At 39.7% G+C, this 72,089-nt stretch overlaps 2 protein-coding genes, 1 long non-coding RNA gene and 1 pseudogene across 4 annotated transcripts; 3 read left to right on the top strand and 1 right to left on the bottom strand.

Moving 5' to 3' along the window:
• Window positions 1-3,073: 3,073 nt before the first annotated feature.
• LOC120572622 lies at window positions 3,074-9,671 on the bottom strand (annotated as a pseudogene).
• Window positions 9,672-35,815: 26,144 nt separating this feature from the next.
• Window positions 35,816-43,828, top strand: LOC120572958. Its single transcript, XR_005641522.1, has 3 exons — window positions 35,816-35,950; window positions 43,134-43,411; window positions 43,670-43,828. It is a non-coding gene; the product is annotated as an uncharacterized LOC120572958 (long non-coding RNA).
• Window positions 43,829-58,510: 14,682 nt separating this feature from the next.
• LOC120572901 (Fc receptor-like protein 5) lies at window positions 58,511-60,694 on the top strand. 2 transcript variants are annotated; one of them, XM_039822419.1, is made up of 4 exons: window positions 59,142-59,246; window positions 59,494-59,529; window positions 59,864-60,127; window positions 60,207-60,694. In XM_039822419.1, exons 1-4 carry the CDS (start codon window positions 59,216-59,218, stop codon window positions 60,500-60,502), a joined length of 627 nt encoding a protein of 208 aa, XP_039678353.1. In that variant the 5' UTR covers window positions 59,142-59,215; the 3' UTR covers window positions 60,503-60,694. The 2 variants fall into 2 exon arrangements, 1 of the variants encoding a protein (XP_039678353.1); XR_005641508.1 differs by lacking the exons at window positions 59,142-59,246; window positions 60,207-60,694 and adding an exon at window positions 58,511-58,874 and having other exon boundaries at window positions 59,864-59,917.
• Window positions 60,695-63,537: 2,843 nt separating this feature from the next.
• On the top strand, window positions 63,538-68,052 carry LOC120572863 (hemicentin-2-like). Its single transcript, XM_039822371.1, has 5 exons — window positions 63,538-63,642; window positions 66,400-66,663; window positions 66,743-66,985; window positions 67,058-67,240; window positions 67,369-68,052. The coding sequence occupies exons 2-5, from the start codon at window positions 66,432-66,434 to the stop codon at window positions 67,476-67,478; spliced, it is 768 nt and encodes a 255-aa protein (XP_039678305.1). The 5' UTR covers window positions 63,538-63,642; window positions 66,400-66,431; the 3' UTR covers window positions 67,479-68,052.
• The last annotated feature ends 4,037 nt before the right edge of the window (window positions 68,053-72,089 follow it).

Raw genomic sequence — 72,089 nt, 5'->3', positions numbered from 1 at the left:
TCTCCCTCGTTCCACCTAGCTACGCCCCGCCCCCCCACTCGAAACCATCAGTTGCACCTCTGACCCCAAAGTCTATCAGTTTTTTTCTTTTTTCATCCATATGCAGTTAGTGACCTGCATATTCTGCAAAGTAGAGGAAGAAAATACCATTGGAGTATTGAATAATTGGAGCTCAGACACAATTTTGTAATTTTCTAAATTTCTGATCCTCTGAATAACAAACAGAAAATTGGAAAAACAGTTTAAAAATCCAATTTTTTTTTATTTGTCACGGTGGAAAAAAATGAAAAATTTGATATTTTAACCCATTTTTCTGTTTTTCCAAATGTCCATTTGTGCTTAGAACATTGAACTGATGAGTTACACTGACCCTGGGCTCCAATTATTCATAATACTGCCATGGTGTTCTCTCCCTCTTTACTCTATTAACTGCATGCAGTATTGAATAATAAGCCATGGTGTTCTCCCCCCCTCTTTACTCTATTAACTGCATGCAGTATTGAATAATAAGCCATGGTGTTCTCTCCCTCTTTACTCTATTAACTGCATGCAGTATTGAATAATAAGCCATGGTGTTCTCTCCTCTTACACTCTACTTAGCTGCATGCAGTATTGAATAATAAGCCATGGTGTTCCTGCCCCTCTCTTTACTCTACTAGTAACTGCATTTTTGAGTATTGAATAATAAACCATAGTGTTCTCTCCCTCTTTACTCTACACTATTAACTGCATGCAGTATTGAATAATAAGCCATGGTGTTCTCTCCCTCTTTACTCTAATAACTGCATGTACAGTATTGAATAATAAGCCATGGTGTTCTCTCCTCTTTTACTCTACTATTAACCCGTACAGTATTGAATAATAAGCCATGGTGTTCTCTCCTCTTTACTCTACTATTAACTTTAAAGCAGTATTGAATAATAAAGCCATGGTGTTTCTCTCCCTCTTTACTCTATTAACTGCATGCAGTATTGAATAATAAAGCCATGGGGTGTTTCTCCCTCTTTACTCTATTAACTGCATGCAGTATTGAATAATGCCGCCATGTATAAGCTTCGCCCCCACTCTTACAATTCCAGTTAGATGGGTCTGACCGCGCCACGCGGAGTTTACAAGGGCAAGAGGTGCACTGCTTCCTGTGGCCTGGAAACGGGTAATTGCATTGTTTAAAAAAATGAGTGCAGAATAATTAGCGCTCACGTTTGGCATGACCAGATATTTTATAAATATTTTTAAACACAAATCAACTAAATGGTGGTAGGTAATACATCTGATTTCATATACTGCTTTAATAAAAAATATTACCTGGCTGACGATGGGACATCTTGCCATGCCAACGCTAACATACAAAGGTTTCCTAAATGCCATGTATGTAAATTTGATGTCGCCGATTTCTTGCGTTTTGTAAATTTGGACTTTTCACGTTTATGCCACTTTGTTTAAATGGCAAAGTGAGGAGGCCTCTTTCACCTGTTTGGAGCTGGCTGGTGAATGTGACACTCATATAGGCCTTGCTGGATAAACCGCGGACCCTTTTGTGGATCTACCGATCGCTGTAGATTACTTTTTCGTGTCATTGGATTACGCGCAAAATACGGATCTTTTTCTTAACGTGTTTTAACATTTTATGGTGTGATTGCGCTTGCGTTTGGAGATGCACTCTCAACAGACTGTAGGTCGAACACTGATTGTTCACTGTTACATGTTAATTGAATTATTCCGCCACCGTCTGTCTATTGCGTTCCAAGACTGCCGCATGATTGGCGATTGATTATTACCCAGTGTACTTTGTTGAATGGTCTCAATGTTTTATTGTTTTATTTCATGTGAATACTAGTTTATACTAGAGAGTAACTAAGTATTTGAAGTAATGCAGTAAGTGTGTACTTTAGTTTCCATGCTTATTGTGTTTTCCTCAACAATGTTAGTAAAGTAAATCTACTGAAATGGCCCCCACACCATAACACAGGAGTGTGATCCGTAAGATGAGAAAGCAGAGGTTAGCCGCCATTATCTAAAAGCTGTAAAACAAACAATGGGCATCTGGTATCGTCTTTACCAAGCTAAACCAGCATAGCAGGCATCAATGAAATGTTGGGGAGGGTTATGCCTCTTTTCCTAATCATTTTGGAGGGTCATACAAAATGTATTGTCGGGCGAAGAGGCCCCTTAAATAAATAACCAAACGTCCCTTAGTGTTTTAAAAATAGTGATTTTGATGCTATCATAGTAGTGCCCCTAGCACTTCCATTCAAAGGGCCATTTGACTGAAAAATGAAAATACGGTCAGTCTTAAAAGTAAGGCCTTTCGGCCCTAAATATGCTTTTAAACTAAAGTTTAACTTGGGTACATTCACAACAAGGTTGTAGGTTGCATTTTGGGCAGAGTTACACTTTAATACTCCTTGAAGTCACGCTGTCAGTCAATAGGTCACGTCGGGTTCACCACTTTCGTCCACACTGATTCATGGTCCCCAGAGGATGATCCTAATGACTTTGGTGATCCCCTGACTTTTACTTAGTGCCACAATGAGGTTAACATTTGGGGTTTTCAGTTTAACAACTTTATTTGCTAGATTGTCATTAAATCGCGTTCACATTCATGTTGGAATCACTTTGGTGATCCTCTGACTTGTCATCCAGCACCATCATCACATCAAAATTATATTTGTCCAATCTTTATGACCAAATACCTGCAAAACTGACATTTCCATCTGTCTCAGCTGTTGTTTGTGTTTTGTGCTAATTACTAAATGTTTGCATGTTAACATAGTGAACTAAGATTGTGAACTTTGCAAACATAATTACAAAAGTCAGCATGTTACGCTTTCATTGTGAGTATTTTATCACGTGTTGCATTTAGTTGAAAGCATCACTGTGACAAGTGCAGCATCACAGACCTGTTAGTGCTGTAGACTCTTGTTAATGCCTTCCATCTTTCTTCAGTTCAGAACTAAACTGCAACACAATTCCACAAAAATAGGGTTAGTTAAAGGCTTCACCTGTCCAGCATTCACAGCTGAGTGCTGTCCTGAGCAAGTGAAGATCACCATGGTGACAAACCTTGACCAACTCAACACACGGAGGTGAAGCTCTGCGGGAATTCCTGGAGATTAGAAAGAATAAACTGACTCAAAGACATCCAGTTGACTAGTTGAGTTATGTTTGCAACATGATAATATAATATCTAAATGTGCACATAAAGCATCATTTATCACCATAATAAGCTTTTTTAAATTAAAACTCACCCGGCGTGCTTGGGAAAGAAATCCATGTTCAAAAATGTCTGAAATCCACTTCTGCAGTTCGGAGTCTTTCTGGACCTCAGCATCATTCTTGTAGTAGAAGCTGAGCACTCCTTGCACAAACCTTTGAGAAATGTAGATAGGTAAAATATAAAGCACATTCCTAGTTGAGATATGTATTGTTATACACACTGCAGTAGTGAGACTATTATTTTATTATTGAGTGGGAAATTACAATTTACATTCTGTTTTGTTAGAAATCACACAAAGGCCTGAAATCCACACTCTGACTTTGGTCCTTACGGGGCTTGATCCAGCTAGTTTCAGGTTCCTAACGCAACTCCCTACGGACTGAGCTACCGCCACCCCAAACATTTGGAGCAAGTAATGATCTGGGTTTTACAGCGGTAGGGCTTTGGTGGTCGTATTTTTGGACATTTGGAGAGATCAGTCTTGTTGCAAACTAAGATAATAGCCTCTTGGCGCGGCGGTGCCCGTAACTTAAAACACAAAATTATTAATCTTCTCACATCTAACTCGGGGAAGAAAGTAAATATGTTTATATTCATACCATTTATGTAGGTGAATCATCCACCAAAAGAAGTGCACATTTCATATTCTGTCATTCCAATACAGTCCCCTCTGCCATTACAAATGATTATACTCATTATCACCTCAGAGCTACAGGACTCAACCACACTGATTATAGTTTTTTATTGAAACTGACACCTTCAATGTTTAAGTGTAAGGATGTCTCTCATCTCATCGAGATTCTCTATCAAAGTATTTCAGGCAGGAATATTGATAAAATTTCATTACCAACTGCCACTCTACTCAAATCAAGAGGCAGTAGCTAGGGCCCCTGGGTAGCTCATATGGTAGAGTGCGTGCCCGTAGTGTTGTAACATGAGGTAACTTCATCAGGGATGTCAAAGTACTGTAGGTGTTCGGCCTGTTGTTAAGGTTATTTGGAAAAAGACATTAATAGGCGTGGTGGAGCTCAAATGTTGCAGATTAGTAGTTAATACCTTTAGATTATGGACAGGAAACCCTACACAAATGTTGGCTGACTCAAAATGATTCATGAGAAATTGAACTGAGTTACATAAGAGAACAAACGCTAGATACTAAAGAGGGCAGGATTTTGGGGCTACTTTTTTCCACCTGTACTACCTTTGGATGATATCCCAAAGCTTGAGTCCATCATCCCTGTAGTAGAAGTTTGGCACAGCCTCCAAACCACGTTCAGCAATGTCCTCTGGTATGCAGAGGGAGCTGTAGGTCATTGAGGACAGTGATCTCTTCAGGATTGTTATCATACCCCCTCCACCAGAAGCTGCAAACTAGATAACAGTCAGATATGTAAGGGATGTAGTTAGACACAAATACTGTAAATTACATTGAAACAAAAACGTTGTTTAGTGAGCTTTACGTACCTGTGTAAAAACTCCAGTCTTAGATATTAGAAGACTTCGAGCTAAGTAGTTGATCTGTAGAGTGTAGCGAGTGTGAGGTATGAGGAGCTGAGGGAAGGAGGGAACTCTGTTAGTAACACTATTACATGTTAACAAAGTCAGAAAGCTTGATGCTTCTATACCGCGTAGCAGAGAAAATGCTTGCAAAATAAAACACACAAACATGATTCATCTACTTTGGAAGATAAAATCAAGTTGATAAAACTACAACTACAGTAAGTTGAGTATTCAGCCTTCAGTTACCTTGTACAGTGGATGCACCATTGGCACATTACGCAGCATTGAGATTGCAAACACTTCAGCCAGCAGATGGCGCAGCAGGTGAACATTGAGTTGATGCTCACTGAAATCTGCACTCCTCACAAAAATCTTGGCCGGACAAGTACCGTATTCAGAATCGGTAGGAAAGAAGATGGGGTTGTCATTCTGCCGGAGTCTGCTTCAGCTGCAGGAGAAGGAAAGGGGGATGTGGTTTATTCAATCCAATGGATCCATTTCCAGTACTGGTTATCAATGTTAAAGAATGTTCTGTAATTGTTGTATGTTGTCGTCTATTTACTAAAGGTTTCTTCTGCTATTCAGTTAGTTGATCAGATTTTCATTGAATCCCAGGTCAGAGCACAGGATCAGTTGATCATCAATCATCAATGATTTCATGTCTAACTTCTTATGTCTTTGACAAAAGGAAAGAGAGAGGTATGCTGTCTGGCAATTACAATGAAAATACCTTAAATATATATTTTTCTTCATATGCAGTATGTTTGCTCTCCATTAGTAATTTTAATAATTTTACTAAAGGTATTTCTGTCTACCCTGTATACATATACCATATATGACATATACAGTATAGTAGTGCATGTCTGTCAGTCCGGGAAGAGGGATTACTCCCTAACCTAAAGCTTCACTATAAGCTACATTTGAGAGCTAATCTCACCTGTATAGCAATTGGCATCAGTTTATCATCAGGTGTTTCATGGAGCAGGACGAGGGGAGCCATCAAGTACTGCTTCTTCCCATTGATGGTGTTTGCATTCACTCCATCCAAAAGCTTGTAGTCACACAGGAATATGTTGCCTTTCTGTTTGAAAGTTTAGTGAGGATGAGAAACTATTTGACTCACATGCATACAGTGTGGATATTACATACACTAAGTAAACATTCACCATGCAATTCCTAATTGAACATGTCATGGGGCAGAACACTATTGTTTCAAATACTAAGGTCAATCAAGATCAGGATATTCACCTCCATTTCATTTCTCAAGCTATGACCATGGAGGGAGACCATGTCATCAGTGACAGAAAAGTTATCAGGCAGAGCTGAACAACGTCCGGATCAACATGGGGTTGAGACCATTTAGATACTGGTAGCCAAAAAAAGCGTCCTCCTTCCAATGTTCCTGGACATAGTCTGGAAAATTAATAGAGTTAAACTTGACTGAGTTTCAAATTGTTGGCTAGAAAATCTTACTCTGCCACTGTTATCAGCTTATGTGTACACTGCATGTGAACCTGAAACAAGGAAAACAATGTGTTACACATGGACAAATCATAAAATTAGGAAACCCTAACTTATGTTTAGATATGTTTACTTCTGTCACCTTTTGTGCCAAGTACAGAAGCCAATAAACTATTTAGTAGTTGTTTTTTGGTAGGAATGAAGTCGGATATCTGAGTAAATACAGTGTAGTGTACTACCAGGGCGTATACAAAATTCTGGGCCCTAGAAAGGTATTTTCTATGGGCCCCTCCCCATCGACAGCTATTCATTCTAGTATCTTTTGGACCCTCCTCACATGAGGGGCTGTGTACTCAGTCCCCTTCCCCCAGTCCGACCCTTGTGTACTACTATAAATACAGTATCAAGTATTTCAAAAACGTCCATGATAGTACCTGATATGTCAGTCCCTTTTGGAGCAGAACACCCGATTGATATCATCAATATTTGTCCAGTTCTTCTTGCAATCAGCCAGACCCTTAAGTTGCAGTTCAGTCAGCCTAGAAAATAAAAGTAGAGTAACTTCATTACACTGCCTTAAATCGCATTGATAGTCAGGTACATAGTAACACAGATAGATTTCTGACAGAAATTGAGGACCTTACCCGGTGGCTGCAGTGTAGAGAAACTCTGTGTTCTTAGTAAAGGAGAAGCGGATCTCACAAGGCAAAGAATGAAGGTTCGTTGACTTCATGCAGTGGGGTATTCCTTCTACATACACATGCCAGCTGGAATAAATATAGAAGAGCAGAGAGGTAAGGAACTTTGGATTACATACCAGTGTAACTCCCATTTATCTAAGAATAATGTACTTTCCTTGGCATGTATTTATCTATCTAATATTGCAATTTTGCAGCATACTGTATGTTATAGTAAAATTAATTTAAATAAACCCTGGCAGGTGTAACAATGTCATATTGTGGTTCATTTCTCATTGTGTGCCATGAATGTATATTAACCAAAGGTGGAGGAGGTTTGGAGGCATGTTAGTTTTGGAGTGCATGAAATAAAAATGTGTTGTTCTGAGCTCTCACCGATAGTCCTTCTCTCTTTGACCCAGTTCCATCTGCCGACTGTACCTGCCAAGATGATTGTTGTCTTCGAAGACTCTCAGAGCTTGGAGAAAGAACCACAATCACAACACAGGTTGAATTTGTTTATACTGTATATACAGTATAGTATGTTGGCATGAATTAAGTTCAGCCTTTTTAGAGACCAGCTGGCAGAACGTGTCTTTATTTTATGTCTTCTGTGGTCAGTGAACAGCGTACAGGATGCCAAGCTAATTTAGACAAACCTGTTCCCTCTCGGAAGCGGTGCACCTTGCTGTCAGTGATCCAGCGGTAGATAGGAAAGGTGTAGGTATCTCCCTCAGGAGATTTCACTTCCACCTTGGCGGGGAACCAAGAGTCTTCACGGAACAGTGGGAGAGGCTGTTTGTCCAGCTCTATCAGGACCAGCTTTCCAATGGAAACAGGGCAGGATATTAACTGGAGTAAAAAAAGAAATAAAAGTGTTTATACATTACTTGACATTACAATACAAAGCAACTTACAACAAGTGCATTCAACCATTTGGATACAACCCAAAAATTGCAAGAATCATGCAACTTCATCAAATATATTGAACTGCTTCAAGTGCTACTTCAGCCATGCTTTAGTTCGTTAGAAACATTGCCCACTCTGCCACTCCCTCCTGCTCTGTATAGACCAGACATTTTGAAAAGCACAGCTGAAATTGATAACCTTAAGGATGGCTCAGTTCCATCAAGTGTCCCAGTAAGCACACACACACACACACAACACACACACACACACACACACACACACACACACACACAGAGCAAGTGTCCCAGCAAGCTATTTCAGTGAGTCAGCATGCACAATACCAGGACCTTTCCTAAGTGGAATGCAGCCATCAGTAATGGTTTAATACCAGGACCTCTCCTAAGTGGAATGCAGCCATCAGTAATGGATTAATACCAGGACCTCTCCTAAGTGGAATACAGCCATCAGTAATGGTTTAAAACCAGGACCTCTCCTAAGTGGAATGCAGCCATCAGTAATGGTTTAATACCAGATTGAGAGAACCTGAAATGACCTGTTCAAATTGTAAATGTTTCTAATTATTTGTGTTGTATAACTTTTAAATATTTGTAATTGATTGTGTTTTTGCTGCCTCTTGGCCAGGACTCCCTTGAAAAAGAGGTTTTTAACCTCAATGGGACTTTCCTGGTTAAATAAAGGTTAAATAAAAAATAAAAATACCAGGGTCTCTCCTAAGTGGAATGCAGCCATCAGTAATGGTTTAAAACCAGGACCTCTCCTAAGTGGAATGCAGCCATCATTAATGGTTAGACTATACCTGTGCTTTTCCTACTATGACATGTCAACATGTCTGCCGTGAAAAAGGTCTATTACCTGCTCATTCCATTAACCTGGCCTGTCCTACCTAGGGTTGGGTACCGAGACCCGGTTCGACTGTGGAACCGGTTCCTACGCACATGGCAGGAATCGGACCGGATTAGAATGTACATTTTGGTTCCTCATTTTGGTTCTGCTTAATGTGTCGACTGAAATATTTTCCCTCTATAACTCCGAAACGGATGTAAAAATATCCCACTTTCTCTGTAGTCTACCGTTAGCTAGCTACCGTAAATGTAGGCTACTTTTAAAATACCATATTTTCCCTCTGGGCTCACCAAAACGGACGTAAAAGTATATTAAATATTCACTGCATGTGATCGCTAAGTGACTTAAGTTTACTTAATATATATTTAAGTGCTTTAAAATGTTAATATATTGTTACATTTAAATAATTTTCAATTGAATTGTGAAAACCTGCCAGCTACATTTAAAACAGCCAGAACATAAAACAAGAGATGAAGATAGAGGTATTTGATAACCAAGAACTGAGCCATAACATCTCAATAATTATACAATCCCTAAATGTAAAGGGTGGAGAAAATCAAACTTGTGCAATATAATCACAGTATTTGATGTGAATAAGATCTCATATAGGCAACTTTGAGGAAGCATGTACTACATTTAAACAGAAAGAGGGATATTTAGGACTCACTGTTCCTTTGGTGAATTGTAAAGCTCCTTTGAGCCACGTGCGTTCACTCTCCCCATCTGTTCCTACCAGCTTAATGAAGACCTTGTTAAAAGTGGTGGCATAGGCAAGATCGCCAGTGGATAGAGTCACTTTATAATTCACCATTTTCACTCTGGAAAGCAGCAGAATCCTGGTGGGGAGAGATCAATGATAACCATTCCCGGCTGCTCAGCATGGATTAGGTAAACTACCACTAGATCAAACTGGAGTCCCAAAAATCTTTTAAATACTGCTATCACAATGAAAATGGCATTATAAGACCTTCTATTAAATTGGTCTTTTAAATTCCACGAAAGCCTCTCTTACCTTGTGTTAATGAGACCAAAATGTTCCTTTGATGAACTGTTCTTTTGATAAGAGTAGTCACCACTGACTGCTCTTTTTATACATACACTTTGGTGGGCGTGTCCTGTCAGTAGGAGTAGTACATAGTCAACTGTGGTGATGAAATACTTACTGTATATGTCGTGAGCATCGCAGTCAAATAAAAATATTACAAAATAACAAAACAAAGGGTTCACTTACAACGTTTATCCAGATTCATCAGATTTTGTTTTATTATATATATATAAAAAAAATCTGTAACATGATAGTGAGAAATTTCTATGTCATTGCAAATACATATAGTGGATTATACAGTAGAGAGAATTCAGTGACAAGTAAACAAAGTAAATGCAAATATTAGTTATGGAATCACCAAATGCACAAATCACTGAGTTATTTTTATTGTTTCTAACACAAACATACACTCAGTGTTATGAAATGATCCTGTGGGTCATATTAGTGGAGGAACAAACCACCCATACTTCTTGGACGCTCGCGTCTTGCGTGTCACTCAAAGCACATTTTATACTTTTACTCCACTACATTGGGCGGCATGTCTGTTAAGCGTAAGCTTTTTTAGATGACGCCAAATCTCTCCCGACGTAGAGCATCTTGGTGTAAAGACTCATTTTTAACCATTAATGCGGCAAAAAGCAGAGAGATGGCAATAGACTTAGTTCAGGAGAAACGAACACACAGATCATGAGTGCATAACAAGCTAAAAAATAGAGCTCATCAAAAGAATAGTTGGGAGGAGGACCATGGCTGTTCATGACATGTTTACTTGTTCAACCCTGTCGGCCCTGAGACTTGTCCATCTTGGCAGCTAATTGCTATCAAACAATATGATATGACATATGATCTGTTTCCTCATACTTCTGGCTTGGTGCCTGCTTCCCTGTACAGACACTTATTCCATTGTAATTTTGGGGGAGTGAGCAAACAACTATAAAAACAACTAAACAGTTGAATTAAAAATCCTGAATCATTCTCATGGGGAACAGCAAGGTCTTTAGAAAATGTAATGGCAACATTCAGTCTGGACCAATGTGGTTCACCAGCACTGACTATGTTTACATGCACATGATATACACTTGTACATTTCACAGAGGCCTCACGATTAGGACTGGCTACTGAATTCAATACTTTTTAGGTTACACAGATACACGCACAGATAGACAGAGATACACAGATACACACAGATACACAGATGCACAGATACACACAGATACACACAGATACACAGATACACACAGATAGACACATATAGACACAGAGACACACAGATAGACACATATAGACACATATCGACACAGATACACACAGATAGACACATATAGACACATATCGACACAGATACACACAGATACACACATATAGACACATATCGACACAGATACACACAGATACACACAGATAGACACATACATACACATATAGACACAGATAGACACATACATACACATATAGACACAGATACACACAGATAGACAGATACACACAGATAGACACATATAGATACATATAGACACAGATAGACACATATAGACACATATAGACACAGATAGACACAGATAATGAATGAATGAATGAATATTGAACAGCCTGAATATTGGAAGTTTCAGGATCTGGGGGGATTTCTGAGTCTCAAAGTCAACAAATCTTCCAAACACTGCTCAGATGGCAAGTGATTGCATTTTGAAAAACAGGTTTCTGTCTTTTTGTTTTGGCATACATCTAGGATGGCCAACATGTATTGTGAACCTACATTTTTTTGTTTTTTACAATCACTTTGCTACTAATTTCAGTTGATTTCATTTTTTAAAACTCTAGATACAAAACTCACAACGGTCATCACTTGTAACACAGACTGTCTAATGTTCAAAACATGGCATTGTGCATTCATATCTTTAAAGAAATCTTGCACTTGCAAAATCATTGGATCAAAAAACTAATTGATGGTGAAATACCATTGAAACGTTACTTTAGATCACCCACCCACAAGCTACACATATTTTCACTGGGTCATCGTTCATCATTAAATATTGTAGTACAAAAATAGGTGATACTGTGATGGCTACGGACATTTCAGTTACCTGTTTGTTCATTTCTGTTGCCTGTATTATTGATTTCTGTATGTTTCCTGTGTTTGTATGTTTATTCTGTAGTTTTCTGTTCCTGTATCCTGTGTTGTTTATTGCGGCCTGTATATATTTTGTTGTGTTCCCTATTGTGACTTCTCTGTTTATGTTCTGTTTCCTGTTTTATTTTGATAGTCTAGTTGTCTGTCTTGTCTTGTCCAGTACTGTCAATACTGTAAATAGCCTCAAAGGTGGTACATGGGACCATAGAAACAGTGTCTGATAAACAGTAATACATTACAGTAGTAGTACATGGGACCATAGAAACAGTGTCTGATAAACAGTAATACATTACAGTAGTAGTACATGGGACCATAGAAACAGTGTCTGATAAACAGTAGTACATTACAGTAGTAGTACATGGGACCATAGAAACAGTCTCTGATAAACAGTAGTACATTACAGTAGTAGTACATGGGACCATAGAAACAGTGTCTGATAAACAGTAATACATTACATTAGTAGTACATGGGACCATAGAAACAGTGTCTGATAAACAGTAGTACATTACAGTAAAGAATGATGATGAAATATTACATCCATAGATACTGTATTCTGATTGGTTCATGCTCCACACTAACTGATGACAATGAGTCTCATTATCTTGAAACTTTCATGATCTAAACATGGAATATTGTTTATCTGTTTCCATACAACTAGTCATTAAGAGTAATGCAACAGTTACTTATCATTTTGAGTAGTTGTATGGATTGATAGTTAGATGATTGTAATGAAATGAATAGACAATCATCTGAAATGTAATGTGTGACTTGCCTTTTGAAATAGTAGTACTTTGATGTTAAGTTGTGTCATATTGAACAGCTGATCTTTGTTAAATGAAAAAATGATCTTTGGTTTATGTGTATTGTATCCAAGCAATTGAAACAAGTGTTAGAGTTTTGAAAAATGACGTCAAGGTTCTGAAATTAGTGCCAAAATGATTGTAAAAAACTGTAATATATTAATATGTTAAATGTGTAGAGGAGGAGCAGAGACTGGGGGAAGGATGTGATCCTGAGAGACTAAGATCTGAATCTGATGGAGGGTCTCTGGTCTCAGCTGAAGACACCTTTGTCCAACATGTCCAGGATTTCACAAACACACACACACTGGTTTCATGCTTCTCTCAGTCAGCGTTGTCGGGACGATGTGGACGGCGATATATCCCAACCTTGGCCTGGGCGGCTGTGAGCGGCGAGTCTGCAAGGCTGTGTAAAGACACAGACGCTATACTACAGACTGTAAGAGAAGAATTCAGTTCTCAGAGCTTCTCTACCTTTGACTGCAATCAGTATAAACGACCAGACGTTTAGCGGCGACCATGCGCGCTGATCAGTGTTGCCAGATCTTGCGAGACAAATAAGCAACCAGGCCTGTGAAAACAAGCCCAAAACAAGGGACTTTTTCTACGGAGCCCCCCTAGGTTCCGGGAAGAGAAAAATAAATAAACTGTGTGCACGGTTTTACAATCCGTGGGTACAGATTGTCAATGTACATCCATGTGGACAGATTGGTAAACTGTGCGCAAGTTTTCTCTTAAATATGTTCTTAAGAAGGTTCCTAAGAAAAGTCTATGTCGGATTCATGACGTGTTCTTAAACAGCAGATTTGTTCGCATCTGTGTTCTTAGGATGGATGAATTCCACGTCTTCGTAACTGAAAGCGCGTGCCAGTTGTTCCTAATTAGCATAAAATAACGCCCCAAAAATTCCCATAAAAGGACATGACACTTCCTGTGCACCTCCTGGGAGACTGCGCGTATTAGATTAGATTGTCGGAGCCGTGGTGGAGGAAATACTGAATCTCAGTACTTAAATAAAAGTATAAATAACCAGAGACATATTACTTTAGTAAAAGTATAAGGTGTCCACTACCACAAACAAGGCCTGGCTTTTAAAAAAAGTGCCTAGCCTAACCAGCATAAAACGGAAATGTGTTGTTAGAATCAGAATGCGGTTGGTTTTATTCATGGATGTATTTTAAGACGGTTTTATTTTCTTTAACCATGCAAGTAAGCAAATAAAGTGTGTGAAGCAGCGCAAATGGGGAGATGTGAAGAGGTCCAGCCAAATAAATAAGATATGAACGCGTCTTACGCAGCCTGGCGGAGGAGTAAACGACGCTGTAGTGATGCAACTATGATTTAAAAACGGGAATAATAAAAACAAACGTTTTCATTTTCACTTTTACCGGAGGTTGTTTTACCGAGGGTCAGCGGTGCTGTGCCCGGGCTCTGGAGCACCGGAGCCGGTTTGGATCAGCGGTGCCCCATATATACAGTATCTACGGCAACCAAACTTTATTGGTGAGACAAACGTGTGACGGTCAGGAAGACGTTTTGGCAGGGGGAAAACTGATCAGAAAATGTAACTGAACATTGTAGAAATGTAGTGGAATAGAAAGTATAGATAATTGCTGCAAAATGTAACAAAGTAAAATTCAAAAGCAGGCTATGCACTATTGAGTCTACTTAAGTAAAGTACAGATACGTGAAAAATGTACTTAAGTACAGTTAGGACGAATTTGTACTTTGTTACATTCTACCACTGTATTTTGGCACTATAAAAGCGATCAATCACCAAATAACGCAGGATTTAATCAGTTTAACTGCTAATGTATATTGCAGTGTTAGTGTTTTTTTTGCATAATATGATTTTCTTTTCAACAAATGATCAGAAATACAATACAGTACAATACTATCATTGTAAACGACTGTAGAATTAAATAAAATGCAGTAACCAATCATTTGGAGCAAATTGTCATCACTCAAATGTGCGTAAGAGTGCTTTTCAGTGTTCGTAGATTTTCTTCTTAGCTAAGAACAAATCCCAGTTAAGAAAACATTAGTGAGAATCTTCGTAAAAAGTGTGTAAGAAGGGTTTAAGAACACATTTCTTCGTAAGAACGGTTGGTGAATGAGGCCCAATGACTACAATAGGGAGTTAAACCACCTTTTAACGTTATTTAACATTAGAAAACTGATGGGATATCAAATATAGACTGATGTACCAAGTACATTATATACACAGTAAACCTGTGATAATTAAAATCTGCACACACAAATAAATATCATCCTGAATTCACAAATTCGTTGTTTATTATTGCAGGGACTGCAGAAGATCCCATTTTTAAATAACTATAACCCAGAAACAGGAGAAAGTATTGATTCAATCTGCGACAGGTTGAATCCATTCTTTTACTCCTTTCTCTTTCTCCCAGTCTTTGTTATATTTCTTCCCGTATTTCGCCCACTTTGTCCCGGGCATTTGTTCCTCCAAAAACTCTCGTACAGTCCAGTCACCATCAGTCCAGTCACGTATTTTCATTTAAATGTCACTCACTGACGTTTTCCTAAACAGAACAAACAGATTGACCTGCTATGCCTCTGTTTGGCTAGTACTCGTTGCCATCTGGCTCAGAGCCAATTAGAAGCAGGATGTGGGTGGGAAAAACCCTGCTGTCTCCTGTGTGTATGGGGCAAGGGGAGGGACAGAGGGAACAGGCAAGACTGCTTGACAACTTATTATGGAGCTGGGAACAAGCCCAAATAAGCAACTACACTTTAGAAACAAACCCAAAAAAAACACGACCCGCAACTACCAATATTTGTAAGCGACTTGTAACCTTATAATAAGCAGACTTGGCAACACTGGCGCTGATGATAAGAAACTTGAAACCTGTTTTGAAGGTTGCTAAGTTCTCCAAACTATCCTTTGGAAAACAATCTGGTGATGCTTTGCCCCCCTATGGTAGACCTGATTTGGAATGTGATAAAGGTTCAGGTGCAGTAAGTTTAGTTTGTGTAGAAGTGAAGCTGTTGAACCTGTTGTACATGTACTAACATTTATCTATCTAATCTATCTATCTACTGTATGTACTGTTGATCTAGAAACATCCACCACGCCTGTGTTCCAGAGAACTGCAGCAGGAGAAACACAACACACAGACCAAGTGACTAACCTGGACCGTTTCCAAGTCCTCTGGGTGTCTTTGTGTTTCTCAGCTGGAGTCTCTCAGGTTCCTCTTTAAGGTCTTTGTTAAAAACAGGGAGCTAACCATTACAGTGTGTTTCTCTGCTAACATTCAAACGTTAAAGAAAAGGTGATTTAATATCATTTTTACAGTATACAGTGTAGTAGAGAGTGGTACAGTGTACCAGGGCTGAAATCAGCTGCCGGGGGCCGGGTTTGATTGTGCAGTCCTCTGATGGGCCTTCTTAACGGCACAGCTGATATGGACGGACCACGAGAGGGAGTCTGACATGTGGATGCCTAAGAACTTAAAACTGGAGAGTTGCTAATGTAGACAGGGTACAAATAGCATACACTGCTAATTGTACCAGGGGTGCAAATAGCATACTCTTCTAATTGTACCAGGGGTGCAAATAGCATACACTTGTAATTGTACCAGGAGTGCAAATAGCATACACTGCTAATTGTACCAGGGGTGCAAATAGCATACACTGCTAATTGTACCAGGGGTGCAAATAGCATACTCTTCTAATTGCACCAGGGTACAAATAGCACTGCTAATTGTACCAGGGGTGCAAATAGCATACACTGCTAATTGTACCAGGGGTGCAAATAGCATACTCTTCTAATTGCACCAGGGTACAAATAGCACTGCTAATTGTACCAGGGGTGCAAATAGCATACACTGCTAATTGTACCAGGGGTGCAAATAGCCTCACCCATTCTTTTTCCCTACAAACTTATTTTATGTCGGAGAGACAACAATGTATCTCTCTAGTATATACATGTCGTACTTTAACAAACTCCTCCTAGAGATTTAGGGCTGGTCCGAATACCATTTTTTGAGCTTCGAAGCTTCGGTAGTAATGAGCATCGAATATTCGAAGCTTCGGAACATATTATTATCTCTAATAAAGGCAGGAATCTCTATGTGTCTGTTTGTTTGCATTTTCATTATTTTGAGAACCTTTCATCCAAACGACTTCACAAGGGAGTGCAGCAGTGTCGTATTTGGTGCAATATAAATAGACAGGCCAGACGCGTTCAGAATTAATAAACTTTTAACCTCTCAAGGATCACCGTCTCGTCAACGGGACACTTTGTGACTGGGGGCGTCGCTGTAACCTCGATAAAACTTCCACTCATGAGCGTTTTTATAACTTTAAAGCATTAAATCTTTAAAATATAAAGCCATGTACACAACTGTTACAAAGTAAAAGAAAATAAAACAATTTAGCCGTAATCTGCGCAGCCGAGAGTGCATGCATACCTGTTGTCCTTGTCCTTTCAGCAACAAAGTGGTACAAAGTGGACCAAAACTTGATTTTCATAAATCCCCAAGAGTCCAAGGAAATGTAATATCCAAGGTTTATATTCCAAAACGATCTCTTCGCCTCACAATGTTGAAGTTTCTGGCCGAATCACAACGGAAAAACGTGAAACACTTTTCCCATTTCCGCACTTAACTCTGTTATTGCCGCTAGCTTCTCTGCCCAGCTTGCGCATGGTGCGTTCTTTTTGTCCACCGAAGTCGTTTTACGAGTTGTTTTCCGGAGTTATGACCCGGAAGTTGCAAAAAGAACGCCCCCGAGGTCGTATTTACAACTCGTCAAGTCGTCAGAACTCAGAGGACCCCGAGCTCACTTTCAAAGATGGCTACGTCGTGCATCACACGTAGTAAACATTGTGGTTTTCTACAGTTTTAAGTACTTTTGTCTTTGTTGTAACCAAATGAAGAAGTCGTACACATAGCACTGTATACTGCTACCTATAGGCATGTCGCTACAGTCTTATTATGAGTTAAATACCACCTGATTAGTTATTTTGTAGCTTGTGCAGCTGAGGTTGCTATATGACAACAATGGCTTTAAGCCGAGCCTTGAGCAGAAAGCAGAGCAGTAGCCTAACGTTAACGTTAATCAAAACGTAATTTTCATGCATCAAACTGTGAAATATAGTTGTGTAATATGTCAATAACTGGGTGAATAGAATCCTAAATGTTACTAAAAATGTTACAAAAATCCATCTTTTCTCCAACTCGTAGTATTGTGTGACAAAAAGAACGCAACAACCCACGGTAACTCGTTTTCCGACATGGATGTGACGTCACACTCGAGCTACTAGTTGCGATTGCAAGACAAAAAGAACGCACCATAAATGCTCGAAGTGGGCGTCATTGTGTACCGACAGTATCTTCTTCTTCTTTCTAGTTTATTGGCGTTTGGCAAACCAACTTAAATGTGCATTACCGCCACCAACTGGACTGGAGTGTGAATGAGAGATAAATGCAGAAAATAAATTAACCAAAATAAAAAAATTAAAAAAACGAATATTCGAATGTCAAATTTTAAAATCGAATACCAACCCACCGAACGAATATTCAAATATTCGAATATTCGGGTCCAGCCCTATAGAGATTTCATCCGATCAACTTAAAAAAGAGGTTAAAGATGAAAAGTTATTAAAAGAAAAACTTTTCGTCATAGGGCGTTGCCGTGGTGGGTCGGCCATTTCGCGCGTTTCGTACTGAACCGTTCAGAACTGGAAGTGGGTTTAACTTGAGTGTACATTATCCAATAGGCTATATGCACAGTTACGTCCTGGTTACGGACAAGCCAGCCCAATCACTTCCGGTCGTCCGATGAGCTTTCTGTCAGAGCAAAATGCAAAAATACATTTTAGGAATGAAATGGTATTTGCAGTATCAGGATATTAGATAACAATGCAGCCTAGTTCACCCCTACCCAGCAAGTGGGGTTAAACACACCAGTGACTAAATTCCAGTAGGTTAATACATGTATTTTAGTTATATAACATACACTATAACATTCCTGAACATCAAAAACACACTCTAAGCCTGTTGAACTGCTGGCATGCCAGTGCTCATGTGTGGCAGGGCTTGCACTATACAGTTACATTGTAGCATTGCTTTATCAAACTTCACATTACAGCTGCACAGGGTCTGAGCAACAGTGGCACAAACCCAGGACCCAGGTAATGCTTGTTTCCAACACTTCAAAACACCTGAAGGCCGGCGGCAAAGGTAGAATCCTTCTGGAGGCCGGGCAGGTGATGGGTAAGCTGGGCTGAAGACAGGCGATGGGTTGTCTGGGCCAGGGTCTGACACCAAGGCAACTGGAACCGTAATAGGAAATGAGGCAACAGGAATAGCATCAGGAGTCGGCTGGGCCGCTGACAAAACACTACGGACAGGAGTCTGGGATGACAAGTCACTGGGATGCCGAAACCCGGCAAATTCCCTTGATCGCCCATAGGCGAAGACTCTGGGAGGTCGGTCGACAAAGACTCTGGGTGGCTAGATGTCAGCTGTGAGTCTGGAACACTGGTCAACTCGGGAACACTGTACAACTCAGGAAAACTGGTCAGCTCGGGACCGCTGAACAGCATGGGCTCTGGGCTAAAGAGAGGTTGAAGCTGGGAATGGCGTCAGGACCCATATCGACCATGTCCTCTCTTGCGGCCTCCACGGTTCCCAGAAAATATAGCCAGGCGGGTCCCCTCAAAGGACTTGTTGTAGGGGCTGCCCGCAGAACAGGTAGCAGTAGAGCCAGACAGCAGATCAGGGGAGCTGCTAGAAAGCGTACTGGACACTTGTTTTCCAGCATGAAGGCTGGCTGCTTTGGCCTCCTCAGTCATTCGAGCACACATGGCGAAATACTCGACCAAGGTCATGTAAGTCCCTGACTCTCCTCCAGGTAGAGGAAAAATCAGGACTGGGAGAAGCAGGCAATTCAATTCAATTTTATTTATAGTATCAAATCATAACATGAGTTATCTCGAGACACTTTACAGATAGAGTAGGTCAAGACCACACTCTATAATTTACAAAGCCCCAACAATTGCAGTCGTTCCCTCAAGAGCAAGCAGTGCGACCAGTGCGACAGTGGCAAGGAAAAACTCCCTCTTGGGAAGAAACCTCGGACAGACCCAGGCTCTTGGTAGGCGGTGTCTGACGGTGCCGGTTGGGGATATGATGAACAGTGGCGATAATAGTCACATTAATAATGGGAATAGGCCAGGCGACGGACAAAAAATCTGTCTGTCTATCTGACAAAGAATAAAAATACATGACCCTCCCCTGTTTTCTTCCGGTGGTCCATTCCATAAATACCGAACGGTCCCTTATTGTATGAAGAGCTAAAATTGTGAGTGAGAGCAAGTCCAGGGTTTAAAGAAGGTTGTTCACTAACTCTTTATCTGTTTGTCTGTTGCTATAGAAACGGAGAGGAGGAGAAGGACCCAGACCAAACACTGTGACAAATCTTTCACAACATCTGCATATTTAAAGCTTCATCAGAGAGTTCACACTGGAGAGAAGCCGTACAGCTGTGATCAATGTGGGGTAGCTTTCACACAACAGAGTTACCTAAAAAGACATGAACGTATTCACACAGGAGAGAATCTACACAGCTGTCATCAATGTGGGGCAGCTTTCACACGACCGAGTCAACTAAAAATACATCAACGCATTCACACTGGAGAGAAGCCGTACTGGTGTGTACAATGTGGGAAAACTTTTTCTGAGAGTGGTAACCTTAAAAAACACCAACGCATTCACACTGCCTCGTGAACATGTTTTCAGAGCCAAGCTGTTTCCTTCTGCATGTATGTTATGATGGCTACGACTACATATTACGTTCCTTTCCTTTGAAGGGTTTTTGTTATTCTGATGTGTGGAATTTTCTTTTTCTTTTGAGCTGCTGTAGCACCACAGTGTGGGATTAATAAAGCATATTCTATTCTAATACGAATACATGTATCGTTACACACTTATTTGTGTTAAATATATAAGAAAAGGAAACTAGAGATCGCAATGTCTGAAATGTTGGTGTGAATGGTGGATACTGAAAGGCTGATGCTACAATGCATTCCTGGCTGTCATGTGTCAATGATAGATAGATAGATAGATAGATAGATAGATAGATAGATAGATAGATAGATAGATAGATAGATAGATAGATAGATAGATAGATAGATAGATAGATAGATAGAAAGACTCACTTTAATTGTCACGTCAGTCCAGGTGAACATAGCAAAGTTCTGCAGTGGTCTCCCATAACGTCCCTTAATACACACCATGGTTCAGATAAAGGTTATAGCGCCCCCTAATGAGTTTTAGCCTTTGACCACATTTGTGACATCCTTTAATATACTCACAAACTCAAAAAACAAAACAATGAAATCCTGTGAGCAGTACGAGACTAGAGGGAGTTGGTTAATTTGTGTTTAGCGCCCTGAAATGTGTGGAAGGCCTTAATTTGGAAACAGTTGCTCTGACATTTACAAAAATTGGTACACACGTTGCTCTCATTATTACAGACATATTTCCAATTTACTTTTATTAGCTCCACCCAACTGGAAGTTGGCCATTTTTAACTCTATGCTCTCAAGTTATTGTTGTTTTTTAGTTTACCATGATATTATCTTCCTTTGTGAACTTTCATTTAATAATCTTTGTCTGATATTTCATATTCGCTGTTTGTATTTTCTGTGACAGAATGTGGTTTTAAATCTGTTGAGGTGTGTTCAGACTGAAAGTAAAGACTCTGATGATGGTGATGTTTTCCAGCGAACACTAAAGAATGATGGAGCAACAGGGAACAGACCAAGTCAAAGAGCAAACAGCTGATTTATTCATCTGACTTTTAAATTAATGTCAATGATTTCATTTTAAACTTCTTGAAATTTGAAACAAATGAATGCTTACTCCTGCAAAGAAGCTTGTTCTCGGTCCTGGACGTAGCAGCAGACTTGCAGGGATTTCTGGACCTCTTCATTTCTCTGAACAGAATAAATGAAATAAAACGAGGCCTCATGCTGATTATTTGGGACTTGATTTGGTGGATTTCTCCATCCTGCCGTTTCTGTGTTTCAACTCCTTGATAAGAGAACGTTTCCATCCACTAAAAGTGCTGACAGACTCAGATTATTATTCTAAGTGTCTGAAACAACCCCAAAAAAAACCCCCAAACCCCCCCCACAAAACCCCACCCCCCCCCCATAAATAATCATCGGAATATAGAGCCAGCATATCTCCACCAGACTCCATGTAAATAATCAGGACTTTTAGCGTGTATAGAGCCAGCATATCTCCACATGTAAATGGGTGAATTAATTCACATTCTTATTTTACAGAAAACCACACACACACACACGCGCCCAAACACATACTATTGCAAGCCACAACCACATTATTCACTGCTGGATTTGGATAGCAATAAATGTGTTGAACTAAAAGCGAAGGTTGCAGCGACTCTCTTACCGGAGGACATAGCCAGCTCGGGTAGCGCCAGAGAATAACGTACAAGGACTTCACAATAACATTTCTGTTTTAATTCAAGGGAGTCTGGTGGAAAAATACATTAAAATGCTCAAAATTAATATATATATTTTTAATTTCTCCTTATACTTCTACATTATTTTAGTTATTAAAATGCTGTACATTATGTAATACTCAAGTAAAGTCCCAGTACCTGGAGTTAAGTCCAGTACTTGAGTAAATGGTCTCAGTTCCAGTCCACCACTAACTGATTAATGAACTGAATGTGGATCTGTTGTTTCCCTCCTGACCTCCAGGCGGCGGCCATCTTTCATTTTAAACTTTTAATCTGAAAAACCCGGACTGGGAGGAAGCGGAAGTCTCAACCTCAAATTTCCTAAGTGTGTTCACAGTGGAGTATGCAATTCTGGTGGCAGTGTGATGGACTGAACAGATTCAGAACCAAAAAGTGTTGATATGTAGTGACTCTGTGTCAGCTATTAGTAGTATTGGGAAAGGGTTATGAAAGAGTCGACAAGATGTTGTATATGATATTCTTCTGGCAATTAGAGATGTGACAAGGAGAGGGGTAGAAATATCATTTGTATGGGTCCCAGCTCATGTAGGTATTGCCTCAAATGAAAAGTGATAAGTTGGCCAAGGAAGCTGCTCAAAAGGAGGCTATAGATGTCACCATTAATCTATCCAAGGCGGAGGGTAAAAGTAGGGGAGAGCCGGGACGATTGAAACGTGGGACACATGAAACATTCCAGTTTTCTCCGAGTGCAATGATGACATAGAGCATGTTAACCTCCTACTATCAGCCAAATATCTCCCTGTTATTTCCTTTAATCACGGAGTTACAGGCGATAAACAAGTTTTGATGGTCGAAAGTAAACTTAATTAGCGGTTACATTTTTTTCGATTATTAATGAGTGTTTTTCATTCAAAGGTTTGACTACGTGCTTATTCAGTGGACCATTTAGTGTTCTCCACAATCCCAGACTTCCATATTGCATGCTTGTTTACATGGAAAGCAAAACAGGTTATAATGGCATATGTCTATGTCTTCATATGTCTATGTCAGGACGGTTGCAACAGCTGTTTCAACTTTCCCCGACCTGGCTGTAACTCCATGTATTTTAAGTAAATGCACAAATATCTGTGTTTATACAATAAGTTATGGAGGGGAGACATGGAAAAGCAGTTTTAGAAAGATGAAAATATATTTGGGCCCAACCAGGTAGGGGGTCGAGTTTTCCCATGTTATCCTATGGAGAATGATGGGCTGTGGGTCGTTAAGGGCACTATGCAGTGACCCAACCCACGTAAAAACCTAGTGAAATGACATTTTCCACAATAGAAACATGATATAAATGGGAAAACGTACTGTTCTAGCTATAAAAATGGCAGAATCATCCACAGTGCATGATATTTCAAAAACCGCTTCATACACGCTTGAAGGTGACGGCAATGAGTTGTTAACATATATTCACCAAGACGTATAGCCCAGCAACAATTTATCTTAAATAACACCTTTTACTTTACTTTATACTTTATTAGTCCCATCACTGGGAAATTTGTCTTGGACACGCATAGTCTAGCATAGTGCATAGTCTAGTCCTGCAAAGCAACATGATTGAAGTACATAAAACACATGATCAAAATACATAAAACACAATAATAGATCATTCACACAATACAGCATCCATTAAAACAAATAAGATAAATAAAAATAAATAAAAATAAAAAAAACACAAGAAGGCAGTTCACAGTATTTAATTTCTATTTAGCGCCTTGATTGCAGTAGGAACAAAGGAGTTTTTTAGTCGATTAGACCTGCACATCAAGACCCTATACCTCCTTCCTGAAGGTAATAATTTAAAATTATCATTCAAGATATGCGTATCGTCTCTCACAATTTTCTAGGCATGGTTTAGAATTGAAGCATCAAATAGCTCTTGGGGGGGTGCCATTCATGATATGTTGTAAAATATTGAAGTAGTGGGAAGTTTATATGGCTTAAATTGTATATTTCATTCATCCCCCTATGCTGTTTCAATCGTCCCAACCAGGAGGGACGAATGAAACATTGCATATGCCCCACTTTTGCTGTAATAATTCCTGAACGGTTTTGTTGAAAGCTGAAAATGCAACTGTATTTGACAGAGGACAGGTGTAGGTTGCTAGTGACAAAATATTTGCTTTCAGTGCGATACGATTGCTTTGTAAATTACGTTTAATTAAAAAGTGTTTCAACTGTCCCGGCTCTCCCCTATCGTGTGGCTGGGAATAATTTTAAAATGGCAACATCTCTGGGAGCAAGAACACAAAGGGAGGCACTTATTCTCAATGTCTAGTAAGGTCACTGACTCAGTTAATGTCAACACAGTCTCACTCCCTACTCGTCAAATGTATGACGCATGGTCAAGGACCCTGGCGTCAAGTTTCAACGAAATAGGGGTACCCTTAACGTCATTTTTCGACGAGGGGGTCCGTCAGATAGACATTCATGTTAGGCCCTCACCGTCGGATATCGACGAAAGAAAAAAACACGCCCCCCACCCCTTAACTCGAAATCTGGGACAGTTATTGGTATTTTTAGCCCAATAACCGCTGTTTTAATCAACATTATTCACGAGATATTATCATGGTTTATATGTATTTCTTATAATGTTATTATTTCGGTCTATTTCGGCCAGGGAAGCTGGGTTGCTTTTTTGTTGATTTATATTTTTTAAACTATAACGCCAAATCTATCAACATTTATTTAGATGTTATCGTGGTATTCATTTCTTTACTTTAATAATATTATTTCGGTCTTATTACCGGTGAAATATTACAGTATATGCTGTAATACAGAAGATTAGGATATGATCCGAGCTGGACGCATTCAAAGCCGATAGGCCTATCCCCTAATGCAATGCGGCCATTCATTTCAAAGAATCGGGCAGCGATCAGCGGGTCTTTAACGCCAGGATCGCTTCAATATACATATATACAGTCAGTGATTGTATTACCAGCAACAACACGATGCTCAGTTTTGTTCCAGTAAGTTATGAACCATAATAACGTTTAAATGAATCCGCGGAAAACTCCGGAAGCGGCGTAGTACGTCCCGCTCAGCGGATACGAAGATACAAATATATAATATTCGTAATATTGATGTTTTTTTCTAACGTTGTATTTGAGGAGTTAAACAATAAAGATAGCTATAATAATAAAATACAGTTTCATGTATTTGTCTCATATATTGTGTGCTCGGCCGGCCGGTGGGCGGCCTCAATCTGAAATGGAATCGAGCCATCTCACGGCAGACAGCAGAAACAGGAGCCAAACGAGTCCCCCCCACCCACCCCGGAAGAACTACAAGTGCTCAAGCTTTGTAACAGCTTCTGGGGCGTTTCTTATGTGAGTTGTAGTTTTAAAGTATATTGGTATATTTCTCATAAGTAGGCAGTTGGCGTTGGCAGTGTATAATTTTGGATACACCCTGGGTTTTTTTGGTATGGAGAACACACTGGTGTCATCAGATTTTAAAAATAAAATCGTTAAATAGCCTAGGTGAAAATAGCTTATTACCATATTTGACAGTGCTTACAGTAGGTACAATTTGGTGACCATATCTACATGACAGCTGAGGTCCAGAGCTTTCTATAACAGCTGGTCTTATGTGTGTAGCACCTTCTATAACAGCTGGTCTTATGTGTGTAGCACCTTCTATAACAGCTGGTCCTATGTGTGTAGCACCTTCTATAACAGCTGGTCTTATGTGTGTAGCACCTTCTATAACAGCTGGTCTTATGTGTGTAGCACCTTCTGTTGCTAAATGACAGGCCTTCATACATGGACTGGGTTCAAGGTTCAGAGGTCAATATTTCAAAGCAGGAGTAATGTATCCTCTTCAGACTGACATATGTTCCTCTCCAGGTTGAGACCTTTCCAACGATGTGTTTGCTATAGTCCTACGACAACGTTTTAATTTTTACACATCATGGAGACCACTTAGCAGGAGATACTTTATTGTCCCGAGAGGGATATCAGCCTTGAGTTCAAATGCTTCACAAATAACACTTGACATATTGTTTTATCATACAGCTGACATACTTACAATAAAAAACAACATGAACAAAGTGATATAGGCTAGACTGAAGCACATCACACAGCAACAATCTATTGCTCATCGTTCACAAACAGTGACAAGAGCAACACAACCATGCTTCATATCATGAAGCTATTGCACACCCTCAATCTCAATCAACATTATTTAAAGTTTTAATTGAGGTAGGTCCAAATTAGGCCTATAGTTTAGAAAAGTTAAGTTTACCCATATCTTCTGCAGAGGATAAGAGCTCATACTTGGCATGGAGAATAAAGATAGAGCAGACCATATTCTGTGTGCTTGCCTGGAGAGACTGGTTTCTATTCCTCTACACAACCTTCATGACAGTCATATTAATATGCTCTGTAATGCAGCCTTGTATAACATAAACCATCTGATTCACCGTGGGTGTCTGCTCTAAATGATAACACACACTTTCAACACGGGCCTTCCAGCCAAAGGTGCATGTTGTCCATATGAACACCATTGGGCCTATAGGAGCAGAGCCGATGGATTGGTTCATCATTTATGACCTCTGATATCCTCTGACCCAGCTCTACCTCGAGAGTTACCTCAACTTCAGTTTCAAGGGTGGGGGGGGGGCACCAAGGAAAAAAGGTTGGGAACCACTGCTCTGACCCATGTCATGACCCTTTTCTCAGCTTGTGAAATGGTTGAATGAGATGTGTGAGTTTTGTCTTTGTGCAGTAGGGCTGAGGTAGAAGTGTGCCAAAAATGCCAAAACACATGTTGTATATGTATACATACCCAAACAAAGCTTTATACATCTTACTCTGTGAACAAAAACCTTGGCAACAATCTGCTTATCCTTTTAATTTCCTGAAAATGCTTCCTAAAACTAGTCCCTTCTTAATTTTGAAAAGGTAGTCTCAGTAAAGGCTACAAAGGTTAGGATGGCTACAAGCTGTAACCACGGTGATTGATTTGAGGATCATCTTTTGAATATAATAATTAATATGTTAGGTCTAAAATAAATTGATATTTCAAAAAAGTAATTTATTTAAAACAACTAATAATGCAGTGTGATTTTAAATCAAACTAAGTCCCACACATAAATATACTCATGTTTTCCCCTTTAGTCTTTGCTATTAATATTAATCAACTGCAAAATTAGAAAATTGCGTTTTTAAATAACTATGCATGGAAAATAAAATAAAAAATGCTTCTCTTTGTATATAGTTTATTGTTTTTCACAACAGTACAATTAAAAAAAAAATGCAAATTAGTCAAACAAGCCATTAGGCTGTATTTCTAAACACTCAACTGTAGGTTGAGGCAAATCAAAGTGCTAAATATAAAACACAATGTTTTCATTATTAGTATTTTATTGTGTAAATTCTCACGTACAACGTGGAACATTCTTTCACAGACGAGATGTGGAATTTCCACGTCACTTCCGCGGATTCGTTTAAATCTAGACAAATACATGAAACTGTATTTTATTATTATAACCATCTTTATTGTTTAACTCCTCAAATACAACGTTAGAAAAAAACATCAATATTACGAATATTATATATTTGTATCTTCGTATCCGCTGAGCGGGACGTACTACGTCACTTCCGGACTTTTCCGCGGATTCGTTTAAACGTTATTATGGTTCATAACTTACTGGAACAAAACTGAGCATCGTGTTGTTGCTGGTGACACAACCACTGACTGTATATATGTATATTGAAGTGATACTGACCACTGACTGTATATATGTATATTGAAGTGATACTGACCACTGACTGTATATATGTATATTGAAGTGATACTGACCACTGACTGTATATATGTATATTGAAGCGATCCTGGCGTTAAAGACCCGCTGATCGCTGCCCGATTCTTTGAAATGAATGGCCGCATTGCATTAGGGGATAGGCCTATCGGCTTTGAATGCGTCCAGCTCGGATCATATCGTAATCTTCTGTATTACAGCATATACTGTAATATTTCACCGGTAATAAGATCGAAATAATATTATTAAAGTAAAGAAATGAATACCACGATAACATCTTAATAAATGTTGATAGATTTGGCGTTATAGTTTAAAAAATATAAATCAACAAAAAAGCAACCCAGCTTCCCTGGCCGAAATAGACCGAAATAATAACATTAAAAGAAATACATATAAACCATGATAATATCTCGTGAATAATGTTGATTAAAACAGCGGTTATTGGGCTAAAATACCAATAACTGTCCCAGATTTCGAGTTAAGGGGTGGGGGGCGTGTTTTTTTCTTTCGTCGATATCTGACGGTGAGGGCCTAACATGAATGTCTATCTGACGGACCCCCTCGTCGAAAAATGACGTTAAGGGTACCCCTATTTCGTTGAAACTTGACGCCAGGGTCCTTGACCATGCGTCATACATTTCACGAGTAGGGAGTGAGACTGTGTTGTTAATGTTTGTAAAAGAAGGGAGGGTAGACGTAGGGAAGAGGTTATTATTTCTAGAATGAGGATTGGTCACACGTTTCTGAACAGCACTTCATTTATTTTAGGAAAACACCAGAGTGGTTTGTGTTCATGTCAGGAACCGGAGACAGTTCAACATGTTTTGATTTCTTGTAGAAATTATGACCGCCAAAGACAAGATCTACTCAGAGAATTGCAAGAAATTGGCTTGGAAGAAGTGTCTCTGAAAAGTATTTTAGATGTAGGATCAAGCGGGAGGGGAAAACGTTTTTTATTCACATTTTTAATAGACACTGGGCTGTATAACCGGATCTATTGCACTAAAGTGCTAGTTCCGTAGATGGCAGCAATGCGACTTATTGGATGCCGGTGTTGTGCCGAAAAAAGCAAGTGTATCTCGCTGCAGGCTGCGGGAAGGCAGGGCTTGACATCAAGCCCCACCCACATCCAAGTCAGCCATTTTTCTTTGCTTACGTCACTCCCCATACGCTCGAACGGACCAAGACAGCCTGGTAGCATTTTTTACTATGAAGGAAATTATTTGGATAAATGCCAGGTTTAATTTTGAAACTTTTAATTTTATTTGAAAATATCTATAAATGTAAATGATCTGAAAGAAAACTGAATATTCACCAATTTCAAAATGACATGAAATTATATTTTGAAACCTTAAAAAAGAACTGACAAATAAGAAAGCCTTCTCTGAACATTTACAATGCCTTACAACCTCTTTAATGTAAATTTTATGTGCCCCTTTTTCGTGTATGTATGTATGCATTTAATGTTTTCAATGTGTTTATGGATCTGTACTTGAATAATAAAACTTTTTGAAGACAAAAAAGACGCCCTGGTAGCGAAGCTGATAGCCTCTTGATTCACATTAGATAGAAACTGATGATGTAGGCTAAACACAAATGACATTTCATGCAACAGTGAAGTTTTCATGTTACTACTGATTTCTGATTTTGAAATGATATCCAAATTTGAAATTTATTTTATATTTTAAACCTTGTTAATATATAATATATATATTTCATTTAATTTAGCCCTCAAAAGTAGAATGGTGTGTTGTTTCATTATGGACTTTCATATTAACAACAAGAATACAGTCATTACAACCAAATGTACAAAGGGGCGATTTTGCTTTAACAATTAACAGGTGAACCAGAAGCATGCAGGTGAAACTCGAAAATGAATATCGTGCAAAAGTTAATTTATTTCAGTAATTCAACTTAAAAGGTAAAAATAATTATATAGACTTGTTACATGCAAAGCTAGATAGCTTGTATTTGTTATAATTTTGATGACTATGGCTTACAGTTTATGAAAACCCTCAGAAAATTTGAATATTGTGAAAAGGTTCAATATTTTAGGCTCAAAGTGTCACACTCTAATCAGCTAATTAATCCAAAACGCGTGCAAAGGGTTCCTGAGCCTTTAAATGGTCTCTCAGTCTGGTTCATTAGAATTCACAATCATGCCAGATGCTCCTCGGATATTACCTGCACATTAACACACCTAATCTAAGTATTTCAAAAGGTCGATCACACATACAGATGTCTAGATACAGTAAAATCGCTACGTGATTACCGTTATATCCGAGGGTTGAAGTTGCATTTTAACGGGGCAGCGCATGTTGCTGCTGTGGTTTAGCTGAAGCTAACGCAGCCTGAGCTTTCACGTTACAATATAAAAGGTGTTGACATTTGATATAGCTAGCAAGCAAACAGTTCATTTACATGTCTACGAGCATGTTAGCAAACTACACCAAAAGACAAATACCGAGGAATATTGATAGAAAGTAGGGGAAACTAGTACTTCCATACTTTTTAGCATTGGCTTATTAGCAACCTGCCTGCCATTAGATGTTACCTTCCGAGCTAGTTAGCAGCTAGCCCCAGAAGCTCATGAAAACAAGGCTTTCACCGGAGCAGTCTTACGTCCGAACCACTCTTTTCGTTTCAAAATCGGACACATTGACACATGGGTAAATGTTTAAGGTGGCCTCTACAGCTATAATCACACTGTATGCTCTCACACTTAAATACATCTAGGCTAGGTCTACTGTAATTCATCAATGTTTGAAATATTGCATAACAAAAATACTTGACTGCTTTAACATGTGTGTGTGTATATATGTATATGTATATGTATATATATACACACACACTTTTTTAGAAGAATAAAAAAAACATGTCTTAAATGTTATCCCTCCCATACCACGCACACACAAACATTTCAATTCATTCAGGTGGCCCAGTGTGTGCACTGCCAGGCCAGTGGAGCTCAAATCAAGGAGGAGAAGCATCACACACTAATCACTGTAAGAAAAAAAATCCTATATTTTTCCTGATTAATTCACCTCGTGCCCATAGTGTCTTTTGGTTTTTCCTTTGTCTTTACCCTTGCTGTCTTTCATCCCAACAGATGTTGTCCAGTTATGTCCTATTCCTTGTTCTTGATGTTCACCTGACAGTCACCTATGTGTCTTTTAGGTAACACATCCATTTGAGCTTGTTGGCATGGACCTGATAGGGAAGCTGGCTGTGACTACAGAGGGATACAGTTACATATGTGTTATGATTGATTACCTAACCAAATGGGCACAAGCTTACCCTCTTAAAACTAAAACGGCTAAAGAGGTATCTGGCTGTATCCTCAAATTCTTTTACCAGTTTGGGGCTCCCAAGAGGATCCTTACAGACCAGGGGAAGGAGTTTGTAAATCAGGTAAAATAAAACTACTGGCAATGTAGCTACCAACAATAATTTGTGGGGGCAAAATAAAATGCCATCAGTCACTTTAAAATTAATTATTTGTAAAGTGAGAAAAATGTATTTCAGATCAACACTGGTGTCTGCAAGATCCTTGGGATAAAAAGAAACCTTTGTGCGCCATATCATCCTCAAACCAATGGTCTTGTTGAGAAAATGAATGGTACCATACAAAGGTAAGCAAAATTAGTGGGAGTTGTGAACCTGTATCAAGAAATATAGCCCCTATTGAAGTTATTTCTACTTCTTCCCAGACTGCATATAGCTGCAGTTAATTATTTATGGGCCTCTTTTACAATTCAACCATATATATATATATATATATATATATATATATATATATATATATATATATATATATTCTATATGATGTTGCCATTCTATATGATGTTTGGCAGGGAAGCCAGATACCCGTCCCAGATCCCTGAGGAGTACATGGTATTTTTTTTTGCAAGTGATTGCTTTGACTTTTTTAAAGAATTTGTATTGATATGTAATACGTTATGATATTGTATACAATATTATTTTTAAAAGGTGGACAGCAGTGTGGAGAGTGCTGTGGAGAATGACAGCCCTACAGAGGACATTATTAATATTAGTGATGCCCTGCAGGCTGCTCGACACACCACTGCCACAAGCCACATCAAAAACCAAAAGAAGTGTGGCGGTTGAATGTGAGAAGCCAGCAGCGAAAGGGAGGAAAGTTGGAGCCTGACTTCTTGGGGCCTTTCAAAGTCATAGCTCTACAGGACAAGAGTGCTGATCTGGAAAGTGAGGGAGGTCGTGTTTTTCCTAAAATCAACACTGACCACCTGAAAATACACATCGACAAAAAGGAAAGAATACCACATAAGATCCTCAACTCCACAGGGATAACCTCAATCTCTGCCTCCACTCCCACCTCTGACTCCACAACCATCCCTACATCCACCCCTGCTTCATCCTCCACCTCTGCCTCCACTCCCACCTCTGACTCCACAACCATCCCTACATCCACCCCTGCTTCATCCTCCACCTCTGCCTCCACAACCATCCCTGCCTCCACTCCCACCTCTGACTCCACAACCATCCCTACATCCACCCCTGCTTCATCCTCCACCTCTGACTCCACAACCATCCCTACATCCACCCCTGCTTCATCCTCCACCTCTGCCTCCACAACCATCCCTGCCTCCACTCCCACCCCTGCTTCCACCCCCACCTCTGACTCCACAACCATCCCTACCTCCACCCCTGCTTCATCCTCCACCTCTGACTCCACAACCATCCCTGCCTCCACTTCTGCTTCCACCTCTACTCCTGCTTCAACCTTGAGCTACACTGTATCAGCTACCACTGATAAATGTATGTCTTTCTTTCACTCTACAATAGTGACAGCTTATCAAACTGTTTGTCAATTTGAATTTATAGAAAGGCAATTGTTTTGGCATTATTACAATAGCAGTACTTTTAGCTAAGAAGCATTGTTTCTTTTATTTACCAACATTACAAATAGGCTTAATTTCGCTTAGCAACTAATTTGGTAATGGCTTGAATATAACAGACTTTCATTACTATAAAAAAGTTACGCACTAAAGCTTTAATGAATGTGCATTAAAGAAATATTCGTAAGTAATGACATTTAGTCATTGCAATTTATGTGATGAATATTGCACTATTCAATATGCTGTGCTTATGTATTTTGTTATTTTTCCTAGGTGTGATGGATGCATGGAAAGGAAAAAATCCATACATTCTTCTTTCCAAAGTTGGGCCCTACAAACTGTTTTATGCAGATATAGCAAGAACAGCCCCAAATATGCAGTTGGAGAGTGAGGTACAGGGTGTTTACATGGGGGATTCATGCAGTTATATATGCAGAAAACAGATCATATTTGATACTGTATGTCATTTCATCTCAGGTTATTAATGCCTACTTGGAGCTCCTGGTCAAAGAGCACAATGGGCGAACAAGGGAAAAGGCAATTGCTGTCGACACGTTTGCCATGACCGATGTTTGGAATAATAAAAGCAAACTGCGTAAAGTATGTAGAGATTTTACAGTACATATAGACTCAAGTATTTATTTATGCATCTTTGAGTTAGTCCTTCCGAGCGATGTATAAATATACCTTTTCTACCCATGTTTTTCTAATTTTAGCTTGATCCACTAATCATTGGCATTGTCAATAAGAACAACCACTGGATGTTGATGGTGAGTTAAAAAGTGTCATGGTTAGAAATCGTGCTATTGAGTCTGCATTTCAATATTCCCTCTGTTGAGCCTTTTCATGTGATAGCGTAGCATGTATACAAACTTCGCAAACATCGGGATGAAAAGGGTGAAAACCTATTAATGAATGTAAAAATAGCAAGGTGTACTTTCCCCTTTGTACAATAGGTTATGCTTCCATCAGAGAAGAGGTCGTTGTTCCTTGATCCTCTTGGAGAAAAGGCAAAGGACATAAAACACTGTCAAGGTGTGACAAGGTAATTGTATAACACACACACACAAACACACTGTAAAACCATGCTGTAAGTTATCCTTTACATATATCTATGTACTTTATTTCTGTTTTATTAAGAGCATTCATGAGACAAAGGGGACTCAATATCTCAAAATGGTCATTCACCCCTCTGCAAAAAGATGTGACATCTTGTGGAGTATTTGCATTAAAGGTTGGTACAGAGATTTAATATTAAAATGGTTGCATACCACCATATTACAAAGTTCATCTGAAAAAGTGTATATTTCTTTTAATAGATGCTTTATACTAACACAAATACACCATTTATTTATTTTGCAGAATGCATTTTAAAAGGGCAGAGCATCTCCTTTGGATCATCGAAAAAACACATTGAGGGACTAAGAAAGGTCATTGCAACCACTCTACTGGAAAACAGCGGTATGTTGGTGACATGCTGGTGTATTGCTAGATAGCTTATTTTAGTTAAATTGATTATATAAGTCCTATAACAACAGAAAACTGAGCTGTTATGGTTATTTGATTTTGTCAGATGACCTCAGTGAACTCTGCCACATCTGTGGTAACGTGGAGGATGGCCAGGATGAGACAGTTTCCTGGGTAGCCCAATTTTGTTGTTGTCAGTATAAGATTTCAAAAGATTTTAAGAGAGAAAGCCTATGGACACTGTATGTGTTAATTTATATCTAATTCTCTTTTGTAAAATTTTCAGATATCCTGTGACTCATGTCATACCACCAGCGATGTGCCAAATGTATCACTACTGACAGTGACTACATGTGTGAGGCTTGTAGTGATTTGGCTGTAGTTTGAGTGTGTGTGTGTGTGTGTGTGTGTGTGTGTGTGTGTGTACAAGTTCAGCTACATCGTTGTCTACATGTTGTGTTCATTGGATCGAAAATGATCCTTCATCAGCTGCATCAAATGAACAGCATTTGATGACACAGTTTATCATGGTTCATTTGCCTCTTCTGTTTCTGTGTTTCTTTACATGTGTGAGCGTACACAGCATGCTGTCATGCAACCACACAACAGTCATTTAAATATGTAGAAATGTAAATTATAGCGTTTTTGACATTACAGAGGTTCTTGGTTTCTGTCTGTTTGCCTGTTATGAACGTTGTTACTACTGCATTACATTGTTGGATATTTGTCATTGTTTTTTTTGTGAATAAACAATAACTAGTGTGTTGGTACATATATCATAGTGAGTCCTATATTTTTTTATGGGACCTGCCGAAACGTGACTGCCCCCCCCTAACTCTGGACAGCAACATCTGACAATCACACAATTTGCTATACTTGCATTTTATGAGGTCTACTAAAAGTCCCGAAAAGTTTGTCTTTGTCAGCCTTTGCAATCCTGAGTTATGGGGGTGCAGTCTTTTTTTGGCAGGGGTATGGGACCTGCCGAAATGTGACTGCCCCCCCCTAACTCTGGACAGCAACATCTGACAATCACACAATTTGCTATACTTGCATTTTATGAGGTCTACTAAAAGTCCCGAAAAGTTTGTCTTTGTCAGCCTTTGCAATCCTGAGTTATGGGGGTGCAGTCCTTTTTTGGCAGGGGTAGCCTATGGGACCTGCCGAAATGTGACTGCCCCCCCCTAACTCAGGACAGCAACGTCTGACAATCACACAATTTTTTTCAAACTCTATTTTTTTCAAACTTTTCAAGACTTTTAGTAGACCTCAGTCACATTTATTACATTTACATTATTAGGCCTACATTTACAGAACACACACACAAAGCAATGCACGGGTCTGCTCCAGAGCTCCGTGAGTTTGAGCCTGAACCATGTACACTGTTAACGTCACGTCACGGCAACACGGGAACTTAAACTTTGTGTTGCTTAAAACAACTAGGCTAATGAAATTCGGGGCTACAATAAACACATTTGGGGCTGAAGCCCTTCAAAAGTGACCTGGTTAATATTGGTGCACATAACTATTTAGACTGACCAACATTGCCCTCTAGCGGCGGGCAGTCTTTTTTCGGCACAACACCGGAATTCAGAAGAAGAAGAAGAAGAAGAAGAAAAAGTCTCGTTGTTTGACTGGGATGTGTGTCTGGCGGCGGGATAGCTGTGCTGTTTGTTATTAGTGAGTTTGAAGAAGACAGAGCTCCAGGTAAACCCGCACACACTCAGCTAAACACTTTAAGAACTGCTCTTTTACACGGCACTCAGAGACAAGAGAAGACAGAGCTGCGCATGCGTTAGCTTCCCATTCGGCTGCTTAATGCTAACGGAGCTGAGCAGAAGCTAGCTAGCTCTTTCATATGGCTCTTTGTAGTTTAGCTTATTTAAAGCTAATGGACTTGCTCTTACTACTTGTTGTCTGGAGTTTACACCTCCAGGGTTGAAAGCACTTAACTGGAAGTCTCTTTGGATAAAAGCGTCAGCTAAATGACATGTAATGTAATGTAATGTAGCAGGCTAGCTAGTAGTTCATATTCATGTGTTGTTGCATCAGCGACGCTGAAGTTAGCTTCCCATTCGACCCCCGTTTGTTTTGGAGGGAAACGTTCCTTTGTTTGTTGTTCTCTCTCTCTCTCTCTCTCTCTCTCTCTCTCTCTCTCTAACAAAGAGAAAAATATAGAAAGTATTAGTATGTGTGTGTCTGTAGAAACAGTCACGGTGCTGTTGACGTTACACTTCCTCTGAGACAAGCAGCAGGCTCAACAGTGTGCAACTGGGCCCTGGGGACTGACTGACAGGCTGTAAGGCAAGGCAACTTTATTTCTACAGCACCTTTCAGCGACAAGGCAACTCAAAGTGCTTTACATGAAACATTAAAGAGCAATTGAAAACGGTCATGTTGAAAATACAACAGGCTAAACATTTCTTACAGTGAGTAAGAAATGAATAATTATTCAATTTAATAGGTTGTAGGGATGGGTTTGGGAGGAGAGAGAGAGAGGGGTTTTATTTTTATTTTTGTTTAATTTCTTTAGAGTGTAACATATTCTAATAAAATAACATAATGTTCTAACTACATAGGATAAATAGGTTTGGAATTATTTTTACAACTGAAATAGCCTAATTGTTTTATAATTACAAAGGGAAAGTACCGAAAAAATGTACCGTTATAATTTCAGGTATTGGTACCAATATTGGTTCAGATGCGAAAGGTACCCAACCCAAAGGGTAGTAGCCTAAACAATGCATGTTTAATTTTAAGGTGAATTCATTGTAGTTGTAGACCAGAGTTGGTATATTTTTTAAATATTTTTACTGTCGTGACAGCGATGGTGCCTTCTATGTTGCATCTTCAAAAGTGACACTGAATTTGAAACAGCACATTGTAATTTCTGCATCTATTATCAAAGTATTTATTAGTTATACAGTGGAAATTAGTAGAAATGTGAATATTTGGTTAGCATGTTGATTTACGGTGTGTGCCCCTAAATTTTCTGGTTGCGCCCCTAAAATTTTCAGGAGGGGGCCACTGTGCTCCTAGTGAAAAAAGTTAGTCTGGAGCCCTGTATTTATGTTTAACATGGTATTTCATTTTATCAATGGGAAACATCCATGTCTCCAGACAAGGCTAGCAGCAGCAGCGCCACGTCAGACACGTTTCTGGTGTGTAAAGACAGACAAAATCCACGCAACAGAAACGCCACGCTCACGCCACGCCTGCAGTGTGTAACCGGTCGAACACAGATGATTATTACCGAGCTGTGGAGAGGCTCAGGAGCTTGGAACTTGTTAACCGGATCTATCTGCTTATTGATCAGCTCCAGTGTTGTATAAAGTACTAGAAAGCAATACTTGAGTAAAAGTACAAGTATCGTACTAGAAAAAGACTTTGGTAGAAGTAAAAGTTACCTTTTAGAATATTACTTAAATAAAAGTCTTAAAGTATCTGATATATACTGTACTTAAGTATCAAAAGTAATTTTCTGATATTTAATGTACTTAAGTATTTGAAGTAAAAGATTTTTTTTTCCAAAGCAAGCGGTTAGAACTTTTATTGTGGCTTTCTTATAGTAAAGCATAAAGCATATTCAGGGTTCCCATATCTTCTTAATCTAACTCATCAAATCAAAATCACATTCTTTTCTAGGACTTTTTTAGGCACAATTATTTTAAGTTCAAAGAAACAGCATATTTTTAGAGCTGACATCAATGTACAGAAACATTTTATTGCAACACGGGTTATCTTCACCACGAGTTCATCACTATCATCGGGGTGGTCGCAGGGCTCAACATAAAAAAAAAAAATCCCCACTGGCCCCCGGGGCCAGTAGATCAGAGTTTTGCTGGCCCCTTCTACATTTTTACTGGCCCTGAAAGAAATATCATAGGTGTGATTGGAAAAGGACAAAAAAGGAGGAAAATATACGCCGCACCTATGCTTTAGAAAATGGTTCTAACCAGCTAGCCACTGCCACTGGATGTTGAGCCATTAGCAGACCAGGGGTCATCAACTACATTTTTCCAAAGGCCAGAATTCTTTTAAGCAGACACTCCAGGGGCTGGACTTTCAAATAAAGAAAATAAAATTATACCTAATACACATCATCTTGTTTGATATTTTCACTTTCTTACTAAATTAATGCTATATTTTTTTACATTAGTAAGCAAACCCCTAAAAACATGGAAAATGCATAATGATAACTAGATAGGCTACTTAACTAGAAAATGATCTCAGATTAGTCCTGTATGCCTAATTTGAAATAAGCCAATTCTGTTGCTAAATAATACAACCGGCAACATCGTCAAGAATGAAGAACGCGACATTCATGTGCATATTAAGTAGCCACGTGTATTTGTTTTGGTCTTAAAATACCTCCATAGATTTACCGCTCCAGCGGAGAGGATCGCTCGTTTAGACAGCAGCTACGTTTACAAGAGTTTGTCCTTGTAATTGGTTGCAAATTAAGACAAACCGTTAGACTACAAACTGATATCTTTCATTTTAGCTCCTTTGTAAAGTAGAGCTGTGTTTGCACAGCGCGGTGGACGAGAGTGGACAGCGCAGACAGAGCAGACTGAAATATCGGTTTCTACGTGTTTCTGCCTGTATAACAGGTAGGTGGGTTATTGATAAGTATTGACTCTTTAATCATGGAGGTTTTATTGTAGTCTACCTACTTACAGTAACGAGTGTAGCGTTAGTTCATCTGCGCCATCGGCGGTAAATAATCCTTGGTAACGTTTCCAGTCAGGAGGCTACATGTGCTGCGTGTAACGCACACACCAGTGACTGTGGCTGCGACCAGCCCGACATACGTTTTTACTGGCCCCGGGCCATCGGGCCATTGCTTATGTCGAGCCTGGTCGTCTACGATAACGGGAGGTCCTCCAGTAGGTGCTCATGCTTCCATGGCGGTTTCAGTTGTGCGTCCTCCTCCTCCTTTAGCAACAAACAAGCGCTGAAATAGAGCACGCGGCATGCGGAGCGTGCGTAATGCAATCTAGGAGCAGTGATTCGCCAAACCTCCCTTATTGCGTCGCACACATTTCTTCTAATTTTATTTTTTAGTAACGAAGATGCTTAGTGGAAATATAACGGAGTAAAAGTATAAATTTCATCTGGGAAATGTAGTGGAGTAAAAGTGAAAGTTGACATAAATTTTAAATAGCGAAGTAAAGTACAGATATGTGAAATTTCTACTTAAGTACAGTAACGAAGTATTTGTACTCCGTTACATTACAACACTGATCAGCTCCCAGCGGCAAATTTCCTCCATATGCTTGGTTTGCAAAGTGTGTATGATTATGGTTATGGTAAACAGATGTTTAAAGTGAATGCTGATTGTAGGGCTGCAACGATTCTTCGAATAACTCAAATAATTTTATTACAAAAAATCCTCGAAGCAAAATTCTTTGCACGGAGGATTATTTCTACACAAGCACAGACAGTATATAAACACAAGACTGACGGCCCAGATTACAAATGAAGGAAGACGAAAATAGCGAGGGTCTAATAGGTGAGACAGGCGAGAGAAAACGACAGAAAGTTTGGCATCATTTTAACCTGCAAACATGCTGCTACATCATCTCTGTAACAAACATCCAGTGTACTCATCCATTCCACGGAGCAAACCAGACACAAGGTAGTTAACGTCTGCTGCTCTCGTCCACCGCGCTGTTTACACGACTAGCCTGCAGCATGCTACTTTACTAATAGCGATGTTTTACACAACTATGCTACAGCATGCTACTCTGCTAATAGCGATGTTTTACACAACTATGCTACAGCATGCTACTCTGCTAATAGCGATGTTTTACACAACTATGCTACAGCATGCTACTCTGCTAATAGCGATGTTTTACCAAGCTAAAACGAAAGCTGTCGGTTTGTAGTGTAACTTTTTATTAGTTTGCTTCTAATCTTTGGAAATGTAGCTGCTGCCGATACAAACCGGCTCCTCCCCCCAGCATGGCTACTTAATATGCACGTGAATGACGTCATCATGCATTCTTTATTCTTTCTCCTCACCATAGATATATCTATAATGCTCCTCACTGTGTATTAGGCTTCTGAAAATGTGTCCCCCAGAACAGTGTAGTTGAGTAGCCCTGCTGTAAACCCTCTGGTCAGTGAACAGCTCTTTTGCATATCCAGTGTAAAGAGCCAGAGGCAAGAAGGGGAATTGGGTGAAAAATATTAACATTTGGGTCACCAAAAATGTACTATTGTAATGTATTTCTTTTTAAGGGTCTTGGAATTTGGCAATAAAATTTTTTGCTTTTTCTAAAAAAAGAAACCAGTCTTTTGTATATATACAAGCGACAGGTTTCCTTTTTTTTTTTTTTAGTAAACAGCAATAATAAATATTTACTATTGCTGTTTACTAAGTATTTCTTATCCGATTACTCGATTAATCGATGGAATAATCGGTAGAATATTCGATTACTAAAATAATCGATAGCTGCAGCCCTAATCTGAATCAGTGAATGCTGATTGTGTTACCTTCAACATGCTGCCTATTCCAGTGTTAGGGGCGTAATATGTCATCCATACACACATCCACGGTCTATGTTCACGGTCATACACGGTTGGTGTGAATGAAATACACCCAGAACTTTAACCATGACCTTACTTCCTGCTTACTATTGGAAAATAAAATAAGTCATAAATAGAATTCAGACTGTGGACTGAATATTTACACTGGATTTAAAGCCATGTAAAAGGAATGATGATAGAAATGCACCGATTGACCGGCCAGTGACCGGAATTGGCCAATTTTCACGTGCTCGGCCATGACCGGCAACCGGCAGGTCAGTCTGACATATGCCGATTTTATGCCGGTCAAATGCACTCGGGCGCCGCATGATTAACATCAGTGCAGAGCCGTCTGCTCTACTGCTCTCAGCTGAATAGGGCTGTCAACAAATATTCTAAATTCGAATATATATTCGAATAGTTTTAAAAAAACGAATTTCGAAGGTGAAAATTAATATTCAAATTTACAAAAAAAAGTGGAAAAAAACGCTCGTGGTAGCAGAGGCTGTCTGGCTGTCTGCTTTGCTAGCGCGCCTGAAAGCCGTTACATACTGGACACAGCCCAGCTGGCGCATACAAATGTGACATCATAAGATCGGCGTGACTATTTATACCTTATATATATATATATATGTCAATGATTTATACCTGCGCTGGTGGTCAAGACACTAGCTGCAGTCTTCTCCTGAACAGCGGTGGCGCTAATGAGCAAAGGCTACCGACGCTGCCCTTTCTATGGACTAGAAGAAGAAGAAAAAGGTAAACAACGGCAGAACTGGCAGCAGCATTGCCATCAATGCTTTGATTTGATTCAATGACCTACTTTGTCGAATCGAGCCTTTAATTCACCATAAAAGAACTCATCTTAACCCGGTAAGTTTACCAGAGAGACCTGCGGTCACTCAGAGTCCTGGCATCCGGTATGCACCTGGTTTCCGCTTTGTCGCGCGCCGCTGAAAAAAACCAGCTGTGCGCGACCTCGGCTCGGCCGGATATTGCATCATTTTGACGTCACGATGTCGCGCGCCACCTTGGATGCATGCGCAACCAGATGTTCGAATAGTTCGAATATTCTGTGTTATTTTAGAGGGAATATTCAAACGTCATTTTTGAGCAATTTTGACAGCCCTGCAGCTGAATAAGTGGAACATGAAAACCGCACTCACGTGGGTCCCGTGTTATATGACCGCTACAGTTTATTGTAAAATAGCGTTGGGCACCCTGACTTTGATGAATTTACTGTTGATCAGACCCCAGATGAGACAAGAAGCTAACATTAGCAAACGCTGCAGTGACGGTCCCTCTGCCTCTAACGTCCGGCTGCAAGAGACGCTGTATAAAAAAAAATAAAAAGAGGGACGCTGTATTAACGTTACTGTTTAAAACGCTTTCCAGGTTAGTGGGGATGCATACCGCTCCAAACATTAAAAATAGGCTATATTTATTTTATTAAGTTGGATATTGGATGTGAAAAGAAGGAAATGGTTGTAACATTGTACTTTAGATGTGTGAATTTCCCACACCACAAGTAATTTATATAGTTGTATTTCATAGTGATCGATCATCTATTCAAAAATGTTCTATGTAAAATGTTCTATTTAAGAAAAGATAGAAAATAAATATTTGTGTGCTGTAAAGTGGTTGGAAAAAATGAAATCAGTATCGGCTGGTCAAACTCAAAGAAAATCGGAATCGGCCTAGAAAGTTGTAATTGGTGCATCTCTAATTGATGAGCTTACTTTTCTTGTTAGCTTGTTAGTCCTATGGATTGGTCACCTCATCAGCCCTTGCATTTTCTCCATTCAAACAGAACATTTTAATATAGTAAAACATGGTCAACTATAATTCACTCCCACCTCCCATCAGTTCTTCTAACCCTTGTATCATTATCATTATCAGGACATGGTCAAACCATATACCTCACTCTGCGCTCACTTTGCTCTGCATCAGCCAAACTGCTTGCTGCCCCCTCACAGCGAGGGAGAACTAATCACTCAACCAAATCCCGACTGTTCACTGTCCTGGCTCCTAAATGGTGGAACGAGCTCCCCATCAACATCAGGATGGCTGAAAGCCTACACATCTTCCGCCGAAGGCTAAAAACACATCTCTTCCGACTACACCTCGGATAAAATATATATAAAAAAAAAACTCTTGAACCTGCACTTTTATACGTTTCTTTGTAGCTTTGCTTATTTAAAGCTAATGTACTTGCACTTACTACTAGTTGTCTAGAGTTTGGACCTTCTCAGTTGAATGCACTTAATTGTAAGTCGCTTTGGATAAAAGCGTCAGCTAAATGACATGTAATGTAATGTAATTATCTCTGCATGTTTCCCCCTTGGGTCTACCAAAGGAGCCCTCAGCAGACGTCAACCTGGCCACCGTAGCAGGAAAGAAGGGCAAGAAGGCCGAGGAGGAGCTGCCTGCAGCAAAAGTAGCAGCGGCAGCAGCAGCCACTGCCACAGCAGTAGCAGTGAAGGAGGAGGAGGAGGAGGAGCAGCCTGCAGCACCTCCTGCAGCAGAAGCAGCAGTGAAGAAGGAAGAGGAGGAGTATGTGGTGGAGAAGGTTTTGGACCGCAGAGTGGTGAAGGGAAGAGTAGAGTTTCTGCTTAAATGGAAGGGGTTCTCAGAGTAAGTATGAGTCTATAATATTAATACTTGGTGTTCTTGGTCCTAAGATACAAATTTTATATAGTAGCATAAATTCCGGCATTGTATCATGCCCTCAAAGTTGAAGGTTTGGTATTTTGACATTAAGTTGCAGACCTGAAAATAACTCTACAAAATGGCAATAGAAAAAAGGAATACAAATTAGCAATTAAAGTAAGAATTTATTGCCTAAAAACAAAGCCTGAGGAGATTTTCTTCTGTCTGCACTCACCTTTCCAGTGAGGAGAACACATGGGAGCCGCAAGACAACCTGGACTGCCCCGACCTTATCGCTGAGTACATGCAGAAACACAACGAGAAGGAGGAGAAGAAGAAGGAGGGCAAAAGGAAAGTTGTCAGTGAGGCCTCGAGAGACTCAGAGGAGCGAGGGAGCAAGAGGAAGAAGAAGGAGGTGAGTGAAGGAAAGAGGTTACTCCAGACTGAAGAGTCCCAGAAATCTTAATGAATGCACACAGAGGGTTTCACAAATGTCTTCTAGGATTTATATATAAATGACTCTCAACATACACTACCGGTCAAAAGTTTTAGAACACCCCAATTTTTCCAGGTTTTTATTGAAATTCATGCAGTTCAATCTCTTATTGTACTCCGAAATGAAAGAATAGAACAAATCAACAATTTAAGTTAAAAAAGAAATCATGGAATCAATCTATAAACCAAAATGTATTCAAAATGTTTTACTCATCAAAGTAGCCCCCTTTGGCAGATATAACAGCTGAACACACTCGTGGAATTCTTTCTACAATGGAAATCAAATATTCTTCAGAAAGTTCTTCCCAACTCTGTTGCAGAAGTTTCCATAAATGTGTGGCACTTGTAGGTTGCTTTGCTTTCACTTTTCTGTCCAGTTCATCCCAAACCAGCTCAGTGGGGTTTAAGTCTGGTGACTGTGCTGGCCACTCCATGTTTTTAAGCTTACCATCTTGTTCTTTTTTGCTAAGGTAGTTCTGTCATAGCTTGGACTTATGTTTTGGGTCATTATCTTGCTGTAGGATGAACCCCTGACCAACTAGGCCCATACCAGAGGGTACTGCATGGCGCTGCAAAATGCTGTGGTATCCGTTTTGGTTCAGGGTGCCTTTCGCTCTGTACAAATCACAGACCCTGGATCCAGCAAAAGAGCCACAGACATCATGCTTCCTCCTCCATGTTTGACAGTTGATGTCACACACTGAGGAACCATCCTTTTGCCTACTCGACGGCGTACAAAAATCCTGCGTGATGAACCGAAGATTTCAAATTTTGGTTCATCAGTTCATAGCACCTTCTTCCAGTCTTCAATAGTCCATTGACGTGTTCTAAATCTTTTGACCAGTAGTGTATGACATGTAGGCTATGAATTTCTGTGAACTGCTTAGAGAGAGAGAGAGAGAGAGAGAGAGCGAGAGAGTGTGTTCTGATTACCTCCGCTGTCTGAAAACTCCTGTTTTCCGAACGTCCGTTTACACATCGACATACTATGTGATGACATGACATCTGCTGTCTTAGTTTGTAATCCCCCATGTGTTCTTGCTAATGGCAACTTATTTCGTCTTCTCTGAGATGATTTTCAACGCACTTCTTTCGACATTCTGAACTACTGCGGAAATTACTTTCACGATTAATTGCAGATAAAAAGGAAATGACCATATTTGCATCTGACAGCATTGCACAGGAGAGAGAGCGAGAGCTTTCCAACGTTATATGTGATTACAGGGTGCAGACAGTGATTGTGGAGCAGCGTGATGAGTTAGAACGACAACTTTTGTTGAATTTAGGAGAAATCTACAGACGCAAACAAAGTGTAATAAAATAAATACCTAAATGTGTATTTCGGGGAATTATAAAAGTTATGGAGCGTACTTTTGCTTGTATAATAACATGTCCGCAACCGGCACACAGTTACCTTCATTTTGTCATAAATTATTGTATGAAGAGTTAAAATTGTGAGTGAGAGCAAGTCTAGGGTTTAAAGAAGGTTGTTCACTAACTCCTTCTCTCTGTTTGTCTGTTGCTATAGAAACGGAGAGGAGGAGAGGGACCAACACGTCACCACTGTCAGCACTGTGACAAATCCTTCACAAGATCTGGATATTTAAAGATTCATCAGAGAGTTCACACTAGACAGAATTTACACAGCTGTGATCAATGTGGGGCAGCTTTCACACAACAGTGTACCCTGACCAGACATCAACACATTCACACTGGAGATAAACCGTACAGCTGTGATCAGTGTGGGGCAGCTTTCACCCAACAGGGTACTCTGAACCGACATCAACACATTCATGCTGTAGATAAACCGTACAGCTGTGATCAATGTGGGGCAGCTTTCACACAACAGAGTACCCTCAAAAGCCATCAACGTATTCACACTGGAGAGAAGCCTTACAGCTGTGATCAATGTGGGGCATCTTTCACACGACAGGATACCCTAACAATACATCAACGCATTCACACTGGAGAGAAACCTTACAGCTGTGATCAATGTGGGACAGCTTTCACACAGCGGAGTACCCTAAAAAGCCATTCATGCATTCGCATTGGATATAAACCTTACAGAACAATATTGAAGAACTTTAACTCACACCAGTAACCTTGAAAGACACCACCAGTTCATTCACACTGCCTCGTAGTGAACATGTTTCAGAGCCAAGCTGTTTCCTCCTGCCTCCTCCTCATGCCCTGATAGCTGTGTTGTTATATTCTGATCTTCTCTCCACATTGAAGGCTGACCAGCAGTAACTTTATCTTCTGAACACCATGGATGTTATCCTCAAAATGAGCTTTTATTCCTGTAATAAATGTTCTGAGTTCAGGGTTCAACTGCTAGGGCTATTTAACTAATGGTGCAATGAAGGAGTATTTGTTCTTCATTAAAAAAAAAAAATCCCATCACTGTTTACTAAGGTGATGTCAAATTGCTGAAATATTTAGTCTATTGTCCCTTAAGATGAAGAAAAGAAGCAAATTGTCATGACTGGGAAGCTTTAATCAGAACATTTCTGCTGCTGCTTAAAATGATGAACAGTTAATGTGTTTAAACTGCATCTGTGCCGCTGTCATTTTAGGATGAACAACTGATCTTAAAGACTCTGCTTTTGGATGTTCATGTAAAATAAATGCTAAACAAAGAAACATGGAATAACATTTCACAGATGAAAAAATGTGTTTTACAATATTATATTACAATATTATACTATTACCAAAGTGTTGAATTTAATATCACAAAAGGTAACATTAATCCTTTTTTTAAGTTAAAAGTAAGCTAAATTACTGTCCTGATACCGAAATAAAGGGATATTTCACCGTTGGAAAGATGAATATATCTTTAAATTGGGTCACTCATGTAGTAGAAATGTAAAAATGTTTTTGATATTGGTGCCTTCTAGGCCGAGAAAAGCCAGAAAATGTGTTTTGTGGTCACTTATGTAGTAGAAATGTAAAAATGTTTTTGGATATTGGTGCCTGGCCTCAGTCACCGAGCTTGTAGATAATTTCAACTGTAAAATTACGAATGTTATTGATGCTATTGCTCCCACTAAGGTCAAAGCTGTCTCTGGTAAGAAAAGATCTCCATGGAAAAATTTTATAGGTGTGAGAACAGAAAAAAGAGAGTGTCGGAAAGCTGAACGCAGTTGGCGAAAATCTAATCTCCAGGTCCATTATAACACTTATAAAGAGAGACTTCGCATTTATAATATGGAACTAAGGAATGCAAGGCGGTCATTTTTCTCTGACATTATTGCCAGAAACAATAATAATTCACGTGCTTTGTTTGCTACTGTTGATAGATTAACTAACCCTCCAGTACCAGTAGCATCTCAACTGTTGTCTACCAAGGCTTGCAACGACTTTGCCTCCTTCTTCACAGACAAAATTCAGAAAATTAGACAGTCAGTGCTTCCATATCAAGTACAGGATATGTGTTGTCACTAGGCCTGTCACGATAACAAATTTTGCTGGACGATAAATTGTCCCAGAAATTATTGCGATAAACGATAATATTGTCATCGAGAGACCATTTGCATCTAATATAATGATAATGTCATAATAATAATAATAATAATACTACAGGTACACCTTTTCAAAGATCAATACACTTTTATTTCTAAAGAATATTTAACACTGGAACTGGAAGACATTTTAAATATCCACAATATGTCTTTGATCTCCTTTAGTATGTCGTCTTTCACGCTGATGTACAGTTGTGGAATTGCCGTTTGTGACACGTAAGTTCTCAGACTACAGACTCTGTACTACATTTTAGAATTATTTAACACTAAATATTACATTTAAATAATATATAATTAATAAATAAAATCTATATGTATGGCTAGCTGCCACGTGGCGAGTAAATGTACCAAAATAGTTCTGTTTTTTCAGTCTTCACACACACACACACACACTTTCCACACTCCGTGTCCGCGGACAGCTGTAGGCTTGTACCGTTAATGTTCGGTGCATTGTCGGACACATGGAGCCACTTTCCTGAAACCGCTTGAGAGACTGACGAGTCCACAGCGGCGTGTATGTCCGAGCCCGGCCCCACAGTCTCCACCTGCAGGTTGTCAGCTGTGTGGTTTGGAATGAAAGGGAGAAAACGGGACGCCGAGGAACACGGTGGATATCGCTCATATACTTTTTTTTTTGACGGCGCCTTAACTGCAAAGTGCTGCAGGAAACCCTGCTCCAACTCTCAGCTAGCGTTTGTCTGTCTCTGTCTCTCTCTCCGCCTGGAGTAGCCTACCGCCCACACAAAGACCATGCGCCTGACAAGAGGGTTCACTCCTCGTTATGCTAAGGAACCGAGAGTGGTCCTCCAGTCTCTTTGGTAGAGAGAGAGAGTCGGAGAGACGAGGAAAATAAGCATGCAAACGGAAATTATCGCGGCCGGAAAAATTATCGAGCTCGTTTTTTCTTATCATGCGATAACTCGATTTATTGACTATCGCGACAGGCCTAGTTGTCACAGTGTGCACGCAAAACAAATTCAAACATGACACAATTTCATACGATCAACCTTAAAAACCTGGAAGACGTTATACAACATCTGAAAGCCTCCTCCTGTTGCCTTGATATTCTACCAACGGGTGTTTTCAAAAATGTTTCGAATTGTTTGGCTTCTGATCTTCTACAGATTGTAAACACATCTCTGCTCTCAGGTATCTTCCCACAGGCCCTGAAAACTGCAGTCATCAAGCCACTCCTAAAAAAGAACAATCTAGACACGACACTAATGAGCAACTATAGGCCAATATCAAACCTTCCATTTTTAAGTAAAATCATAGAAAAAGTGGTTTTTCAACAACTCAACCTTTTCTTATCGCTAAACAACAGTTTTGATGCCTTCCAGTCAGGTTTTCGACGACACCACAGCACTGAGACGGCTCTTGTTAAAGTCTTTAATGACATCCACTTAAACACAGATAGTGGCAAAATTTCAGTCTTAGTATTACTTGATCTCAGTGCTGCATTTGATACGGTCGACCACGACATATTACTTGACCGATTGGAAAACTGGGTTGGTCTTTCTGGCTCGGTACTAAAGTGGTTTGAATCCTATTTAAAGAATAGGGACTACTTTGTGTCTATAGGTAATTATACATCTGACCATACAAATATGGCGTGCGGAGTTCCCCAAGGCTCTGTTCTGGGCCCTCTTCTGTTCAACATCTACATGCTTCCACTGGCTCAGATTATGGAAAACAACAAAATAAGTTACCATAGTTATGCGGATGACACACAAATTTACATAACCTTATCGCCAGGGAACTATAGCCCAATACAACAATTAAATATGTGCATTGAACAGATTAATGATTGGATGTGCCAGAACTTTCTTAAATTAAACGGAGGTGCTTGTTTTTGGAGCAAAAGAGGAACGATTGAAAGTCAGCGCTCAGCTTCAAACGACAATGTTAAAAACAACAGACAAAGCCAGAAATCTTGGAGTAGTCATGGACTCAGACCTAAATTTTAAAAGCCACATTAACATAATTAAAAAATCAGCCTATTATCACCTTAAAATATATATCAAGGGTTAAAGGGCTTATGTCTCAGCAGGATCTGGAAAAACTTGTCCATGCTTTTATCTTCAGTAGACTTGACTACTGTAACAGTGTCTTTACAGGTCTCCCTAAAAAATCAATCAGACAGCTGCAGCTGATTCAGAACGCTGCTGCTCGAGTCCTCACTAAAACCAAGAAAGTGGATCACATCACTCCAGTTCTGAAGTCTCTACACTGGCTTCCACTGCCTCAAAGAATTGATTTCAAAATACTGTTACTGGTTTATAAATCACTAAACGGTTTAGGGCCAAAATACATTTCTGATCTGCTGCTGCACTATGACCCCCCCAGACCTCTCAGGTGGTCTGGGACAGGTCTACTTGTTGTCCCCAGAGTCAGAACTAAACAGGGGGAAGCAGCGTTCAGTTTTTATGCTCCACATATTTGGAACAAACTCCAAGAAACCTGTAGGTCCGCTGCAACTCTCAGTTCTTTTAAATCTAAGCTAAAGACCTATCTTTTTGATGTTGCTTTTCTTTAAATAATCTATTTTATAAACTTTAATTTCTTATACTGCACTGTAACTTTTATTCTTATACTGCACTATCAATTTTATTCTTGTCTTTTAATGTTTTTAATTTGTTATGTTTTATGTAAAGCACTTTGAATTGCCCTGTTGCTGAAATGTGCTATACAAATAAAGCTGCCTTGCCTTGCCTTGCCTTCTAGGCCGAGAAAAGCCATAAAATGTGTTTTTGGCTCATGTGGATGAAAGACACCAAATCCCAGAATGCTTCGCTGCTTTATGAGGCCACTCCCAAGCCACGCCTACCGTTTACAGACAGACCGACAGAGAGGCATTCAACCTAACACTCGTTTTTTATTGTCATTTCAACCATATACACTAAACGTTTCACCGTGGCTCAAGTGGTGTTACACATTTAAAATATATAAAAACATTATATTAAAACGACATACTAAACAGGCTACGTTTAGTGCACACACATTATAGGCTCTGTAAAGTTCAGCTAGCACATACCAGTTAGTTTGATACAAGCACCCCATTTCTGCACCAGTCCGCATTAATGCAGCCCACCTCAACGAGTCTTACCGGGCGACAGAGCAGCTGGCCTGGTAGCTGGATAGTTGTTCAGCCATGTTTCCACAAGAACAAAAACACAGCAGTTTCTGAACTTGCGTTGGGAGTCTTGTTGAAGTTGGATGGAGTCAATTCAAGGAAATTCAGTAAAAAGCTGAAATTAAAATACAAACAATACATTTAAAGTAATTGCGGGTACATACATAAGTGAAGTAAAAAGTGGTACAAGGGTAGAAATAGAAGATAGATTAAGTCATAATAATGGTGCATAATGTTTTGGAAAAAAAAATGTTTTGATTTGAAAGTGGTGATAGAGTTGGCTTCTCTGACATAACGAAAGGTTATTCCAGAGGTGTGGTGCTCCATAAGAAATCTTTTTGACCCTAGGAATTTCTAAAAGATTGGTACCCAGGGAGCGGAGTGGTCGTGCGGGGGTGTAGGGTTTAATCAGTTCGGCTAGGTAAAAGGGTGCGAAGCCATTCAGCGATTTATAGATTAAAAGAAGGATTTTAAAATCTGCTCTTGCCTGTATGGGTAGCCAGTGGAGTGAAGTTAAGACAGGAGTTATGTGTTCATATCTCCTGGTCCCTGTCAATACCCTGGCTGCTGCATTTTGGACGAGCTGCAGGCTTCTAAGTGAACATGCAGAGAGGCCACAAAATAGGGCATTGCAGTAGTCTAGCCTAGAAGACACAAAGGCATAAATCAGACAGTCCCTCCAGAAAAACGCGATTATGCGATCACATAATTCAATGCATAATCAGCCAAAGTTCGCATATTCATGCGGGGGCCGCATTTTTTCAAATATGGCGCACTTTCGCCGCATAAATTGCCGATTTCCGCGCAAAATATGCGGTGCTTGCATGATTTCATAATCCCCGCATTTTCGTTGCAAAAAAGTCACATATATCTTAGGAGAAAGTTGAAAAAATGTTGTGTTTACTCAGCGTTTACTTCACATAAGAGCAGCCATTTTCCTTGGAAGGCCTTTGTAATGGCAGAAAATTGTATTTTAAAATTATTGGGTTAATAATTGTTTTAATATTCTACAAGATTATTAATTTTGTTCATGTGTAGATTCAAAAGGCTCCAAGTGAAACAGATGGCAAGAGCTATTTTTTTTTTCTTAAAGAACTCCGGCTTCTCATTTTGTTTTAACTTTTAGCAGATAAAGTGAAGAAGGCCATAAACTGTCTGAACCGTGTCTCCTTCTGCCTCCTGAGATAAACTGTTGTTTAGGCTAATGTTAAGAACAGGAGCAGATGGAAAGGTGATACAATGATTTGACTGTTTATGGTATTTACTCAACGGCCAGCAGGCTAAACATAAATTAAGAGGGAGATTCTTCACTATAAAGTGCATTGACGTTTAGTCTTTGGTTTAATTCTCAAATAGTCTTTAATTCGTCTCATCTTGTGTTCATTGATACACACTCCTGCTGCTGACGAGAAAAACTTAGTCTACACCTTACTACCAGGAGCTCTGTTTTATCAGCATTCAACAGTAAAAAGTTTTTGCACATCCATCTCTTAATTTCGGATAGGCTGTCCTGTAATGGGAAAGTCACATTTAAGCATTTATTCTTCATACTCCTTATGTTTTATTCAGCACATTGCATTTTCATACACCAATGAGAAGACAGTTCATTTGCATTCCTGCATGTGGATTGGAGTTTGTTTATACTTCAGAGACAGAGAGTCTGAGAGAAAGTGTATGCCCTTCGTGTGAACTGATAACCCACAAGGCCACAAAATCTAACATCCTCCTCTCCCAGATCCGTTCCCCCCTTGTCTGTTTAGATGTACGGGAAAGGATGAAAGTGGTTTTATGACGTATGCCTGTGTTTCCCTGATAAATCCCAGTACAGGATCTATATCTTTACTGTCGTCAGAGAGAAACGTCTAGAAGGTTGCTATCTTTATTGTTTGTAAGAATGTGCAAGTCATGTATAGAATTGATTGTGTTCAAATGTCACTCCCCTTTTCCCAGTGTGCATTTAAGCTCACTGTTCCTCTTACTCATTTGAAGAATCTTTTACACACCGAGCTACGTGCTTCTTGTGAACTTGTATTGCTCCTATTTTGCAAAATATATCTTTTAATAAAATACAAAAACCCAACTTGGTTTTACTCTCAGTCTGTCTTATTTGTTTCACTTTACTAAACTCTTAAAACTCTACCCCTGCTGCAAAGGAAACTTCCACTACACTACTCAGAGTTACATTTACTCCGTTACATTTACTTGAGTAAGTTTTTGAAAACAATTATACTTAGTATAGAGTAGTTTTAAATCACTATACTTTTTACTTGAGTAGATTTGTGAAGAAGAAACTGTACTCTTACAGTTAAGAGTACAGTTAGGCTACCAGTGAGCTCGTTACTTTTCTTTTTACCTCTTTGGTATTCTACGCGTCATTGTTTTTATCCCCCCCCCCCCGCGTACTCCTCATTTTAATGTTTTATTTTGACAGAGAGAGAGACTTCCGCTAAAGGCTCTACCACGTGACTGTGTTTCAACCGCCAAACGTAGTTGTGCAGTCTCGTCACGTGACCATACTCCATCTCAGCGGCGAGACGTGTTTGGACAGGTTAGCTTTACAGTCGTAGCAATTGGGTGGGATCGATTGCATGAATAGGAACATGGAATTGAGTATCGTCCGCATAGCAGTGAAACTTTATGTTCAATGCATTCATAATATTGCCACGGGGAAGTAGATATATACAAAATAAAATAGTTTGTTGTATAATGAGCGGACACTTGCAAACAGGTGGCCGGCTAGCGTTAGCTTTCCACCTAGCTAGGTTATATTCCAGCCCTCGTTCTGCGTTTCACCGCTGAGGATGTCCCGTTACCGGCTAGCGGCATCGAGTGACACCGCAGGCTGAGGTGCTGGTCTCCGTAGCAGGCGAAGCTTGCGTAGTGTGTTGAGTATTCTGTCTGTAATAAAGTTTCCAATCTGTACCAATGTATCCCGGTGTACACATGTGCGGTAGTTTGAATGCACATAATTGTTGTAAAAGTTTGCTGCTGAAAAGACAGAACCTGTTTAGCAAAGCTCCAAGATGGCTGACACTAAGATGACAGTCCCACCCCCTATGGTCGGGTTGAAAACAAGCGGAACTAGCTGGCTGTAGTCCACAGAGTCTGGGCAAAAATGCAAAACCCACAATACACTATCGCTACAAAATATTTAGAAAAATACATTTAATTTAACCAAGTATCTTGTATTATAAATACATGTCTGGCATTTGTAGTAAACCGCTTGAAAATCAGTTGGATATTCAGCAAGAAATGATTATTTTAATTGTGGATATTCCTTCTTCCTCCATAGACGCACATGCATTAGGAGGGGCACAATGTTTGTTAGGAAATGGCCGGCGTGTCAGCATATCGCTCCCATATATATGTATCCAGTGTTGGGGAGTAACGGAATACATGTAACGGCGTTACGTATTCAGAATACAAATTATGAGTAACTGTATTCCGTTACAGTTACAATTTAAATAGTTGGTATTTAGAATACAGTTACATTGTTGAAATCAATGGATTACCTGACGATACTGTTTCACGAGTTTATTCACTCTGAATAAATTAAGACAACTCTATCGCATTTTCCAGAAGCCCGATATGAAATCAAAAAAATTAGCTCCGTGATCAGTCACAATGGAGTCGGAACCGGAACGACAGAGCTAGGGCAGGAATAAGTTTCTATCTTGGAAATTCAAACAGCATTTCACATTAAAGAACGAACAGGGAGAATGGAATATAACTGTGCAATGCAACCTCTACTTGCCAGCAACCAACCTGCTTTCAGCGTCCAAATTACTCCACCTCCAACCTGAAGAAGCATCTTAAAGTAAGCTATTTTTTAATTAGCCAAGGGTAGTCGTCTGCTGTAGTTTTACTGGTGACCTTGCTATTTCAACGTTGACGTGTGACTTTACATCCTCCTACGTGCTGATTTACTAGCTCCAGAGCCTTTAAAGACCCCGTTTGACATGCTAGCTAACGTTAGCTAAAATTAGCTTGTGGTAGCTTAGACCGCGGTTAGATTTTTGTAGTATGCAGTTCAGGACTACCAATACAATAATCTATCTGCTTGTTCAGGTACACATTCAGCCAGTTGAAATAAAAAGAACCAACCATTATAGGCCTGTTTAGTAAGCTGTGATAGTCGCATTCCTACACTTATAAAACGCAATTCAATGTGGAAGTAATCCTGAAGTAATCCAAGTATTCAGAATATGTTACTCAGATTGAGTAACGTAACGGAATACGTTACAAATTACATTTGAGGGCATGTATTCTGTAACGAAATACGTTTTGAAAGTATCCTTCCCAACACTGTATGTATCCCACAGGCTTCTTCAGTGGATTAGACACATGAGAACAGCTGGTTGTATTCAGGGGGAAGTTTTGCGAGCTTTTGGCTAATTCTCGCATTTTTAACCCATGTATAATCATTAATTTTATTAATTTGCTCTGACCTCTAATTAAAGGTCCCATGGTATGAAAATTTCACTTTATGAGGTTTTTTTTAACATTAATATACGTTCCCTATGGTCCCCCAGTGGTTAGAAATGGTGATAGGTGTAAACCGAGCCCTGGGTATCCTGCTCTGCCTTTCAGAAAATGAAAGCTCAGATGGACCAATCTGGAATCTTCTCCTTATGAGGTCATAAGGAGCAAGGTTACCTCCCCTTTCTCTGCTTTGCCCGCCCAGAGAATTTGGCCCACCCATGAGAGAGAGAGAGAGACATCATGGCTTTCAAACAAGCAAAGTGGCAGTTGGTCAAGACCACACCCCCACCCTCCACCTTGCCCCCCCTCTCTCCTCCTCAATAGCTTCAGACACAGAAATGGTACATCCTAAGGAAATCTCATTGTGGGACTGGCTCTAGTGGCTGTAATTCTGCACCAAGGCTAAATTTTGGGAAAGAGACTTCAGATACAGTATTAGGGGACCACTAAGATCTATATAAAAGAGACTTCAGATACAGTATTAGGGGACCACTAAGGTCTATATAAAAGAGACTTCAGATACAATATTAGGGGAACACTAAGGCCTATATAAAAGAGACTTCAGATACAGTATTAGGGGACCACTAAGGTCTATATAAAAGAGACTTCAGATACAGTATTAGGGGACCACTAAGGTCTATATAAAAGAGACTTCAGATACAGTATTAGGGGACCACTAAGGTCTATATAAAAGAGACTTCAGATACAATATTAGGGGAACACTAAGGCCTATATAAAAGAGACTTCAGATACAATATTAGGGGAACACTAAGGCCTATATAAAAGAGACTTCAGATACAGTATTAGGGGACCACTAAGGTCTATATAAAAGAGACTTCAGATACAGTATTAGGGGACCACTAAGGTCTATATAAAAGAGACTTCAGATACAGTATTAGGGGACCACTAAGGTCTATATAAAAGAGACTTCAGATACAATATTAGGGGAACACTAAGGCCTATATAAAAGAGACTTCAGATACAGTATTAGGGGACCACTAAGGTCTATATAAAAGAGACTTCAGATACAGTATTAGGGGACCACTAAGGTCTATATAAAAGAGACTTCAGATACAGTATTAGGGGACAACTAAGGTCTATATAAAAGAGACTTCAGATACAGTATTAGGGGACCACTAAGGCCTATATAAAAGAGACTTCAGATACAGTATTAGGGGACCACTAAGGTCTATATAAAAGAGACTTCAGATACAGTATTAGGGGACCACTAAGGCCTATATAAAAGCATCCAAAGAGCACCATGAAAATGCTTGTGAATGCTGAAAAGCTAAATTGCTATAGCTTAAAGGTCCAATGTGTAGGAATTTCTCCCATCTAGCTTTGAGATCATATATTGCAATCAACTCTTGCAACACACAGTTAAAGGAAGTAATACAGCGTAAGTCAACCAACATTTTTTAGTCTGGGAGGGGGTGTCACCCAACTTGTGTAGCCTATTCATGAAAACTGCAACATTTCAAAGTGGCTTGTTTGGTGCATATTTGTCCATTTAGCTTTCTGTCTCTGCCCCCTATCCCAAGCAGATGGGTTGACCCATACAAGGAGTTTGCTGGGGGGCAGGGGGAGCACTGCCAGGGCGAGCACTGCCAGGGGGGCAGAAACGGGTAATTGCATTGTTTAAAAAATGAGTGTAATAATTGCGTCTGCCATGACCAGATATTTTATAAATATTTTAAAATCCACAATACAACGAAATGGTGGAAGGTAATACGTCTGATTTCTTATACTGATTTAGTAAACAAATATTACCTGGCTGACGATGGGAGCAGCAAGACCCAAAAATGAAAATTACTGTTGCACTAGTCTGGACACCTTGCTGTGCCGACGTTGCAATAAAGGTTTCCTAAATGCCATGTGTATACATTTGATGTCAATTTAATAGCGCGTTTTGTGTAGATTTGGACTTTTCTACGATTATTCCACTTTGTTTAAACAGCGAAGTGGAGAGGCCTCGTTCACCTGTTGAGCTGGATACACCGTGACTCTTTTTGTGGATCTACTGATCACTGTGGATTACTTTTTTTTGTGTCATTGGATTACTGCTAAATACGGATCTTTTTTCTTAACTCGCCTTAACGTTTTATGGGATTTATGGTGTGATTGCGCTTCGTTTCTGCGTTTGGAGAGACATCTCAACAGACTGTAGGTCCAACACTGATTTTTGACTGTTACATTTTAGTTGAATTTAAGTGTCGGGGCATTACGCCACCATCTGTCTATTGTGTATCCAAGACAGCCATGCCGCAATTGTATTATAATTATAATTGTATTGTTAAATTTTTACAATGTAATTCTAATCTGCTTTAAGAATAAACATATATTTTTATTTGTTATGTTTGTTTTGTCAGTATGTGCTTGTGCTGTGTTCCCCAAGTGGTAGGCCAGGTCTCAGCTTTTTTTGCCTCCTCTGGCTGAATGTCAAACCCCACCTATGCCTCTAGAGGGCACTAGCAAAGATTCTAGATCGAATGTGATTTCTGGCGCCAATACGTAGCATACTCTTCAAATATCCTTTCGGTCCCGGTGATTTGAAATTACCCAGTGTGCTTTGTTGAATGGTCTCAATGTTTTTAATCTTTTATTTCGTGTGAATAGCTTACTAGAGGAGTAACTCGGTATTTGAAGTAATGCAGCAATGCAGGAAGTGTGCATTTAGTTTCCATGCTTATTGTGTTTCCACAACAATGTTAGTGAGTAAATCTACTGAAATGGCCACCACATCATAACAGAGGAGTGGGATGTATAAAATGAGAAAGCAGAGGTTAACTCATGTATGTCATGGCTGTATAAAAACAATGGGCTGCACATGTTTGCCAAGTACAAACCAGTACAGAAGACATCAATAGAATGGTGGGGAGGATCATGTGTATTTTCCCAGTCCTTTTGGAGGGTCATAGAAAATGTATTGCTGGCAAAGGGAGGGTCAAGTCTGTTTTGACTAAAGATCCCAAAACTCCTCCAGGGGGCCCCTTAATTAAATAACGATCAGTCCCTAATGTTAAATAAAAATGTAAAAAAACATATTATTTAAAAAATTATAAATAGCAGAAAACAGTTGACCCATCATGTGCTTATATTTTGATATTTGAATGTTTTTGTAGCTGAAAGTATGCAGAAGTTAGAGGCGTCCAAAGAAATTAGAAGAATAAAGAATGTGAACAATACTTTGCTCCTGAATCAGCAGAACTAAAGCTGTCAGATAAATGTAGTGGAGTAAAAAGACCAATATTTCCCTCTGAGATGTAGTGAGGAAAATACTCAAGTAAAGTCCAGTACTTGAGTAAATGTCCTCAGTTCCAGTCCACCACTAACTGATTAATGAACTGAATGTGGATCTGTTGTCTCCCTCCTGACCTCCAGGTGGCGGCGTTCTATCATTTTAAACTTTAATCTGAAAAACCCGGACTCTGAGGAACCAAAACGAACCAAAAGTCTTGTTGTTTGACTGTGATCTGTGGCTGGCGTTGGAATAGTTGTGTTGTTTGTTAGCTGCCGAGCTTATTGGTGCATTTTAGGAGACAGAGCTCCACGTAAACCTGCACACACTCAGGTGAACACTAACTGCTTAATGCAGACCTGATTGATTCTTGATGTGGAGTTTGATAGCGTGCAGCTACACAGTGTCTTTCTTTGAGTCTCTTTCTGACCACATTTCCGTGGTGAAACAAAGGCGAGCTGTCAGAGACGCAGGTACAAACCACCCCCTGTTCACTTCCTCTCAACTAAACCGCGGCCATCTACAGGAAGATACAGCTTGAAAATCATCATCAACATTGTGTATCTTGTATGTGAAAAGGTAACGTTCACCTCAGGAATTAAAACAATGACCACACACGCACACACACGTGTTGAATCGTATTCATGTTCTTTTACATTCAGGTGTGGGTCGTTGCTTATTTTCCCTCTCAACATTTAGTTTTTCGTCTATCTTCACTTCATGTTGTGCTTTAGTGCCTTGTTTTAAAACTTAATTTAAAAATAATTTTATCTGCTTTATTGCAACGAAAATAAAAAACTTTTTCTCAAACTGTGTGGAGAGGAAACCACAACGCTGGGCCACAGTCACAGAGGAAGGGGGGGGGGGGTCGGGGGTTACTTTATGACACATTTCAATAAGTCAGGTGTCAAAGTGTCAGGATGGAGGAAACATCTCTACTGTGGCTGCTCTGTAAGTAAACTGGGTGAGTTTTTAAAAACTGTTGAAAGAAATACAAGATAAAAAATTATGTTTTTTTTACAGCAATTGTCTTAATAATGCTCCTGAACGTATCAATAAAATGAGTTTATGCAAGTAATTTTGAAAGGTTGTGTAAATACTTTTGCTGCCAGTTTTTAGTGCTCTTTTCATTTATTATTTAAACTTTGAATGTCTTGTATCACCAAGTCAAACTAACCCAAGGTTTATTTCTCTTCAGTTCTGATCTCACTGCTGAGCTGCACAACAAACCAAGGTCAGTAAAGTTATTTTTTCAAGATAGAACAGTTACACCCTAGGCGTGTTTAAGTGGCGTGGGGCAGTTTGCCCTTGCGTTATTCAGGAGCAGCATGAGTTGAAAAAACTGGTGCTGGGGCGTCTTTAACAAAAAAGATGGTGCACTGTGCACAGAAACTCCCCCAGAATACAAAGATGGTTAACCACATCCGAACTGGTTGAAAGTCTGAGTAGGTTAAGTGTAGAGATACTTGTTTTATATTAAGGTAGAAAACAAGAAAGATGAAAACATTATGTGAAAATGTAAAAGATCATCAATTAGTTTTTTAACCACCAAACCCTCCTCCCTCCAGCCTCTCTGACTGTGAGTCCCAGCAGCTCTCAGCTGTTTAGAGGTGAGTCTGTCTCTCTGAGCTGTGAGGAGGACGACAGCTCTGCTGGATGGACTCTGAGGAGGAACACAAGTGATAAAACTGTGACTCAGTGTGGAGATGACTGGGGAAGACCTGCTGGTTCTTCCTGTAATATCAGCTTTATGCTTACACGACACAGTGGAGTTTACTGGTGTGAGTCCAGAGAGGGAGCAACCAGTAACAGCATCACCATCACTGTCCCTGGTAAGATCAGACTGTGGAGTCAGTATTGATGAAGCTGTGTGTGAATGGATGACATGCTGTAGTTTGTCTCTGTGTTGAGATGGACCAGTGATCCTGCAGAGTCCTGTCCTCCCTGTGATGGAGGGAGAAGACCTCACTCTGACCTGTAAAACAAAGACGTCCTCCAACCTCCCAGCTGGTTTCTATAAAGATGGCTCCTTCATCAGGACTGAGCCTGCAGGTCACATGACCATCCACCATGTTTCCAGGTCTGATGAAGGCCTCTACAAGTGCAACATCAGCAGTGTTGGAGAGTCTCCACCCAGCTGGGTCTCTGTCACAGGAGAGGAGGTTACCTTTGATTTCAGGAGTTCATTCATCCAGATATTCACCTGACAGCTGATTCTCTCTACAGAGAAACCAAAGAACACAGGCCCACCTCCAAGTTCGCTACTGGCCCCTGAAACAACCTCAGACTCCATCTTGTGTTCAGACTAAATTCAATTTTGTAATATTGGGCCTCTTTCACCAATATCATCCTAAGCTTTCTCTTAAATATGTTCGAAAAGTCTACGTCGGATTCATGACGTGTCCTTAAACAAAAGAATTGTTCGCACTTGTGTTCTTAGGATCGATGAATCCCACGTCTTCGTATTTCAAAGCGCGTGCCAGTCGTTCCTAATTAGCATAAGAAAACACCCCGCAAATTCCCATATAAGGACATGACACTTCCTGTGCACCTCCTGGGAAGCGGGAGACTGCCTTCAAGAGATGATTGTCAGAGTTGCAGATGACTTGTACATTCCATTGGTGGAGGAAGTACTGAATCTCAGTACAAATAAATAAACAAGTAAAAGTACAAATAACCAGAGACATATTTACTTTAGTAAAAGTAGTAGTGTGTTGTTAGAATCAGAATGCGGTTGGTTTTATTCATGGATGTATTTTATTTTCTTTAACCATGCAAGTAAGCAAATAAAGTGTGTGAAGCAGCGGACATGGGGAGGCGATTTGAAGAGGTCCAGCCAAATATTTAAATAAGATATGAACGCGAAGAAGTGAACAACGCTGTGGAGAGAGATAGATGGCAACTATGATTTAAAAACAGGAATAATAAAAAACAAACATTATCATTTTCACTTTTACCGGAGGCTGTATTACCGAGGGTCAGAGGTGCTGCTCCCGGGCTCTGGAGCACCGGAGCCGTCTTGGAAGCCGATGAAGAATCAGCGGTGCCCCATATATACTGTATCTATGGCAACCAAACTTCACTGGTGATACAAACGTGTGATGGTCAGGAAGACGTTTCGGCAGGTGGGGAAACTGATCAGAAAATGTAACGCAACGTTGTAGAAATGTAGTGGAGTAGGAAGTATAGATAAATGCTGCAAAATATAACGAAGTAAAAGTCAAAAGTTTGCACTATTGATTCTACTTAAGTAAAGTACAGATATGTGAAAAATGTACTTAAGTACAGTAACAAAGTATTTGTTCTTAAGTTACATTCCACCACTGTCTTTTGGCTCTATAAATAGCGCGATCAATCACCAAATAACGCTGGATTTAATCAGTTTAATTGCTGATGTAAATTGCAGTGTTCGTGTTTCTTTGCATACTACTACTACTTTTTTTTCAACAAATGATCAGAAACACATTACAGTACAATACTAACATTCTAAACGACTGTAGAATTAAATAAAATGCAGTAACCAATTATTTGGAGCAAACTGTCATCACTCAAATGTGCGTAAGAGTGCTCTTCAGTGTTCGTAGATTTTGTTCTTAGCTAAGAACAAATCCAAGTTAAGAAAACATTAGTGAATGTCAGAATCTTCTAAAAAAAAGTGCGTAAGTGGGGTTTAAGAAAACATTTCTTCGTAAGAACGGATGGTGAATGAGGCCCAATGATTTTTGAGTAAGAGTGTTTGGCTGGCTGCTCCAAAAACCAGGTTAAAAACCAGGGGTGACCGCGCTTTTTCAGCTGCAGCGCCTAAACTGTGGAATGAGCTACCTCCACAGGTCAAATTGGCCCCGACACTCGACTCTTTTAAATCCCGTCTTAAAGTGATGGTTCAGAGTAATTTCACCCTATGGTCCTTTGCACCATGACCTCGACAAAACACCTCTTTAAAATTTGGCGAGGATAGTGAGAATGCGTTATCAGCTGAATAGAGCTGAGCGCGAGGGATCGCCACGTTTGTATCTGGTAAATGACCCCACTAATAATGCCGGAAATGATACCATACAACGTCCTATAGTAGTAACAAATATTTCATGTATTAGAAGGCGGTGGGGTACACCAGAAGTTTATGAACACTTTCCTGCTGGCCTCTGCTCTCTGCTGTTGTTGTTGCTGCCGGCAGTAAGACGAGTGCTTAGGGCTTTCTACAAATTACTACCCCGAAAAGAGATGCAACAAAAATATTTTTTAATTTAACTTTTTTTTTTTAAATAAGTGCTGTAGTATAACTAGCAGGAGACAAGTAATAACTGAGGTAAGTTTGGAGACATTTCCTTATTTAATCATTAAATTAATAAATATTTTTGTTGTATCTCTTTTCGGTGTAGTAATTTGTAGATGATCCCTAAGCACTTGTCTAACTGCAGGTAGCAGCAGCAGGAGCTGCAGCAACAGAGAGCAGAAGAGAGCAGGCAAGTGTTTATAAACTTCTGGTGTACTTACAAACTTTCCAATCCATCGTTTTATGAGTGCATAACCTATATATACCAGTGTAGAAGTTTGGTATCATTTCGGGCATTATTAGTGGGGTCATTTACGAGATACAAACGTGGGTCCATTAGCCCCTGCGCTAAGCTATTCAGCTGATAACGCTGCTACGCTAACTCGCCCAATGTTAGACCCAGCTGAAAAAAGCTTCTCGGGGGGTGTTTGGCTCGAGGTTATGGTGCAAAGGACCCTAGGGTGAAATTACTCCGAACCATCACTTTAAAACTCACTTGTATTCCCTGGCTTTTAACCCAGTATGAGAACTGTATGGTCTTATGTTTTATGTATTCTATGTGTTTTATGTGTTTCTATGTTGTTCAGCACTTTGTAAACCTTTGTTTTTTAAATGTGCTATATAAATAAAATGGATAGGATTGGATTGTCAAACATCATTTTGATGTGCCAGTATGTCTTTTGTCCTCAGAGGAATCCGAAGCAGAGGGACAGACAGAGCTGTAGCGGAGAAAAAGTAGAACACTTTTTTAATTCATTAACTTTATCGGTTATCAGGCAAATAAAACCCTGATACAGATCATCTGCAAACTGCCAAAAAAATGTCTCAATAATCAGTCTATACCTAGAAAAAAATACAAGATGAAAGGAAAACTGATATATCTATAGTCTGGTTTTTACAGTTTACAATTATGATAATGTCATTTTGAAAGATTGTGTAAATGATTTAAAGCCTGTTTTAAATTGTGTTCTTTTCATTTATTATTTAAATTTTGAACCAAACCAAACTCCAACTAACCAAAGTGTCTTATCTCTTCAGTTCTGACCTCACTGCTGAGCTGCCCAACAAACCAAGGTCAGTACACTGTTTTCTTGTTTAGAGTAATTTTAGAATGTGTAGAGGGCAATTGTGAGTGTTCAAGTTGAGATCTTTCAGTAGTTTATTATTTAGAAGCCAGATGCCTCATTTATCAAAGCATGCATAGAACAAGTTGTCAAAGTGTGTGTTAAAAGTTTGGTTTTCATCAAACCTACATATGAACGATACATCTCATCTACATCTACATCCGCTGGCTCGTACCCACTCCTTCACACACAGAAACTCCCCCAGAATAACAGATATGGTTAACCACATCCCTTTGAAACTCTGAGTGGCTTCAATGTAGAGATACTTGTTCTGAGAAAAAGTAGAATACGAGAAAGGTAAAGATGAAAAACATCACAAACAATGAGGTTAAGATATTGGAGCGTCCTGGGAGCAAACATGAAGGAAGGTTTCCCAGCTTAGATAAATTATTGCATGTGTAAAGAAATCAGCTGATTCCTTGAGTTTCCCAGATAATTCTTGTGAAGTATCAGAGGCCCAGTCACAGTTTGTCACAGTAGCTTTGATATGATATATATATATATATTTTTATTAACGTGTCATGCCACGTGTGGCTCACTCACACGGAATGACATGACCCCGATATAAAAGTCATTTCATTCACAGCTTCCGGTCCAATGGCCACACAACATACTCTACTCTGCACAAAATAAAGAATGAAGAAAACATATTACAGCAGCTACAACACAATAGTGTAACCCCATTCATTGTCAACTAGACATTTCATACATTCCTTTTAGCCCACCCTTGTTCTAAAAAGTTTTTACAGATGTACACTACCAGTCAAAAGTTTTTTTTAAGTTTTAGGAGTTGAAGTCCAATGAATAGCTTGAAATGGTACAAAGGTAAGTGGTGAACTGTCTGAGGTTAAAAAAGAAAAGTAAGGTTACCCAAAACTGAAAAATAATGTACATTTCAGTATTTTACACAAAGGCCTTTTTCAGGGAACAACAAATGGGTAAACAACGTAAAGCTGTTCTGCAGCAATGGAGGTGTATCAACCTTTGAAAGTTGGTGCAACCAATTCCCACAGGTGTTCACACTTGTTTTAATTACTTACAACCCCCTCTGTTTGTATAAAAGTATTGTTGGAACACACTGTGGTACCGTACCCTCGTGAGCATTATTTGAACAGTATTGTACTGCAGAAAGTAGTGTGTTGCTATAAAAATGGTGGGAAAAGGCAAATAACAATGGAAGAGAGACAGACCATCATAACACTTAAGAATGTTGGTCTTTCCTACAGAGAAATTGTGAAGAAAGTCAAGGTGTCAGTGAGTACAGTATTCTTCACCATCAAAAGGCACTTAGAAACTGGGGGAAACTCTGACAGGAAGAGGTCTGGCAGACCCAAAGCCACAACAGAATCAGAAGACAAGTTTCTGAGAGTCAACAGCTTGCGTGATAGGCGGCTCACAGTACAATAGCTTCAAGCACAGCTTAATAGTGGTCGTAATAAGCAAGTCTCAGTTTCAACTGTAAAGAGAAAACTTTGAGCTGCAGGTTTGATAGGTCGAGTTGCAGCAAGAAAGCCATTGCTAAGACGTCAGAATAAGAAAAAGAGGCTTGCCTGGGCCAATAAACACTGCCAATGGACTACTGAAGACTGGAAGAAGGTGTTATGGACTGATGAATCTGATTGAAATCTTCGGTTCATCACGCAGGATTTTTTGTATGCCGTCGTTTAGGCAAAAGGATGGTTCCTCAGTGTCTGAAATCAACTGTCAAACATGGAGGAGGAAGCGTGATGGTCTGGGGCTGTTTTGCTGGATCCAGGGTCGGTTGTACAGAGTGAAAGGCACCCTTAACCAAAACGGCTACCACAGCATTTTGCAGTGCCATGCAGTACCCTCTGGTACGGGTCCAGCTGGTCAGGGGTTCATCCTACAGCAAGATAATGACCCAAAACATAAGTCCAAGCTATGCCAGAACTACCTTAGCCAAAAAGAACAAGATGGTAAGCTTAAAAACATGGAGTGGCCAGCACAGTCACCAGACTTAAACCCCACTGAGCTGGTTTGGGATGAAAAGTGAAATCAAAGCAACCTACGAGTGCCACACATTTATGGGAACTTCTGCAACAGAGTTGGGAAGAACTTTCTGAAGAATATCTGATTTCCATTGTAGAAAGAATGCCACGAGTGTGTTCAGCTGTTATATCTGCCAAAGGGGGCTACTTTGATGAGTAAAATAATTAGAATACATTTTGGTTTATGAATTGATTCCATGATTTATGTTTTAACTTAAATTGTTCATTTGTTCTATTCTTTAATTTCAGAGTACAATAAGACATTGAACTGCATGAATTTCAATAAAAACCTGGAAAAATTGGGGTGTTCTAAAACTTTTGACCGGTAGTGTATATCCTGCCTCATCTCTTTTACTTTAACTTTGTTAAATAATTGCAATCTTAAATCATGATAATATGGACAATACAAAGCAAAATGAACTACATTTTCGATTTCATTGAGATCATATAAATAACAGTCTGTCTTCCTCACTGGTGCCCGACCAATGTCCTGTTTCAATATGGAGAGGGAGTATTCCAGACCTGAACTGAGTACACACACATCTGTTCACCTTGGACAGATTATATTTTACAAATTTCTCAATACCAAACAAATTTTTCATCAAACTAGAAGTTCTAAGTTTTGGTTTGTTCTAAATCTCAGCAGCCCATTTCTCTTTAAACTGGTGAAAAACCACAACACATTCTTCTCCCTCCAGCCTCTCTGACTGTGAGTCCCAGCAGCTCTCAGATGTTTGAAGGACAGTCTGTCTCTCTGAGCTGTGAGGAGGACAACAGCTCTGCTGGATGGACTCTGAGGAGGAACACAACCAAAGAAACCAGGACTCAGTGTGGAGATGGCTGGGGAAATCCTGCTGGTTCTTCCTGTAACATCAGCTACATGGTCCCTTTGGACAGTGGAGTTTACTGGTGTGAGTCCAGAGAGGGAGCAACCAGTAACAGCATCACCATCACTGTCACTGGTAAGATCAGACTGTGGAGTCAGTATTGATGAAGCTGTGTGTGAATGGATGACATGCTGTAGTTTGTCTCTGTGTTGAGGTGGACCAGTGATCCTGCAGAGTCCTGTCCTCCCTGTGATGGAGGGAGAAGACCTCACTCTGACCTGTAAAACAAAGACGTCCTCCAACCTCCCAGCTGGTTTCTATAAAGATGGTTCCTTCATCAGGACTGAGCCTGCAGGTCACATGACCATCCACCATGTTTCCAGGTCTGATGAAGGCCTCTACAAGTGTCTCATCAGCAGTGTTGGAGAGTCTCCACCCAGCTGGGTCTCTGTCACAGGTGAGGAGCTTACCTTTGATTTCAGGAGTTCATTCATCCAGATATTCACCTGACAGCTGATTCTCTCTACAGAGAAACCAAAGACCACAAGCCCTCCTACGAGTTCGCCACCGGCCCCTGAAACAACCTCAGCTCCACCCCCAGCCTCAGACCCCCTCCACCTTGTGATCAGACTGGTCATCCACCTGGTGGTGTTCTGTCCGTACTGCATCTCCACTTTCATCATGGTGTCTTTATATCGACACAGGGCCACAGGTAACACTCTGAATCTTTCACTGACCTTACGATCGATTAATCAATCAATCTCACACCACCACTCTGGTGTTGATAGTTAACATCTGATCAATTATCTACATTTTCTTTCAAACCTGTTCTAACTGTAGGAAATGACCTGCCCATCTCTGTGGTGATGACCCCACCCAGACAGGCTGAGGAGGGATTGGATGAAGACTATGATGTCATCACTGCTGTCACCACGGAGCATCACTTCTGAACTGATCTGAAAAGAAGCTCAAATGTTTCAAGTCCTCATGAATCAGAAAGAGTGGCAGCCTCAGAAAGCTTCCCTGTGGATCTCCACATGTTTTAGTTTGACCTGTAGATGGAGGATGTTAACCTAAGACCAGTTCAGTCCAAAGATTTGTGATCAAACTATTTTTAACTTGCAGCTTCTTGTAATGCTTCAGTCTGCAGCGTTTTGAAACCTGTTAGTTTACACCAATGAGATGAGATGGTGTATCCTCGTTGAGCTCCTGTCTAAAATTCCGCTGACAGTTTGATCATTTCATTTCTATAGTTTGCAGCTGATTTGACTGTTACAAAACCAGCCTCTGAAAACGTAACCAGCTGAGTCGCAGCGACACCATCAGCTTGTTTTAGTCGAGCTGAAACGGGCCACTTCAGAAGTAAAGGTTATTTTCTCGTTGCAAACGTTGCTCTGAACTGGACTTTAGTAGCAGATAGTTGTTCAGATTCTGCTGTAAGTCGTGTTGTTGTTGGTCATGTCTCTTTAAATGTCAAGTTTTCAATCTCTTCAGATCAAATATATTAAAATGATGAGCATCTTTTCTCTCTGTGCTTTGTTCCAATGTGATCATAACTTCACTTCTCTCATATCCAGCACCCTGTTTCATTGTAGCTGACATGTGACATAGTCGTATATAAAGAGAAAGGAGGAGGCTTTTACTGGCAACTGCTGTTGATCCATACCAAGAGAAGAACCTCATCAACTCCGACATCACAATTCAACATGGCTGCTCCGAGCATCAACAGTAGTGGAAGCTGTGTGAATATACTGTTTATTAGAACTCTCTTTTATATCTTGGTTGGTCGGCACCTTGTTGAGTGACATTTTGCAGGTGAAGGCCCAGGAGGCCCCTGACATTTTGGGCCCCTGGGCCTTTCCCCAGTAGACCTGTTCAGTAATCCATGCCCACTGTTTAAGTGTTTAAACATTAACATTCACAACTATTACTTGACTTTGCTCTGAAACAACCTTTAATATCTGCATTCATACAACGATTTACTCACAGCTACAGTATAAGTTTAACTGAGAAAAAGAACGTAGTGAAGCCAGGAGCTCAGGTGTCCTTTCATGAACTTGTAACCTTGGAACTAACACAGAGACACTGCCAATATAAAACCTGTCCTTTTCACAAGACGCCACAAGATGGAGCCCTGGTGTAATGGGAGGAACCTGATGTTTACAAGTGACACTCCAGTCAGTGGAAAAAGAAAACAATGTGCACTGAATACAATATAAATGTAACCGAGGGTTTCTTATATTGTCTAGACTCAGGGTTGGCTGTAAAATAGAGACTTCCAATACTGGAACCCAGACGGCACTGAACGTCTCACTTTAGTCAACCACAACACAGACCAAACCAAACACACCTATGTTTACTGTAACTTCCTATTAACCTTCAACTGAGAGGTTACACAATAAAATACCATACATAAATAAAACAATTAGCATATAAAATTTGTTTAGTTTTAGGCACATTATTCTGTAAGTAAGTGATCACCTTCCATCATGTTTCTATTCATTATAATATTACATTACATAAGTATATTTATTTTATTTAACCAGCACACTTATTATCTTTGTGTGATGTCTTCCTATAAAGATGTGAGACAGATTAGCACGTAGCAGAAGGCGGCGGCTTTACTTTTCACCGTGTTTGACGTCCAACCGGTATCCCAGCATTCTTAGCGATCAGGTACTACAGCAGAACTAATGCTGCACTGGATTATTCATCCGAGTCAGAGTTTTGACAAGAAAGACAGACGTTGAAGTATGAATTGTTTTCATTGTTTTTGGACCGCTTTGGTTGTTAAAATGTCGATTTCAATCGTATAACTGCAGTACCTTACTGCGTCCATATCATTGCCTGTGGGTATGGGAATCGGTCTTGTTGTGAGTGCAATATTGAATGACTTGTTTCAAACGGGTGTTGCTAAACGTGGCTAGCGTTGCTAACAGAAGATAAACTAAAACATGAAATAAAGTGAAAATTTTAAAATGTTCAAATGGCTGCGTTTTGATAAGATGGGGTAATAGTCACAATCATAATCAAAAAATGAACTGTAAGTGCTAGAAGCTTGTAGGATTGGCCTGGTACACGGGCAGTGCTTCCACAAACAACATCTTTCTGGGTGGCGTCCATATTTTTGGACGCGCAAAACATACCAGAATGCTGAAAGTGTGGAAGTGACGTCATATCCGAGATCCGAGTCGGTTCGTTGAGAATAATAGAATGCTGCATAAGTTGCAAAAATTTAAAAACATTAAAAGCAGTCTGAATGTAACTTTGAATATGTCTGGTGTGGAAGAACAGCATCCTGTATATCTACCCATTAAAGGTCATCAGACTGTAATCCTGAGCTGAAAAACAGAACCTGATGGTTTCTGTGACTTTTAAACTTAAGAAAATTGACTGAATGTTCACCGACTACAGAATCAAACCTCAGACGCTCTGCTCTGTAGCTGTTTGTGATTGGTGTAAAGTTTCCAACCGCTGGCTGATGTTGCAGCTGTTTATAGTCTGCGGTGTGTCTGGTCTCAGTTATCTGCTGAAGAGAAGTGTTGATCGGTTAGCCACAACCAGAACAAATGTTCCATCTGTCAGAGATGTGAAACCCACAGAACCACATGAGGAAACACCAGAGTTTATTGATCCTGCACAGAAACAAGCTCATAAATACAATCTATTAACATCAGTAAATAGTTATTATCATTAGACTCTGTTCAGTAGATATTTGTTGGTTGTTGTGCAACGTAATGAAACAATTACAGAGGAACAAATCTATGACTTTAATAAGAAGCTTTTAATGAAACACATCTAAAGAATGTAAACATGCTTTTTGTAACTGCATTAATCTCATTTAACCTTAACATCAATCAACATTTATTCATAAAGTGCTTCACAGCAACCAACAGGTTTTGCTTGAAGGACCAAGAATAAAAGAACATACCATACAATAAAAAGAGTAAAATATAGAATAATAAGAAAGAAAACAGTAGCATCTGAAACTGTTACATAAAAACAGGAGAAAGAAAGGGAAAATGCTGCAACGCTACTGTAAAAAAAACAACAACAATGTAAAAGCCATTCTAAATAAAGAAGTTTTAATTTTGGATTTCAAAAGAGCGACGTCTGTAATGGTGTGAATGTCAGGTGGTAACTTGTTCCAAAGTCTCGGGGCAGCAACAGCAAAAGAGTGACATCCCCCCACAGTTTGTACGTCGACCTTGGGACTACTAAAGCCATTTGATTGGATGACCGGACCGACCTGTTGTGCTTGCAAAGGTTTAAAATCTCCGACAAATACGCCAGGGCAATACAGATGTAGATGTGATGGTCTCTGGGGACCAGTGATTGGCCGGCTGGACTCCACTGGTTGGACTGGTGTGATGGGGTTCAGGTCTTCCTCAGTGAGGAGTAGAGGACCTCTGGCTCTGCTGGAGACTCTGAACACAAACAGTTCAAATATGAGAAACTGTTGGAGACAAACTCCATCAGCAGACAAACAGCGTTCAACAGTGACTTTTTTTGCTTGCTTCATACGTCTAGATAAGCGCGGTAGTTTGTTTAAGCCCAAAGACCATCACAGGTTAAATGTCATAGTCCAGTCCATGAACAAGTCCAGGAAATATTATGCATACATTTCAAAACACATTAGTGCTGTTTGATCTCAAAGGTAAAACATAGAATAGTAAAAGTAAAATGTACAATATTTTTCTCAGACATGTAAAAAAGAAGTAAAAAGCAGAAGGAAGTTAAAATACTTAGAACTGTACAGAATTAACGTAAAATGAGGAAGATCAACAAACTTTCTGCTTTTATTGGTAACATATATGGTATATGGTAACAGGAATATTGGTGCTTTATGTTATTCAAGGCAGCTTTGGCTCAGGTGGTAAAGCGGTCGTCTACCAAACGGAAGGTCGGTGCTTAGAAGTGCCCTTGGGCAAGACACTGAAGCAGGGCTGGACTGGGACAAAAAATCGGTCCTGGCATTTTTGGACCAGGCGGCCCACACCCACTGTGATTGGTCAGACACATTCTCTGCAGACAGTCCTCTTAAAATATGCGTGCATTCTATGATATGAGTTTCCTAGTGTTCAGCGTTCATGTGATAGTTTTGGATCCTTCAAGAGGGGTGTCAAGATTTATCTGTTGATCTTACACTTAAATAATTAATTCATTCTTAGAGTTATGATTTGTATACTTATGGTATTTTTATTATTTTGTATTATTGATATTTGATATTGTATTGCCATTATTACTATTTTGCTTAATATTGGCTTAGCAACTTTAAAAACAGTTTACTGTTAATTTTAACTATTGTAAGATTCATATTTGTCTGTGTCTGTTAAATACTATAACAATAACTCTAACCCTTCCCAAAAGCTACAATAAAGCTGAGAGTAGTATATGCCCTGGAAAAGAGCACCAATACAAGAGAAGCTAATTAAGCCATTCAAGGAACACTGTTGCTTGTATCAACACTGATTTTATAGATCACACAGACTCTTCAGCTACTACAGACCCAAACATGTCAGAAATTTTGGCACATTTTGAGGAATCCGCCTGTAGATTCT

This window comes from Perca fluviatilis, chromosome 14, assembly GCF_010015445.1.
Source record: "Perca fluviatilis chromosome 14, GENO_Pfluv_1.0, whole genome shotgun sequence".
NCBI lineage: Eukaryota > Metazoa > Chordata > Actinopteri > Perciformes > Percidae > Perca > Perca fluviatilis.
This window is presented reverse-complemented; position numbering and strand designations above follow the sequence as displayed.

Excerpts from the sequence above, each read along its gene's own strand:
- LOC120572863 (XM_039822371.1), top strand. The coding sequence starts at position 66,432 with ATGTTTGAAGGACAGTCTGTCTCTCTGAGCTGTGAGGAGGACAACAGC. Across the intron at positions 66,664-66,742 it reads CATCACCATCACTGTCACTG|GTGGACCAGTGATCCTGCAG; the intron begins GTAAGATCAGAC and ends CTCTGTGTTGAG. Across the intron at positions 67,241-67,368 it reads ATATCGACACAGGGCCACAG|GAAATGACCTGCCCATCTCT; the intron begins GTAACACTCTGA and ends TTCTAACTGTAG.
- LOC120572901 (XM_039822419.1), top strand. The coding sequence starts at position 59,216 with ATGGAGGAAACATCTCTACTGTGGCTGCTCT. Across the intron at positions 59,247-59,493 it reads ATCTCTACTGTGGCTGCTCT|TTCTGATCTCACTGCTGAGC; the intron begins GTAAGTAAACTG and ends ATTTCTCTTCAG. Across the intron at positions 60,128-60,206 it reads CATCACCATCACTGTCCCTG|ATGGACCAGTGATCCTGCAG; the intron begins GTAAGATCAGAC and ends CTCTGTGTTGAG.